This window comes from Oncorhynchus gorbuscha, unplaced genomic scaffold (genome assembly GCF_021184085.1).
Source record: "Oncorhynchus gorbuscha isolate QuinsamMale2020 ecotype Even-year unplaced genomic scaffold, OgorEven_v1.0 Un_scaffold_3242, whole genome shotgun sequence".
In the NCBI taxonomy this organism is placed as follows: Eukaryota; Metazoa; Chordata; class Actinopteri; order Salmoniformes; family Salmonidae; genus Oncorhynchus; species Oncorhynchus gorbuscha.
This window is the reverse complement of record NW_025747540.1, coordinates 1-53,345: the sequence shown is the minus strand read 5'-3', so window position 1 is coordinate 53,345 and position 53,345 is coordinate 1. Positions and strand designations below refer to the sequence as shown.

The following is a 53,345-nucleotide window of genomic DNA, read 5'->3' as shown; positions in this document are numbered from 1 at the left end:
CCATGTTTTATGAGCTGAAATATAATATCCCAGAAATGTTCCATACTCACAAAATGCTTATTTCTCTCAAATTTGCTTACATTGCTGTTAGTGAGCATTTCACCTTTACCAAGATAATCCATCCACATGACAGCTGTGGCATATCATGAAGCTGATTAAACAGCATGATCATTACACAGGTGCACCTTGTGCTGGAGACAATAAAAGGCCATTCTAAAATGTGCAGTTCTTTCACACAACACAATGCCACAAATGTCTCAAGTTTTGAGGTAGCGTGCAATTGGCATGCTAACTGCAGGAATGTCCACCAGAGCTGTTGTCAGAGAATTGAATGGCCATTTCTCTACCATAAGCGGCCTCCAACGTTGTTTTAGACAATTTTGCAATACATTTAACCGGCCTAAAAACAACGCAGACCACGTGTAACCACGCCAGTCCAAGACCTCCACATCCGGCTTCTTTACCTGCTGGATCGTCTGAGACTAACCACCCGAACAGCTGAACTCTGGGTTTAGACAACTGAAGAATTTCTGCACTAACTGTCAGAAACGTCTCAGGGAAGCTCATCTGTGTGCTCGTTGTCCTCACCAGGGTCTTAACCTGTCTGCAGTTTGGCGTCGTAACCGACTTCAGTGGGCAAATGCTCACCTTTGATGACACTGGCACGCTGGAGAAGTGTGCTCTTCATAAATGAATGAACTTAATCAACTTTTCCAACTGTACCGGGCAGATGGCAGACGGTCTGTATGGCGTCGTGTGGCAAGTGGTTTGCAGATGTCAACGTTGTGAATCGAGTGGTCTATATGGCGTCGTGTGGGCAAGTGGTTTGCAGATATCTACGTTGTGAATCGAGTGGTCTGTATGGCGTCGTGTGGGCAAGTGGTTTGCAGATATCTACGTTGTGAATCGAGTGGTCTGTATGGCGTCGTGTGGGCAAGTGGTTTGCAGATATCTACGTTGTGAATCGAGTGGTCTGTATGGCGTCGTGTGGGCAAGTGGTTTGCAGATATCTACGTTGTGAATCGAGTGGTCTGTATGGCGTCGTGTGGGCAAGTGGTTTGCAGATATCTACGTTGTGAATCGAGTGGTCTGTATGGCGTCGTGTGGGCAAGTGGTTTGCAGATATCTACGTTGTGAATCGAGTGGTCTGTATGGCGTCGTGTGGGCAAGTGGTTTGCAGATATCTACGTTGTGAATCGAGTGGTCTGTATGGCGTCGTGTGGGCAAGTGGTTTGCAGATATCTACGTTGTGAATCGAGTGGTCTGTATGGCGTCGTGTGGGCAAGTGGTTTGCAGATATCTACGTTGTGAATCGAGTGGTCTGTATGGCGTCGTGTGGGCAAGTGGTTTGCAGATATCTACGTTGTGAATCGAGTGGTCTGTATGGCGTCGTGTGGGCAAGTGGTTTGCAGATATCTACGTTGTGAATCGAGTGGTCTGTATGGCGTCGTGTGGGCAAGTGGTTTGCAGATATCTACGTTGTGAATCGAGTGGTCTGTATGGCGTCGTGTGGGCAAGTGGTTTGCAGATATCTACGTTGTGAATCGAGTGGTCTGTATGGCGTCGTGTGGGAAAGTGGTTTGCAGATATCTACGTTGTGAATCGAGTGACGTGTATGACAGCGTGTTCCAGTTCCCGCCAATATCCAGCAACTTCGCACAACCATTGAAGAGGAGTGGCACAACATTCCACAGGCCACAATCAACAGCCGGATGAACTCTATGCAAGGGGATGTGTCTTTCTGCATGAGGCAAATGGTGGTCACACCAGATACTGACTGGTTTTCTGATCCACGCCTCTACTTTTATTAAAAAGCTATCTGTGACCAACAGATACATATCTGTATTCCCAGTCATGTTAAATCCATTTCCTTATTTGAACTGTAACTCATATAATGTGAACTCCTAGCAACCCAAAGGTTGCGAGTTCGAATCTCATCATGGACAACTTTAGCATTTTAGCTAATTAGAAACTTTTTTTTTTTAGCTATTTTTGAACTACTTTGAACCTTTTAACCTAACTCCTAAATGTAACCTTAACCCCTAACCCCAGCTAACGTCAGCCAGTTAGTGAATATTAGCCACCTAGATGGAATTCAAATCATACAGGATGTTACGAATTATAATTCGTACAATATGTTCCGAATTTGGTGAACGTACACTTGCTGACAGATGTATAAAATCGAGCACACAGCCATGCAATCTCCATAGACACTCATTGGTAGTAGAATGGCCCGTACTGAAGTGTTCAGTGACTTTTAGCAACAGGCTGAAATAGCTGAATCCACTAATTTGAAGGCGTGTACATACTTTTGGTCAGATAGTGTAAATTTAGAAGATTTGTAACATAAAATACAAAGAAACGTGCGCTCTCTTAACAACAGTCTATTCCTAGGATGCGTCAATCTCAAGTTTGGGGAAGCTTCAAGTTATTCTACCATTTCTACCGATCTGTTTGCCAGTTATGATTTTCATATGCACATATTCGTGAAACAATTTAATTTAAATTATAACGTATTCATTTCTCATGTGGTTAATAATACAAATCAGGATTAAAATGATAAAAATCTAAAAATGGAAATTCCACCCATGCGAGACCAACAGCCTCTGTCATAATAAATATTATGGACACATTGATTCACCGTGAGCCATTGGCGGCTAAAGAAATGAGAGATGGCCAAAGTAGCAGTAGGCCCATTGTCAACTAAGTAAAAATACATAAATCCGACCAAATATCCTGATGAAAATGCAGGTTCTTTCAATTGCATTCATCTCTCTACACCGCCTGTCTGCCTCCCTCCCTTTCTATCTGTCTTGACTTGAGCTATCACTAGTGAAGTGTAACATGGTAGGCTATCAAATCAATCAACTGGGTCTTGCCCAATGACTGTATATATGAAGCTTTGGCCAAAGATGTTGCTTGCAAACTTGCAACAATGTATCAACTAGCCTATTCAGAGCCCTCAGAGTTTCCCACCAGTGAGCTCTGGACAGACAGCTGTTTTTGTGCAAAAGGAAATGTTGAGGTATTTTATGATGTTCCACTCGATATATTGGATACTGTGGATTGTTTCAAATCACAAGCCTGTAGGTCTATATACCAAGCCTGTAGGTCTATATACCAAGCCTGTATGTCTATATACCAAGCCTGTATGTCTATATACCAAGCCTGTAGGTCTATATACCAAGCCTGTAGGTCTATATACCAAGCCTGTATGTCTATATACCAAGCCTGTAGGTCTATATACCAAGCCTGTAGGTCTATATACCAAGCCTGTAGGTCTATATACCAAGCCTGTAGGTCCATATACCAAGCCTGTAGGTCTATATACCAAGCCTGTACGTCTATATACCTGTAGGTCTATATACCAAGCCTGTAGGTCTATATACCAAGCCTGTAGGTCTATATACCAAGCCTGTAGGTCTATATGCCTGTAGGTCTATATACCAAGCCTGTAGGTCTATATACCAAGCCTGTAGGTCTATATACCAAGCCTGTAGGTCTATATACCAAGCCTGTATGTCTATATACCAAGCCTGTAGGTCTATATACCAAGCCTGTAGGTATATATACCAAGCCTGTAGGTATATATACCAAGCCTGTAGGTCCATATACCAAGCCTGTAGGTCTATATACCAAGCCTGTAGGTCTATATACCAAGCCTGTAGGTCTATATACCAAGCCTGTAGGTCTATATACCTGTAGGTCTATATACCAAGCCTGTAGGTCCATATACCAAGCCTGTAGGTCTATATGCCTGTATGTCTATATACCAAGCCTGTAGGTCTATATACCAAGCCTGTATGTCTATATACCAAGCCTGTAGGTCTATATACCAAGCCTGTAGGTCTATATACCAAGCCTGTAGGTCTATATACCTGTAGGTCTATATACCAAGCCTGTAGGTCTATATACCAAGCCTGTAGGTCTATATACCTGTAGGTCTATATACCAAGCCTGTAGGTCCATATACCAAGCCTGTAGGTCTATATGCCTGTATGTCTATATACCAAGCCTGTAGGTCTATATACCAAGCCTGTATGTCTATATACCAAGCCTGTAGGTCCATATACCAAGCCTGTAGGTCTATATACCAAGCCTGTACGTCTATATACCTGTAGGTCTATATACCAAGCCTGTAGGTCTATATACCAAGCCTGTAGGTCTATATGGTTCTGTAGCTCAGTTGGTAGAGCATGGCGCTTGTAACGCCAGGGTAGTGGGTTCGATTCCAAGCCTGTAGGTATGCATACTGTAAGTCCTTTGGATAAAAGCCTGTAGGTCTATATACCAAGCATGTATGTCTATATACCAAGCCTGTAGGTCTATATACCAAGCCTGTAGGTCTATATACCAAGCCTGTAGGTCTATATACCAAGCCTGTAGGTCCATATACCAAGCCTGGAGGTCTATATACCAAGCCTGTATGTCTATATACCAAGCCTGTATGTCTATATACCAAGCCTGTAGGTCTATATACCAAGCCTGTATGTCTATATACCAAGCCTGTATGTCTATATACCAAGCCTGTAGGTCTATATACCAAGCCTGTAGGTCTATATACCAAGCATATATGTCTATATACCAAGCCTGTAGGTCTATATACCAAGCCTGTATGTCTATATGCCTGTAGGTCTATATACCAAGCCTGTATGTCTATATCCCAAGCCTGTAGGTCTATATACCAAGCCTGTAGGTCTATATACCAAGCATGTATGTCTATATACCAAGCCTGTAGGTCTATATACCAAGCCTGTAGGTCTATATACCAAGCCTGTAGGTCTATATACCAAGCCTGTAGGTCCATATACCAAGCCTGGAGGTCTATATACCAAGCCTGTATGTCTATATACCAAGCCTGTATGTCTATATACCAAGCCTGTAGGTCTATATACCAAGCCTGTATGTCTATATACCAAGCCTGTATGTCTATATACCAAGCCTGTAGGTCTATATACCAAGCCTGTAGGTCTATATACCAAGCATATATGTCTATATACCAAGCCTGTAGGTCTATATACCAAGCCTGTATGTCTATATGCCTGTAGGTCTATATACCAAGACTGTATGTCTATATACCTGTAGGTCTATATACCAAGACTGTATGTCTATATACCAAGCCTGTAGGTCTATATACCAAGCCTGTAGGTCTAAAAACCAAGCCTGTAGGTCCATATACCAAGCCTGTATGTCTATATACCAAGCCTGTATGTCTATATACCAAGCCTGTAGGTCCATATACCAAGCCTGGAGGTCTATATACCAAGCCTGTAGGTCTATATACCTGTAGGTCTATATACCAAGCCTGTAGGTCTATATACCAAGCCTGTAGGTCTATATGCCTGGAGGTCTATATACCAAGCCTGTAGGTCTATATGCCTGTAGGTCTATATACCAAGCCTATAGGTCTATATACCAAGCCTGTATGTCTATATACCAAGCCTGTATGTCTATATACCAAGCCTGTATGTCTATATACCAAGCCTGTATGTCTATATACCAAGCCTGTAGGTCTATATACCAAGCCTGTAGGTCTATATGCCTGTAGGTCTATATACCAAGCCTGTAGGTCGATATACCAAGCCTGTAGGTCTATATACCAAGCCTGTAGGTCTATATACCAAGCCTGTAGGTCCATATACCAAGCCTGTAGGTCTATATACCAAGCCTGTAGGTCCATATACCAAACCTGTAGGTCAATATACCAAGCCTGTAGGTCTATATACCAAGCCTGTAGGTCCATATACCAAGCCTGTAGGTCTATATACCAAGCCTGCGACATCGGCAGTGTGCGTGGCAATAGGCCTCGCTGATTATTGAGATGCAGCTGTCTGTGAAAAGCAATGCATCTAAAATATGAATGAAGATGATATGCCTTCAGTAATGTTGAGATGAGAAGAAGAGGGTTGTAAGCGAAGATATTGGTGCTTTTCTCTCCAGAATGTGTTCATATCACCAGAATGTGTTCATATCTCCAGAATGTGTTCATATCTCCAGAATGTGTTCATATCTCCAGTTCATATCTCCAGAATGTGTTCATATCTCCAGAATGTGTTCATATCTCCAGAATGTGTTCATATCTCCAGTTCATATCTCCAGAATGTGTTCATATCTCCAGTTCATATCTCCAGAATGTGTTCATATCTCCAGAATGTGTTCATATCTCCAGAATGTGTTCATATCTCCAGAATGTGTTCATATCTCCAGAATGTGTTCATATCTCCAGAATGTGTTCATATCTCCAGTTCATATCTCCAGAATGTGTTCATATCTCCAGAATGTGTTCATATCTCCAGAATGTGTTCATATCTCCAGAATGTGTTCATATCTCCAGAATGTGTTCATATCTCCAGAATGTGTTCATATCTCCAGTTCATATCTCCAGAATGTGTTCATATCTCCAGTTCATATCTCCAGAATGTGTTCATATCTCCAGAATGTGTTCATATCTCCAGAATGTGTTCATATCTCCAGAATGTGTTCATATCTCCAGTTCATATCTCCAGAATGTGTTCATATCTCCAGAATGTGTTCATATCTCCAGTTCATATCTCCAGAATGTGTTCATATCTCCAGAATGTGTTCATATCTCCAGAATGTGTTCATATCACCAGAATGTGTTCATATCTCCAGAATGTGTTCATATCTCCAGTTCATATCACCAGAATGTGTTCATATCTCCAGAATGTGTTCATATCTCCAGAATGTGTTCATATCTCCAGAATGTGTTCATATCTCCAGAATGTGTTCATATCTCCAGAATGTGTTCATATCTCCAGAATGTGTTCATATCACCAGAATGTGTTCATATCTCCAGAATGTGTTCATATCTCCAGAATGTGTTCATATCTCCAGAATGTGTTCTCCAGAATGTGTTCATATCTCCAGAATGTGTTCATATCTCCAGAATGTGTTCATATCTCCAGAATGTGTTCATATCTCCAGTTCAATCTCCAGAATGTTCATATCTCCAGAATGTGTTCATATCTCCAGAATGTGTTCATATCTCCAGTTCATATCTCCAGAATGTGTTCATATCTCCAGAATGTGCTCATATCTCCAGAATGTGCTCATATCACCAGAATGCATTGAGCTGTCTCCCCCTAATTCTTGCGCATTCATTGTTTTATTGTGTTAATTGTTTGCCCTTTGATTGTTTATTTTGATCAATTCCCCATCACATATGTCACCAGTAATAAATTTACCCTTAATCCCCGTAATTTGGTTACATACATTTCTGTTAATGCATGAATTAATTAGGCCTACAGTCATTTACTGTGATGTTGATTGTGAAGTCGGAGTGGAAATGATGTTTGCAGAGTTCATAGCCTGCTACCCTTGTGAGAAACAAGTTTTGGTTTATTTCATACCATAGTTTATGAGTGTGGTCAATTTTTTCCTTGTTTTTTTGCTAGGAGCACTCCATGTGAACAATGAGCATGTGTCTGGTTTCTCTGCTCTGTTGAGAGAGCACGCGCATTAGCATGCATAGGCTAACTGGATGTCTGCTTTTTGATTGTCTTTACTCACCACCACGAACATGCTGAGGTTCTCAGCCATTTTTTATTTACCTCACAAAGTCAATGAAGTCTGTTTATTTTTGATCCATTATGAATGATAATAGTTCCTCGCATTATTTGAAAAATTGTTCCAACACTCTCCCCTCAAATAATCACCAGGCCTCGGTGTGAAAGAGACAAATGTCATGCTCTGAGCTTTAAAAGAAGCTGATGATCCTCTGTGGCTACATCATGCTCTCTGTTGAAGTACACTATATATACAAAAGTATGTGGACACCTCTTCAAATGAGTGGAATCGGCTATTTCAGCCACACCTGTTACTGACAGGTTTCTAAAATCGAGCACACAGTCATGCAATCTCCATAGACAAACATTGGCTGTAGAATGGCCTTACTGAAGAGCTCAGTGACTTTCAACATAGCACCATCATAGGATGCAACCTTTCCAACAAGTCAGTTTGTCAAATTTCTGCCCTGCTAGAGCTGCCCCGGTCAACTGTAAGGGCTGTTATTGTGAAGTGGAAACATCTGGGAGCAACAACACCTCAGCCGTTAAGTGGTAGGCCACACAAGCTCACAGAATGGGATCGCCGAGTGCTGAAGCGCATAACAATTGTCTGTCCTCTATTGCAACACTCACTACCGAGTTCCAAACGGCCTCTGGAAGCAACGTCAAGCACATTAACTGTTAATCGGGAGCTTCATGAGCAGCTGCACACAAGCCTAAGATCACCATGCACAATGCCAAGCGTCGGCTGGAGTGGTGTAAAGCGTCGGCTAGAGGGGTGTAAAGCGTCGGCTAGAGGGGTGTAAAGCGTCGGCTAGAGGGGTGTAAAGCGTCGGCTAGAGGGGTGTAAAGCGTCGGCTAGAGGGGTGTAAAGCGTCGGCTAGAGTGGTGTAAAGCGTCGGCTAGAGGGGTGTAAAGCGTCGGCTGGAGTGGTGTAAAGCGTCGGCTGGAGTGGTGTAAAGCGTCGGCTAGAGGGGTGTAAAGCGTCGGCTGGAGTGGTGTAAAGCGTCGGCTAGAGGGGTGTAAAGCGTCGGCTAGAGGGGTGTAAAGCTCGCTGCCATTGGATTCTTTAGCAGTGGAGACGCTTTTTCTGGATGAATCACACTGCACCATCTGGCAGTCCGACGGACAAATCTGGATTTTGCGGATGTCAGGAGAACGCTGCCTGCCCGAATGCAACGTGTCAACTGTAAAGTTTGGTGGAGGAGGAATAATGGTCTGGGGCTGTTTTTCATGGTTCGGGCTATGCCACTTAGTTCCAGGGAAGATATATTTGTATTTTTACCCAGCTTTTCAATCTTGTGTCAGAGGTGAAGGTGGAGTCATGCGTTCCGTTCAACTGGTGACTGAGGTGAGCCTGCAGGCGCCTAGCCCGCCACAAGGAGTCATTATAGCGTGATTAGCCAAGTAAAGCCCCTGGCCAAACCCTCCCCTAACCTGGATGATGCTAGGTCAATTGTGTGCCGTCCTATGGGACTCCCGTCTACGGCCGGTTGTGGCACAGCCCGGGAATGAACCCAGGTCAGTAGTAACGCCTCAGGTCTGTAGCTGCGCCACTCGGGAGGCCCCAGTAAAGGGAAATCTTAACGCTACAGAATACAACGACATTCTAGACAATTCTGTGCTTCCATCTTTGGCAACAGTTTGAGGAAGGCCATTTCCTGTTTCAGCATGACAATGCCCCGTGCACAAAGCGAGATCCATACAGAAATTGTTTATGGAGATCTGTGTGGAAGAACTTGACTGGCCTGCACAGAGCCCTGACGTCAACCCAATCGAAAACCTTTAGGATGAATTGGAACGCCAACTGCGAGCCAGACCTAACTGCCCGACATCAGTGCCTGACCTCACTAATGCTCTTGTGGCTGAATGGAAGCAAGTCCTTGCAGCATTGTTCCAATATCTATTGGAAAGCCTTCCCAGGAGAGTGGAGGCTGTTATAGTTGCAAAGGGGGGACCAACTCCATATTAAAGCCTTCCTAGAAGAGTGTAGGCTGTTATAGCTACAAAGGGGGGACCAACTCCATATTAAAGCCTTCCTAGAAGAGTGTAGGCTGTTATAGCTACAAAGGGGGGACCAACTCCATATTAAAGCCTTCCTAGAAGAGTGTAGGCTGTTATAGCTACAAAGGGGGGACCAACTCCATATTAAAGCCTTCCTAGAAGAGTGTAGGCTGTTATAGCTACAAAGGGGGGACCAACTCCATATTACTTTTGGTCATGTAGTGTTATTTTTAGTGATTTGATTTATTTCTGTATAGACCGGAGTAATTATATAATTTTGGCAACTGTATTTCATTTTACTTTGCAGGCACCCCAACCAAACACATATACCCACTCCTTTCCTCTCCTCCATCCTCATTAAATGTGTTGCATTGTTCCAGCTGGTCCTGTCTAACGTGGACGTGGAGCTGAAGTATTATGACCTTGGTCTGCCGTGCCGCGACCAGACAGACGACCAGGTCACCATTGACTCGGCCATCGCCACCATGAAGTACAACGTCGCTGTCAAGTGTGCCACCATCACCCCGGATGAAGCCAGAGTCGATGGTATCTACTTTAATCACAGAAATACATTCTCTGGTTAGAAATAAATCATACATCCACAAGATGGATATTTGAATCCCGGGGGATAATACTTATTCAAGTGTTTCTATAAATATTTGTTTGACCATGGTTTCAGTGTCAGGTGGTAGATCAGTACTGCAGTTTGACAGTTAACAGCTTAACTCTTGTCAGGCCTTCATCCATGACCCTTACTCCTCAGAGTTGAAGATGTGGAAGAGTCAGGGTTAGATAGATAGTTAGGTAGTTACCTGGGCTAGGTGTAGTAATGTCAGGGTTAGGTAGATAGTTACCTGGGCTAGGTGTAGTAAGGTCAGGGTTAGGTAGATAGTTACCTGGGCTAGGTGTAGTAAGGTCAGGGTTAGGTAGATAGTTACCTGGGCTAGGTGTAGTAAGGTCAGGGTTAGGTAGATAGTTACCTGGGCTAGTTGGTCCCCCCATTGCAGCTATAACATGTTGGCGTGACCGTTTTGTGCGCCGGAGAATAAATTGACGATCTACTGAACCCTGCTCTCTGCGCCTGATTCCACCCACCACTCCTAGTATCCCGTGACAAGTATCTGGAGCATCAACATTTGTGGGTTCGATTACTGGCTCAAAATGGCCAGAAACAAAGCACTTTCTTCTGAAACTCGTCAGTCTATTCTTGATCTCAGAAATGAAGGCTATTCCATGCGAGAAATTGCCAAGAACTGAAGATCTTGTACAATGCTGTGTACTATTCTCTTCACAGAACAGCGCAAACTGGCCCTAACCAGAATAGAAAGAGGAGTGGGAGGCCCCGGTGCACAACTGAGCAAGAGGACAAGTACATTAGAGTGTCTAGTTTGAGAAACAGACACCTCACAAGTCCTAAACAGGCAGCTTCATTAAATAGTACCCGCAAAACACCAGTCTCTACGTCAACAGTGAAGAGGTGACTCCGGGATGCTGGCCTTTTTCAGTTTCAGTTTCTTCAGTTTCTTGGCAATTTATCGCATGGAATAGCCTTCATTTCTCAGAAGTGTATAGTTGTAGTGTATAGTTACCTGGGCTAGATGTAGTATGGTCAGGGTTAGATAGATAGTTAGTTACCTGGGCTAGATGTAGTAAGGTCAGGGTTAGATAGATAGTTCGTTACCTGGGCTAGATGTAGTAAGGTCAGGGTTAGATAGATAGTTCGTTACCTGGGCTAGATGTAGTAAGGTCAGGGTTAGATAGATAGTTCGTTACCTGGGCTAGATGTAGTAAGGTCAGGGTTAGATAGATAGTTTGTTACCTGGGCTAGATGTAGTAAGGTCAGGGTTAGATAGATAGTTTGTTACCTGGGCTAGATGTAGTAAGGTCAGGGTTAGATAGATAGTTAGTTACCTGGGCTAGATGTAGTAAGGTCAGGGTTAGATAGATAGTTAGTTACCTGGGCTAGATGTAGTAAGGTCAGGGTTAGTTAGTTAGTTAGTTAGTTAGTTAGTTAGTTAGTTAGTTAGTTACCTGGGCTAGGTGTAGTTGGGTTAGTTATATAGTTATCTGAGCTAGTTGTAGTAAGGTCAGGGTTAGATAGATAGTTAGTTACCTGGGCTAGATGTAGTAAGGTCAGGGTTAGTTAGTTAGTTAGTTAGTTAGTTAGTTAGTTAGTTAGTTAGTTACCTGGGCTAGGTGTAGTTGGGTTAGTTATATAGTTATCTGAGCTAGATGTAGTAAGGTCAGGGTTAGATAGATAGTTAGTTACCTGGGCTAGATGTAGTAAGGTCAGGGTTAGTTAGTTAGTTAGTTAGTTAGTTAGTTAGTTAGTTAGTTACCTGGGCTAGGTGTAGTTGGGTTAGTTATATAGTTATCTGAGCTAGATGTAGTAAGGTCAGGGTTAGAGTTATGGTTAGGTCTAATAGGTTAACTCAGGCCTCCATCTCTAACCCTAACAGAGTTCAAGCTGAAGAAGATGTGGAAGAGTCCCAACGGAAGCATCAGGAACATTCTGGGTGGAACCGTCTTCCGAGAGCCGATCATCTGCAAGAACATTCCCCGTCTGGTCCCTGGTTGGACGCAGCCAATAACGATCGGCAGACACGCCTTTGGTGACCAGGTAGATAAGTAACATACAATACGTGTTTTAGATTAGATTTGTATTCAATCACAGAGCATGTGAGGAATGTTCTGTTGTTGATGTTTGTTGTTGTGTTGTTCCACAGTACAGAGCCACAGACTTTGTAATCACCAAGCCAGGGAAGTTTAAGATGGTGTTCACCCCAGCTGACGGCAGCAAGGGGAGTGAGTGGGAGGTCTTTGACTTCGTCTCAGGAGGCTGTGGGTTGGGCATGTACAATACTGATGAGGTGAGCAGGCTGGGGCAGGTTCTTTTTTTAAAAGTTACACACTTTATTTTCCATCCAAGGAATGAAATTAGCCTTTGACATTAAAGAACATAAACTGAGCAAAAATATAAACACAACATGTAAAGTGTTGGTCCCATGTTTTGTGAGCTGAAATAAAAGATCTAGAAATGTTCTCTATGCACAAAAAGCTTATTTCACTCAAATTTGGTGGACAAATGTGTTTTACATCCCTGTTAGTGAGCACTTCTCCTTTGCCAAGATAATCCATCTACCTGACAGGTGTGGAAAATAAAGAAGCTGATTAATTGGCATGCTGACTGCAGGAATGTTGCCAGGGAATTGAATGTTAATTTCCCTACCATAAGCCTCCTCCAACATCGGTTTAGAGAATTTGGCAGTACATCCAACCGGCCTCATAACCGCAGGCCACGGGTAACCACGGCAGCCCAGGACCTTCACATCCGGCTTCATCACCAGCTGGATCATCTGAGACCAGCCAGACGGACAGCACCACTGAAGAATTTCTGCACAAACTGTTAGAAACGTCTCAGGGAAGCTTATCTTGTGCTCGTCGTCCTCACCAGGGTTTTGACCTGACTGCAGCTCGGCGTCATCACCAGGGTTTTGACCTGACTGCAGCTCGGCGTCATCACCAGGGTTTTGACCTGACTGCAGGTCGGCGTCATCACCAGGGTTTTGACCTGACTGCAGGTCGGCGTCATCACCAGGGTTTTGACCTGACTGCAGCTCGTCGTCCTCACCAGGGTTTTGACCTGACTGTAGCTCGTCGTCCTCACCAGGGTTTTGACCTGACTGTAGCTCGTCGTCCTCACCAGGGTTTTGACCTGACTGTAGCTCGTCGTCCTCACCAGGGTTTTGACCTGACTGCAGCTCGTCGTCCTCACCAGGGTTTTGACCTGACTGCAGGTCGGCGTCATCACTGACTTCAGTGGGCAACTGCTCATCTTCGATGGCCACTGGCACGCTAGAGAAGTTTGCTCTTCAGGGATGATTCCCGGTTTGAACTGTACCAGGCAACTGGTAGTGTTTTGTGGGCCAGCGGTTTGCTGATGTCAATGTTGTGAACAGAATGCCCCATGGTGGCAGTGGGGTTATGGTGTGGGCAGGCCTAAGCTATGGACAATGAACACAATTGCATTTTATCGATGGAAATTTGAATGCACAGAGATGCCGTGACGAGATCCTGAGGTCCATTGTCTTGTTATTCATCCTCCACGATCACCTTATGTTTCAGCATGATAATGTACAGCCTGTTTGTCCTGTCCAGTCCATCACCTCATGTTTCAGCATGATAATGTACAGCCTGTTTGTCCTGTCAATCACCTCATGTTTCAGCATGATAATGTACAGCCTGTCTGTCCTGTCCAGTCATTCCTGTCTGTCCTGTCCAGTCCATCCCACCTCATGTTTCAGTATGATAATGACCATCACAGCCTGTCTGTCCTGTCCATCATCCTTTGCATGTTTCAGCATGATAATGTACATGAGCCTGTCTGTCCTGTCCAGTCATTCCAGGAGATCTTTGAGGAGTAAGACATTTACCTGGCAGCCTACAGTATAGAGTGTTTCTGTCTGTCCTGGCAGCCCATCACAGTATAGAGTTGCACTGCATTCCACATGTATACTATTCTAGAGTAAGACATGGAGGTGGCAGCCTACAGTATACAGTTGCACTGCATTAATGTATACTATTTGACATTTACCTGGCAGCCTACAGTAGTTGCACTGCATTCCACAGGGAGTAAGACATTTACCTGGCAGCCTACAGTATAGAGTTGCACTGCATTCCACATGTATACTATTCTAGAGTAAGACATTCACCTGGCAGCCTACAGTATAGAGTTGCACTGCATTCCACATGTATACTATTCTAGAGTAAGACATTCACCTGGCAGCCTACAGTATAGAGTTGCACTGCATTCCACATGTATACTATTCTAGAGTAAGACATTTACCTGGCAGCCTACAGTATAGAGTTGCACTGCATTCCACATGTATACTATTCTAGAGTAAGACATTTACCTGGCAGCCTACAGTATAGAGTTGCACTGCATTCCACATGTATACTATTCTAGAGTAAGACATTCACCTGGCAGCCTACAGTATAGAGTTGCACTGCATTCCACATGTATACTATTCTAGAGTAAGACATTCACCTGGCAGCCTACAGTATAGAGTTGCACTGCATTCCACATGTATACTATTCTAGAGTAAGACATTCACCTGGCAGCCTACAGTATAGAGTTGCACTGCATTCCACATGTATACTATTCTAGAGTAAGACATTTACCTGGCAGCCTACAGTATAGAGTTGCACTGCATTCCACATGTATACTATTCTAGAGTAAGACATTCACCTGGCAGCCTACAGTATAGAGTTGCACTGCATTCCACATGTATACTATTCTAGAGTAAGACATTCACCTGGCAGCCTACAGTATAGAGTTGCACTGCATTCCACATGTATACTATTCTAGAGTAAGACATTCAACTGGCAGCCTACAGTATAGAGTTGCACTGCATTCCACATGTATACTATTCTAGAGTAAGACATTCAACTGGCAGCCTACAGTATAGAGTTGCACTGCATTCCACATGTATACTATTCTAGAGTAAGACATTCAACTGGCAGCCTACAGTATAGAGTTGCACTGCATTCCACATGTATACTATTCTAGAGTAAGACATTCAACTGGCAGCCTACAGTATAGAGTTGCACTGCATTCCACATGTATACTATTCTGGAGTAAGACATTCACCTGGCAGCCTACAGTATAGAGTTGCACTGCATTCCACATGTATACTATTCTAGAGTAAGACATTCACCTGGCAGCCTACAGTATAGAGTTGCACTGCATTCCACATGTATACTATTCTAGATATAGACTATACTAACTACTGTAGATATAGTCTATTCACCATATCTATAACTAACTAGATATAGTCTATTCACCATATTTATAACTTTATATAGTCTGTTCACCATATTTATAAACATATATATAATCTATTCACCATATTTATAACTAGATATAGTCTATTCACCATATTTATAACTATATATAGTCTGTTCACCATATTTATAAACATATATATAGTCTATTCACCATATTTATACTAGATATAGTCTATTCACCATATTTATAACTAGATATATAGTCTACTCACCATATTATACCTAACTAGACATACAACTCAACTTTGTCTAAGACAATGAAATGGGCTGCCTTGGAGAACCGATCAACCACCACCAGGGTAGTGGTAAGCCCTTGGGATGGAGGTAACCCTCTGATAAAGTCTACAGACAGGTGGGACCAGGGCTTGCTGGGGATGGGCAGAGGTTGTAGCAACCCAGCCGGTTGCTGGCGTAAGGACTTGCTTTGGGCACTGGTGGAACAGGGCACAACAAAGGATCTCACCTCAATCATGTTGAGCCACCGGAATTTCTGCCTCAGGAACTCCAGAGTCCGATTAACCCCTGGATGCCCAGGTAATTTAGAGGAGTCTCCCCATTGTAGTACTCGAGAACGGGCTGATTGCAGAACGTAGAGTCTGTTAGTGGGTTCCCCACCGGGGTCAGGTTCTCAGGTCTGGGCTTGTCGGACCGTGGTCTCAATACTCCATATCACAGCGGCCACAATGCGGGAGCTGGGGATGATGAGCTCGGAGTCCATCTCCTCGTTAGGGACATCCTGTTGGCGGGACAGGGTGTCTGCTTTCTGATTCTTGGGTCCCGGGCGATAGGCTGAAATCAAAATCGAGACCTCCGCAGTAGCCTTCGTGCATGCACCTGTGGGCTCAGACATGCGCGTCCCAGCTGCATGGGCTCCTCAATAATGGGTTCGGGGAGCTTGGGGTGCTCAGGAAACCAGGATAATGGGGTGGTGTCAAAAAGGCGCTGTTTCACGTGTTCTCGGAGGCAGTTGTCGATTCTGATTGCCAGAATTATCAGGGACTCAAGGTCCTCTTCCAGTTCCCGAGAGGCCAGTTCATCCTTGATGGAGTTGAACAGTCGGCTGGCTGCTTCTTGTCCGCTGAATGGGTGGTTGAAGACTCATCACAGCTCGGCAATGAAGGCTAATATTTATTTTTTAATTTGACCTTTATTTAACTAGGCAAGCCAGTTAAGAACACATTCTTATTTTCAATGACGGCCTAGGAACAGTGGATTAACTGTCGGTTCAGGGGCAGAACTGCAGGGTAGCCTAGTGGTTAGAGCGTTGGACTAGTAACTGGAAGGTTGCAGGTTCAAACCCCTGAGCTGACATGGTACAAAACTTTAGCTCTGCCCCTGAACAGGAACAGTTAACAGTTGAAAATAAGAATTTGTTCTTAACTGACTTGCCTAGAGGTAAAATAAAAAAATAATATTAGCCTTCATTGTCAGCTTGGGGATTTGAACTTGCAACCTTCCGGGTTACCGCTCTAACCTCTAGGCTACCCTGCCGCCCCAAATATGGAGCTGCAGGATGGTGGCTGTGTAACATGTATGCTAATAATCAGGAAGCAAGTACAGAGAGTGAATTTAATAGAACATGGAACAAAACAAGAAACATGAGTAGCGTAAAGACATAAAACAAAGGAACAGAAACAATAACGCCTGGGGAAAGAACCAAAGGGAGTGACAGATATAGGGGAGGTAATCAGGAAGGAGATGGAGTCCAGGTGGGTAACAACATTCTTGATCTGGGTGATCTCTGCTGGGTCAATGTTTTGGCAGAAGCTTGCTGTAATATGATAAGGTTAGAGACCGGTGCAGAGAAGAGTCCAGACGAGGAATCAGTGGTTCAGGATAAACATAATACTTTACTGAGAAACGGTGGCCACAGGATCACAGTATACTTGAAAAAACAACAAACACTAAGTCTCAAAAACTCACCCAGGAAACGAACGCACAACAGAAATCACTTCGTTTAACAGGGAAATCATAATGGGTAAATTGGACACACCTGAGTGTCGTCAATGTCTCTAGGATGGTCTCTAACACCCTCTGGTGACAGGTGGACCATGACAGGTCGGTAGCAGAGAGAACAGTCTATGACTTGGGTTACTGTAGTCTTTCACACATTCTCGGCCTTCGTCTGACACGGCCTAATATGGAGGCCTTGGATAGCATGAAGCTTGGCCCCAGTGATGTACTGGGCCGGACGCACTACCTCTGTAGGACCTTACGGTCGGATACCGACTGGTCAGGATGCTCTCGATGGTGCAGCTGAACTTTTTGAAGATCTGGAGACCCATGCCAAATCTTTTCAAGCTCCTGAGGGGGAAAAGGCATTGTCGTGCCCTCTTCACGACTGTCTTTGAGTGTTTGGACCATGATAGTTTGTTGGTGATGTGGACGCCAAGGAACTTGAAGCTCTCAACCTGTTCCACTACAGCCCCGTCGATGTGAATGGGGGCGTGCTGGGTCCTCCTTTTCCTGTAGTCCACGATCATCTCCTTTGTCTTGATCACGTTGAGGGAGAGGTTTTTGTCTTGGCACCACACAGCCAGGTCTCTGACGGCCTCTGACCGACTGTCTCATTGTTGTCGGTGATCAGGCCTACCACCGTTGTGTCATCAGCAAACTTGTTGGTGTTGGAGTCGTGCTTGCCACGCAGTCGTTTGTGAACGGGACTAAGGAGGGGACTAAGCACGCACCCCTGAGGGGCCACTGTGTTGAGGATCAACGTAGCATATGTGTTGTTGCCTACCCTTACCTCCTGGGGGCGGCCCATCAGGAAGTCCAGGATCCAGTTGCAGAGGGAGGTGTTTAGTCCCAGGGTCCTTAGCTGCTTTGTGGGCGCTATGGTGTTGAGCGTTGAGCTTTCATCAATGAACAGCATTCTCACATAGGTGTTCCTTGTGTCCAGGTGGTAAAGGGCAGTGTTGAGTGCGATTGAGATTGCATCATCTGTTGGGGCGATACGCGAATTGGAGTGGGTCTAGCGTTTCCGGGATGATGGAGGTGATGTTAGCCATGACCAGCCTTTCAAAGTACTTCATGGCTACCGACATGAATGCTACAGAGCAGCAGCAGACATTTAAGCAGGTTACCTTTGCTTTCTTAGCCACAGGGACTATGGTGGTCTGTTTGAAACATGTAGGTACTACAGACTTGGTCAGGGAGAGGTTGGAAATGTCAGTGAAGACACTTGCCAGTTAGTCGGCACATACATAGATGGTAGGGTAGCCGACGAATTCTCACAAGGCACCCTGATCTGCACCCATGTTATTTCCTTCCTTTCTTCGTGTGAATAAAAGGGATTTTGGCCTTGTCTGGGAGCAACATTATGTCCTTCACGTCAGACTCATTAAAGAAAAAATCTGAATCCAGTTTGAGGTGAGTAATCACTGTTCTGATATCCAGAAGCTCTTTTCGGCCATAAGAGACGGTAGCATCAGCATTATGTACAAAATAAGTTACAAACAATGCGAAAAAACACACAAAATAGCACAATTGGCGCCATTTTCTTATCATTCTGTACCATGCTGAAATTCCATGATACAGATTGAATAGAGGCCACAGTCTATTCACCATAAAAAATATCACATAAAAACCATATAAAGTTATTGACATGCCAAAGTGGCTTGCCAAGGTAGACAGTATCTTTCCTTGCTGATTCTTCCCCAGTGTTAACAGTTAATCTAGGCCTGCTTTAAAAGCTCCCCTGTGTTCTCTACAGGAACTACAAGCCAGAGTTTGACAGGCTGAAGATCTGGTACGAGCACCGCCTCATTGATGACATGGTGGCACAAGTCCTCAAGTCCTCCGGAGCCTTCGTCTGGGCCTGCAAGAACTACGATGGAGATGTTCAGTCTGACATATTGGCTCAAGGTGAGACCAACACTAATATATAATATACTGTATATACAGTACCAGTCAAAAGTTTGGACGCCGACTCATTCAAGGGTTTTTCTTGATTTTTACGATTTTCTACATTGTAAAATAATAGTGAAGACATAAAAACTATAAAATAACACATATGAAATCATGTAGTAACCAAAAAAGTGTTAAACAAATCTAAATATATTTTATATTTAAAATTCTTTAAAGTAGCCAACCTTTGACCTGACGACAGCTTTGCACACTCTTGGCATTCTCAAAACCATCAAGCGCTATGATGAAACTGGCTCTCATGAGGACATGAAGACCCAAAGTTACCCCTGCTGCAGAGGACATGTTCATAAATGCTTCACAGAGTTCAAGTAACAGACACATCTCAACATCAATCAGGCCTTCATGGTCAAATTGCTGCAATGAAATCACTACTAAAGGACACCAATAAGAGACTTGCTTGAGCCAAGAAACATGAGCAATGGACATTGGACAGATTTGGACATTAGACCGGTGGAAATCTGTCCTTTGGTCTCATGAGTCTAAATTTGAGATTTTTGGTTCCAATCGCCGTGTGTTTGTGAGACGCAGAGTAGGTGAACGTAGGATCTCCACATGTGTGGTTCACACCGTGAAGCATGGAGGAGGAGGTGTGATGTTGCTTTGCTTGTGACACTGTCAGTGATTTATTTAAAATTCAAGGCACACTTAACCAGCATGACTACCTCAGCATTCTGCAGCAATACGCCATCCCATCTTGTTTGTGCTTAGTGGGACTATCATTTGTTTTTTAACAGGACAGTGACCCAACACAGCTCCACACTGGGTAAGGGTTATTTGACCAAGGAGAGTATTGAAGTGCTGCATCAGATGACCTGGCCTCCACAATCATCTGACCTCAACCCAATTGAGATGGTTTGGGAAAAGTTGGACCGCAGAGTGATGGAAAAGCAGCCAACAAGTGCTCAGCATATGTGGAACTCCTTGGAAAAGCATTCCTCATGATGCTGTTTCAGACAATGCCAAGAGTGTGCAAAGCTGTCATCGAGGCAAAGGGTGGATACTTTGAAAAATCTAAAATCTATTTTGATTTGTTTAACACATTTTTGGTTACTACATGATTCCATATGTTTTATTTCACAGTTTTGATGTCTTCACTAATATTTTACAATGTTTTTTTTAATAAAGAAAAACCCTTGAATGAGTAGGTGTGTGCAAACTTTTGACAGGTACTGTACATACAGTAATAATATATAATGATAATAAAACAATAATGGAATTGTTCAGTCTGACATACTGTCCCAATGTGAGACCAACACTAATATATAATATACTGTTTATACATACAGTAATATAGTTATTATTATTATGAAAATGTTCAGTCTGACATACTGGCTCAAGGTGAAACCACAGTCTAACTGTACATACATATGTTCCAATCATCGTCCAATATAATCTCATATTTTCTCTTAACTTCTAAGGGTTTCATGTTTTTATTGCTGAGAAAGGTCCACCTTGTAGCTAGCAGGAGTCCTCTTAAAGTATAATCACATCAGAAAGTCTGGATGTACAGTTCCTTCAGAAAGTGTTCACACCCCTTGACTTTTTACACATTTTGTAGAGTTACAGCCTGAATTTAAAATTAATACAATTTCGATTTTGTATCACTGGCCTACACACAATAACCCGTATTGTCAAAGTGGAATTATGTTTTTTGAGATATAATTTTTTTTATTAAAAATTAAAAGTTTAAATGTGACTCACCAGCTCAAATCGGTCTTATGTAGCAAAAAAATATATATATATATATATATTTTTTACATTGGATAAAAGTAGATACTCAGAGCTACAAAATGGTATTTTATACACTTCATCTGCTTTGAATGTTGATTAACTTGTAAACTCACTTTTGAGAAAAGGGCCTTTGAATGTTTTGGTACCTACTGGAGAGCTCTCCTTTGTCTTCACCCATTCAACATTGTTCACAGTGAGTAGTGTAGTAAAGATGAAGACTAAAAGTGGTAGTAGCCTACATCAAGGAACAATTCTAAAAGTGGTAGTAGCCTACATCAAGGAACAATTCTAAAAGTGGTAGTAGCCTACATCAAGGAACAATTCCAGTTAAACAGAAAGTGTTAGGGTTAGGGTTAGGGGTTAGGGTTAGGGTTAGGGTTAGGTGTTCTACATCAAGGAACAATTCCAGTTAAACAGAAAGTGTCCAGATAAAAACATGTTATAAATATTAGATGACACTTACCCAGACACACTGGTCTAAATGGATGGGTCTATAACACCCAGACACACTGGTCTAAATGGATGGGTCTATAACACCCAGACACACTGGTCTAAATGGATGGGTCTGTAACCCCCAGACACACTGGTCTAAATGGATGGGTCTGTAACACCCAGACACACTGGTCTAAATGGATGGGTCATGTGAATGAAATGCTATAACCCCCAGACACACTGGTCTAAATGGATGGGTCATGTGAATGAAATGCTATAACCCCCAGACACACTGGTCTAAATGGATGGGTCATGTGAATGAAATGCTATAACCCCCAGACACACTGGTCTAAATGGATGGGTCATGTGAATGAAATGCTACAACCCCCAGACACACTGGTCTAAATGGATGGGTCATGTGAATGAAATGCTATAACCCCCAGACACACTGGTCTAAATGGATGGGTCATGTGAATGAAATGCTATAACCCCCAGACACACTGGTCTAAATGGATGGGTCATGTGAATGAAATGCTATAACCACCAGACACACTGGTCTAAATGGATGGGTCTGTAACCCCCAGACACACTGGTCTAAATGGATGGGTCTATAACCCCCAGACACACTGGTCTAAATGGATGGGTCATGTGAATGAAATGCTATAACCCCCAGACACACTGGTCTAAATGGATGGGTCATGTGAATGAAATGCTATAACCACCAGACACACTGGTCTAAATGGATGGGTCATGTGAATGAAATGCTATAACCCCCAGACACACTGGTCTAAATGGATGGGTCATGTGAATGAAATGCTATAACCCCCAGACACACTGGTCTAAATGGATGGGTCATGTGAATGAAATGCTATAACCACCAGACACACTGGTCTAAATGGATGGGTCATGTGAATGAAATGCTATAACCACCAGACACACTGGTCTAAATGGATGGGTCATGTGAATGAAATGCTATAACCCCCAGACACACTGGTCTAAATGGATGGGTCATGTGAATGAAATGCTATAACCCCCAGACACACTGGTCTAAATGGATGGGTCATGTGAATGAAATGCTATAACCCCAGACACACTGGTCTAAATGGATGGGTCATGTGAATGAAATGCTATAACCCCCAGACACACTGGTCTAAATGGATGGGTCATGTGAATGAAATGCTATAACCCCCAGACACACTGGTCTAAATGGATGGGTCTATAACCCCCAGACACACTGGTCTAAATGGATGGGTCATGTGAATGAAATGCTATAACCCCCAGACACACTGGTCTAAATGGATGGGTCATTTGAATGAAATGCTATAACCCCCAGACACACTGGTCTAAATGGATGGGTCATGTGAATGAAATGCTACAACCCCCAGACACACTGGTCTAAATGGATGGGTCATGTGAATGAAATGCTACAACCCCCAGACACACTGGTCTAAATGGATGGGTCATGTGAATGAAATGCTATAACCCCCAGACACACTGGTCTAAATTGATGGGTCATGTGAATGAAATGCTATAACCACCAGACACACTGGTCTAAATGGATGGGTCATGTGAATGAAATGCTACAACCACCAGACACACTGGTCTAAATGGATGGGTCATGTGAATGAAATGCTATAACCCCCAGACACACTGGTCTAAATGGATGGGTCATGTGAATGAAATGCTATAACCACCAGACACACTGGTCTAAATGGATGGGTCATGTGAATTAAATGCTATAACCCCAGACACACTGGTCTAAATGGATGGGTCATGTGAATGAAATGCTATAACCACCAGACACACTGGTCTAAATGGATGGGTCATGTGAATGAAATGCTATAACCCCCAGACACACTGGTCTAAATGGATGGGTCATGTGAATGAAATGCTATAACCCCAGACACACTGGTCTAAATAGATGGGTCATGTGAATGAAATGCTATAACCCCCAGACACACTGGTCTAAATGGATGGGTCATGTGAATGAAATGCTATAACCACCAGACACACTGGTCTAAATGGATGGGTCATGTGAATGAAATGCTATAACCACCAGACACACTGGTCTAAATGGATGGGTCATGTGAATGAAATGCTATAACCCCCAGACACACTGGTCTAAATGGATGGGTCATGTGAATGAAATGCTATAACCCCCAGACACACTGGTCTAAATGGATGGGTCATGTGAATGAAATGCTATAACCACCAGACACACTGGTCTAAATGGATGGGTCATGTGAATGAAATGCTATAACCACCAGACACACTGGTCTAAATGGATGGGTCATGTGAATGAAATGCTATAACCACCAGACACACTGGTCTAAATGGATGGGTCATGTGAATGAAATGCTATAACCACCAGACACACTGGTCTAAATGGATGGGTCATGTGAATGAAATGCTATAACCCCCAGACACACTGGTCTAAATGGATGGGTCTATAACACCCAGACACACTGGTCTAAATGGATGGGTCTATAACACCCAGACACACTGGTCTAAATGGATGGGTCATGTGAATGAAATGCTATAACCCCCAGACACACTGGTCTAAATGGATGGGTCATGTGAATGAAATGCTATAACCACCAGACACACTGGTCTAAATGGATGGGTCATGTGAATGAAATGCTATAACCACCAGACACACTGGTCTAAATGGATGGGTCATGTGAATGAAATGCTATAACCCCCAGACACACTGGTCTAAATGGATGGGTCATGTGAATGAAATGCTATAACCCCCAGACACACTGGTCTAAATAGATGGGTCATGTGAATGAAATGCTATAACCACCAGACACACTGGTCTAAATGGATGGGTCATGTGAATGAAATGCTATAACCCCCAGACACACTGGTCTAAATGGATGGGTCATGTGAATGAAATGCTACAACCACCAGACACACTGGTCTAAATGGATGGGTCATGTGAATGAAATGCTATAACCACCAGACACACTGGTCTAAATGGATGGGTCATGTGAATGAAATGCTATAACCCCCAGACACACTGGTCTAAATGGATGGGTCATGTGAATGAAATGCTATAACCCCCAGACACACTGGTCTAAATGGATGGGTCATGTGAATGAAATGCTATAACCCCAGACACACTGGTCTAAATGGATGGGTCATGTGAATGAAATGCTATAACCACCAGACACACTGGTCTAAATGGATGGGTCTGTAACCCCCAGACACACTGGTCTAAATGGATGGGTCTATAACCCCCAGACACACTGGTCTAAATGGATGGGTCATGTGAATGAAATGCTATAACCCCCAGACACACTGGTCTAAATGGATGGGTCATGTGAATGAAATGCTATAACCCCCAGACACACTGGTCTAAATGGATGGGTCATGTGAATGAAATGCTATAACCCCCAGACACACTGGTCTAAATGGATGGGTCATGTGAATGAAATGCTATAACCCCCAGACACACTGGTCTAAATGGATGGGTCTATAACCCCCAGACACACTGGTCTAAATGGATGGGTCATGTGAATGAAATGCTATAACCCCCAGACACACTGGTCTAAATGGATGGGTCATGTGAATGAAATGCTACAACCCCCAGACACACTGGTCTAAATGGATGGGTCATGTGAATGAAATGCTACAACCCCCAGACACACTGGTCTAAATGGATGGGTCATGTGAATGAAATGCTATAACCCCCAGACACACTGGTCTAAATTGATGGGTCATGTGAATGAAATGCTATAACCACCAGACACACTGGTCTAAATGGATGGGTCATGTGAATGAAATGCTACAACCACCAGACACACTGGTCTAAATGGATGGGTCATGTGAATGAAATGCTATAACCCCCAGACACACTGGTCTAAATGGATGGGTCATGTGAATGAAATGCTATAACCACCAGACACACTGGTCTAAATGGATGGGTCATGTGAATTAAATGCTATAACCCCCAGACACACTGGTCTAAATGGATGGGTCATGTGAATGAAATGCTATAACCACCAGACACACTGGTCTAAATGGATGGGTCATGTGAATGAAATGCTATAACCCCCAGACACACTGGTCTAAATGGATGGGTCATGTGAATGAAATGCTATAACCCCCAGACACACTGGTCTAAATAGATGGGTCATGTGAATGAAATGCTATAACCCCAGACACACTGGTCTAAATGGATGGGTCATGTGAATGAAATGCTATAACCACCAGACACACTGGTCTAAATGGATGGGTCATGTGAATGAAATGCTATAACCACCAGACACACTGGTCTAAATGGAACCATAACCCCAGACACACTGGTCTAAATGGATGGGTCATGTGAATGAAATGCTATAACCCCAGACACACTGGTCTAAATGGATGGGTCATGTGAATGAAATGCTATAACCACCAGACACACTGGTCTAAATGGATGGGTCATGTGAATGAAATGCTATAACCACCAGACACACTGGTCTAAATGGATGGGTCATGTGAATGAAATGCTATAACCACCAGACACACTGGTCTAAATGGATGGGTCATGTGAATGAAATGCTATAACCACCAGACACACTGGTCTAAATGGATGGGTCATGTGAATGAAATGCTATAACCACCAGACACACTGGTCTAAATGGATGGGTCATGTGAATGAAATGCTATAACCCCCAGACACACTGGTCTAAATGGATGGGTCTAATAACACCCAGACACACTGGTCTAAATGGATGGGTCTATAACACCCAGACACACTGGTCTAAATGGATGGGTCATGTGAATGAAATGCTATAACCCCCAGACACACTGGTCTAAATGGATGGGTCATGTGAATGAAATGCTATAACCCCCAGACACACTGGTCTAAATGGATGGGTCATATAACACCCAGACACACTGGTCTAAATGGATGGGTCTATAACACCCAGACACACTGGTCTAAATGGATGGGTCATGTGAATGAAATGCTACAACCCCCACACTGGTCTAAATGGATGGGTCATGTGAATGAAATGCTATAACCCCCAGACACACTGGTCTAAATGGATGGGTCATGTGAATGAAATGCTATAACCCCAGACACACTGGTCTAAATAGATGGGTCATGTGAATGAAATGCTGTAACCCCCAGACACATTGGTCTAAATGGATGGGTCATGTGAATGAAATGCTATAACCCCCAGACACACTGGTCTAAATGGATGGGTCATGTGAATGAAATGCTATAACCCCCAGACACACTGGTCTAAATGGATGGGTCATGTGAATGAAATGCTATAACCCCCAGACACACTGGTCTAAATGGATGGGTCATGTGAATGAAATGCTATAACCACCAGACACACTGGTCTAAATGGATGGGTCATGTGAATGAAATGCTATAACCACCAGACACACTGGTCTAAATGGATGGGTCATGTGAATGAAATGCTATAACCACCAGACACACTGGTCTAAATGGATGGGTCATGTGAATGAAATGCTATAACCCCCAGACACACTGGTCTAAATGGATGGGTCATGTGAATGAAATGCTATAACCCCCAGACACACTGGTCTAAATGGATGGGTCATGTGAATGAAATGCTATAACCACCAGACACACTGGTCTAAATGGATGGGTCATGTGAATGAAATGCTATAACCACCAGACACACTGGTCTAAATGGATGGGTCATGTGAATGAAATGCTATAACCACCAGACACACTGGTCTAAATGGATGGGTCATGTGAATGAAATGCTATAACCACCAGACACACTGGTCTAAATGGATGGGTCATGTGAATGAAATGCTATAACCCCCAGACACACTGGTCTAAATGGATGGGTCTATAACACCCAGACACACTGGTCTAAATGGATGGGTCTATAACACCCAGACACACTGGTCTAAATGGATGGGTCATGTGAATGAAATGCTATAACCCCCAGACACACTGGTCTAAATGGATGGGTCATGTGAATGAAATGCTATAACCACCAGACACACTGGTCTAAATGGATGGGTCATGTGAATGAAATGCTATAACCACCAGACACACTGGTCTAAATGGATGGGTCTATAACACCCATACACACTGGTCTAAATGGATGGGTCTATAACACCCAGACACACTGGTCTAAATGGATGGGTCATGTGAATGAAATGCTACAACCCCCAGACACACTGGTCTAAATGGATGGGTCATGTGAATGAAATGCTATAATGGGTCCCCCAGACACACTGGTCTAAATGGATGGGTCATGGGAAATCATGTGAATGAAATGCTATAACCCCCAGACACACTGGTCTAAATGGATGGGTCTATAACCCCCAGACACACTGGTCTAAATGGATGGGTCATGTGAATGAAATGCTATAACCCCCAGACACACTGGTCTAAATGGATGGGTCATGTGAATGAAATGCTACAACCCCCAGACACACTGGTCTAAATGGATGGGTCATGTGAATGAAATGCTACAACCCCCAGACACACTGGTCTAAATGGATGGGTCATGTGAATGAAATGCTATAACCCCCAGACACACTGGTCTAAATTGATGGGTCATGTGAATGAAATGCTATAACCACCAGACACACTGGTCTAAATGGATGGGTCATGTGAATGAAATGCTACAACCAACCACCAAATGACATGTGAATGAAATGCTATAACACTGGTCTAAATGGATGGGTCATGTGAATGAAATGCTATAACCACCAGACACACTGGTCTAAATGGATGGGTCATGTGAATGAAATGCTATAACCCCCAGACACACTGGTCTAAATGGATGGGTCATGTGAATGAAATGCTATAACCACCAGACACACTGGTCTAAATGGATGGGTCATGTGAATGAAATGCTATAACCCCCAGACACACTGGTCTAAATGGATGGGTCATGTGAATGAAATGCTATAACCCCCAGACACACTGGTCTAAATAGATGGGTCATGTGAATGAAATGCTATAACCCCCAGACACACTGGTCTAAATGGATGGGTCATGTGAATGAAATGCTATAACCACCAGACACACTGGTCTAAATGGATGGGTCATGTGAATGAAATGCTATAACCACCAGACACACTGGTCTAAATGGATGGGTCATGTGAATGAAATGCTATAACCACCAGACACACTGGTCTAAATGGATGGGTCATGTGAATGAAATGCTATAACCACCAGACACACTGGTCTAAATGGATGGGTCATGTGAATGAAATGCTATAACCCCCAGACACACTGGTCTAAATGGATGGGTCTATAACACCCAGACACACTGGTCTAAATGGATGGGTCTATAACACCCAGACACACTGGTCTAAATGGATGGGTCATGTGAATGAAATGCTATAACCCCCAGACACACTGGTCTAAATGGATGGGTCATGTGAATGAAATGCTATAACCACCAGACACACTGGTCTAAATGGATGGGTCTATAACACCCAGACACACTGGTCTAAATGGATGGGTCTATAACACCCAGACACACTGGTCTAAATGGATGGGTCATGTGAATGAAATGCTACAACCCCCAGACACACTGGTCTAAATGGATGGGTCATGTGAATGAAATGCTATAACCCCCAGACACACTGGTCTAAATGGATGGGTCATGTGAATGAAATGCTATAACCCCCAGACACACTGGTCTAAATAGATGGGTCATGTGAATGAAATGCTGTAACCCCCAGACACATTGGTCTAAATGGATGGGTCATGTGAATGAAATGCTATAACCCCAGACACACTGGTCTAAATGGATGGGTCATGTGAATGAAATGCTATAACCCCAGACACACTGGTCTAAATGGATGGGTCATGTGAATGAAATGCTATAACCCCCAGACACACTGGTCTAAATGGATGGGTCATGTGAATGAAATGCTATAACCACCAGACACACTGGTCTAAATGGATGGGTCATGTGAATGAAATGCTATAACCACCAGACACACTGGTCTAAATGGATGGGTCATGTGAATGAAATGCTATAACCACCAGACACACTGGTCTAAATGGATGGGTCATGTGAATGAAATGCTATAACCCCCAGACACACTGGTCTAAATGGATGGGTCATGTGAATGAAATGCTATAACCCCAGACACACTGGTCTAAATGGATGGGTCATGTGAATGAAATGCTATAACCACCAGACACACTGGTCTAAATGGATGGGTCATGTGAATGAAATGCTAAATGGTCTAAATGGATGGGTCATGTGAATGAAATGCCCACCAGACACACTGGTCTAAATGGATGGGTCATGTGAATGAAATGCTATAACCACCAGACACACTGGTCTAAATGGATGGGTCATGTGAATGAAATGCTATAACCCCCAGACACACTGGTCTAAATGGATGGGTCTATAACACCCAGACACACTGGTCTAAATGGATGGGTCTATAACACCCAGACACACTGGTCTAAATGGATGGGTCATGTGAATGAAATGCTATAACCCCCAGACACACTGGTCTAAATGGATGGGTCATGTGAATGAAATGCTATAACCACCAGACACACTGGTCTAAATGGATGGGTCATGTGAATGAAATGCTATAACCACCAGACACACTGGTCTAAATGGATGGGTCTATAACACCCATACACACTGGTCTAAATGGATGGGTCTATAACACCCAGACACACTGGTCTAAATGGATGGGTCATGTGAATGAAATGCTACAACCCCCAGACACACTGGTCTAAATGGATGGGTCATGTGAATGAAATGCTATAACCCCCAGACACACTGGTCTAAATGGATGGGTCATGTGAATGAAATGCTATAACCCCCAGACACACTGGTCTAAATAGATGGGTCATGTGAATGAAATGCTGTAACCCCCAGACACATTGGTCTAAATGGATGGGTCATGTGAATGAAATGCTATAACCCCCAGACACACTGGTCTAAATGGATGGGTCATGTGAATGAAATGCTATAACCCCCAGACACACTGGTCTAAATGGATGGGTCATGTGAATGAAATGCTATAACCCCCAGACACACTGGTCTAAATGGATGGGTCATGTGAATGAAATGCTATAACCCCAGACACACTGGTCTAAATGGATGGGTCATGTGAATGAAATGCTATAACCACCAGACACACTGGTCTAAATGGATGGGTCATGTGAATGAAATGCTATAACCCCCAGACACACTGGTCTAAATGGATGGGTCATGTGAATGAAATGCTATAACCCCCAGACACACTGGTCTAAATGGATGGGTCATGTGAATGAAATGCTATAACCCCAGACACACTGGTCTAAATGGATGGGTCATGTGAATGAAATGCTATAACCCCCAGACACACTGGTCTAAATGGATGGGTCATGTGAATGAAATGCTATAACCCCCAGACACACTGGTCTAAATGGATGGGTCATGTGAATGAAATGCTATAACCCCCAGACACACTGGTCTAAATGGATGGGTCATGTGAATGAAATGCTACAACCACCAGACACACTGGTCTAAATGGATGGGTCATGTGAATGAAATGCTACAACCACCAGACACACTGGTCTAAATGGATGGGTCATGTGAATGAAATGCTGTAACCACCAGACACACTGGTCTAAATGGATGGGTCATTTGAATGAAATGCTATAACCACCAGACACACTGGTCTAAATGGATGGGTCATGTGAATGAAATGCTATAACCCCCAGACACACTGGTCTAAATGGATGGGTCATGTGAATGAAATGCTATAACCCCCAGACACACTGGTCTAAATGGATGGGTCATGTGAATGAAATGCTGTAACCACCAGACACACTGGTCTAAATGGATGGGTCATGTGAATTAAATGCTGTAACCACCAGACACACTGGTCTAAATGGATGGGTCATGTGAATGAAATGCTGTAACCACCAGACACACTGGTCTAAATGGATGGGTCATTTGAATGAAATGCTATAACCACCAGACACACTGGTCTAAATGGATGGGTCATGTGAATGAAATGCTATAACCCCCAGACACACTGGTCTAAATGGATGGGTCATGTGAATGAAATGCTATAACCCCCAGACACACTGGTCTAAATCGATGGGTCATGTGAATGAAATGCTATAACCACCAGACACACTGGTCTAAATGGATGGGTCATGTGAATTAAATGCTATAACCCCCAGACACACTGGTCTAAATGGATGGGTCATGTGAATGAAATGCTATAACCCCCAGACACACTGGTCTAAATGGATGGGTCATGTGAATGAAATGCTATAACCCCCAGACACACTGGTCTAAATAGATGGGTCATGTGAATGAAATGCTATAACCACCAGACACACTGGTCTAAATGGATGGGTCATGTGAATGAAATGCTATAACCCCCAGACACACTGGTCTAAATGGATGGGTCATGTGAATGAAATGCTACAACCACCAGACACACTGGTCTAAATGGATGGGTCATGTGAATGAAATGCTATAACCCCCAGACACACTGGTCTAAATGGATGGGTCATGTGAATGAAATGCTGTAACCCCCAGACACACTGGTCTAAATGGATGGGTCATGTGAATGAAATGCTATAACCCCCAGACACACTGGTCTAAATGGATGGGTCATGTGAATGAAATGCTATAACCCCCAGACACACTGGTCTAAATTGATGGGTCATGTGAATGAAATGCTATAACCACCAGACACACTGGTCTAAATGGATGGGTCATGTGAATTAAATGCTATAACCACCAGACACACTGGTCTAAATGGATGGGTCTATAACACCCAGACACACTGGTCTAAATGGATGGGTCTATAACACCCAGACACACTGGTCTAAATGGATGGGTCATGTGAATGAAATGCTATAACCCCCAGACACACTGGTCTAAATGGATGGGTCTATAACACCCAGACACACTGGTCTAAATGGATGGGTCTATAACACCCAGACACACTGGTCTAAATGGATGGGTCATGTGAATGAAATGCTATAACCCCCAGACACACTGGTCTAAATGGATGGGTCATGTGAATGAAATGCTATAACCCCCAGACACACTGGTCTAAATGGATGGGTCATGTGAATGAAATGCTATAACCCCAGACACACTGGTCTAAATGGATGGGTCATGTGAATGAAATGCTATAACCACCAGACACACTGGTCTAAATGGATGGGTCATGTGAATGAAATGCTATAACCACCAGACACACTGGTCTAAATGGATGGGTCATGTGAATGAAATGCTATAACCCCCAGACACACTGGTCTAAATGGATGGGTCATGTGAATGAAATGCTATAACCCCCAGACACACTGGTCTAAATGGATGGGTCATGTGAATGAAATGCTATAACCACCAGACACACTGGTCTAAATGGATGGGTCATGTGAATGAAATGCTATAACCACCAGACACACTGGTCTAAATGGATGGGTCATGTGAATGAAATGCTATAACCCCCAGACACACTGGTCTAAATGGATGGGTCATGTGAATGAAATGCTGTAACCACCAGACACACTGGTCTAAATGGATGGGTCATGTGAATGAAATGCTATAACCCCCAGACACACTGGTCTAAATGGATGGGTCATGTGAATGAAATGCTGTAACCACCAGACACACTGGTCTAAATGGATGGGTCATGTGAATGAAATGCTGTAACCACCAGACATATCCAGTGGTGGAAAAAGTACTACATTGTCATACTTGAGTAAAAGTATAAATCATTTCAAATTCCTTATATTCAGCCAGACGGCACAATTGTAGTTTATTTTTTATTGACGGATAGCCAGGGGAACAATGTACTTAAGTTTCAAAAATAAAAGTACAAATATAAACTATTTCAAATTCCTTATATTAAGCAAACCAGACGGCACAATTGTATTTTTTTGTACTTTTATTGACGGATAGCCAGGGGCACACTCCATCACTCAGACATGATTTACAAACAAGGCATTTGTGTTTAGTGAGTCTGCCACACCAGTGGCAGTAGGGATGACCAGGGATGTACTCTTGGTAAGTGTGTGAATTGGAAAATTTTCCTGTCAAAATGTAACGAGTACTTTTGGGTGTCAAGGAAAATGTATGGAGTAAAAAGTACATTCTTTTCTTTACGAATGTAGTGAAGTAAAAGTTGACAAAAATAGAAATAGTAAAGTAATGTACAGATACCACAAAAAACGACATAAGTCGTACTTTAAAGTATTTTTACACCGATGCCCAAAGGGTAGCCTTTTAAAGCATTTCATGGCTACAGACGTGAGTGCTATGAGTCAGTAGTCATTTAGGCAGGTTACCTTGGTGTTCTTGGGCACAGGGACTATGGTAGTCTGCTTGAAACTTGTTGGTATTACAGACTCAGACTGGGAGAGGTTGAAAATGTCAATGAAGACACTTGCCATTTGGTCAGCGCATGCTCGGAGTATGTACAGTCCTGTACTGTACGTACAGTCACTGTGGGGACGACGTCCTCGATGCACTTATTGATAAAGCCATTGACTGATGTGGTGTATTCCTCAATGTCACCGGAAGAATCCCTAACATATTCCTGTCTGTACTAGCAAAACAGTCCTGTAGCTTAGCATCCGCTTCATCTGACCACTTTTTTTATAGACCAAGTTACTGGTGCTTCCTGCTTCAATTTTAGCTTGTAAGCAGGAATCAGGAGGATAGAGTTATGGTCATATTTGCCAAATGGAGGGAGAGCTTTGTACGCGTGTCTGTGTGTAGAGTAAAGGTGGTCTAGAATTTTTTCCCCTCTGGTTGCACATTTAACATGCTGATAGAAATGAGGGAAACTGAATTAATTTTCCCTGCATTAAAGTCCCCGGCCACTAGGAGCGCCGCCTCTGGATGAACGCTTTTCTGTTTGCTTATGGTGGAATACAGCTCATTTAGTGTGGTTTTAGTGCCAGCCTCGGTCTGTGGTGGTATGTAAACAGCTATGAAAAAAACAGATGAAAACTCTTTATCATGCATGAGATACTCTACCTCAGGCGAGCAAAACCTTGAGACTTCATTAGATATTGTGCACCAGCTATTGTTTACAAATGACAAATGTCTTACCAGAGGCTGCTGTTCTGTCCTGACGATAGTGTATAACATAGACCTCCGCCCCGTGTCTTACCAGAGGCTGCTGTTCTATCCTGCCTATAGAGTGTATAACATAGACCTCCGCCCCGTGTCTTACCAGAGGCTGCTGTTCTGTCCTGCCTATAGAGTGTATAACATAGACCTCCGCCCCGTGTTTTACCAGAGGCTGCTGTTCTGTCCTGACGATAGTGTATAACATAGACCTCCGCCCCGTGTCTTACCAGAGGCTGCTGTTCTGTCCTGCCTATAGAGTGTATAACATAGACCTCCGCCCCGTGTCTTACCAGAGGCTGCTGTTCTGTCCTGACGATAGTGTATAACATAGACCTCCGCCCCGTGTCTTACCAGAGGCTGCTGTTCTGTCCTGCCTATAGAGTGTATAACATAGACCTCCGCCCCGTGTCTTACCAGAGGCTGCTGTTCTGTCCTGCCTATAGAGTGTATAACATAGACCTCCGCCCCGTTTCTTACCAGAGGCTGCTGTTCTGTCCTGCCTATAGAGTGTATAACATAGACATCCGCCCCGTGTCTTACCAGAGGCTGCTGTTCTGTCCTGCCTATAGAGTGTATAACATAGACCTCCGCCCCGTGTCTTACCAGAGGCTGCTGTTCTGTCCTGACAATAGAGTGTATAACATAGACCTCCGCCCCGTTTCTTACCAGAGGCTGCTGTTCTATCCTGCCTATAGAGTGTATAACATAGACCTCCGCCCCGTGTCTTACCAGAGGCTGCTGTTCTGTCCTGACGATAGTGTATAACCCGCCAGTTGTATGTTCTTAATATCGCCGTTCAGCCACGACTCTGTGAAACATAAGATATTACAGTTATAAATGTCCTGTAGGTAAGATGTATGTGTTTTCAGTTTGTTAGATTTATTTTCCCAGCGATTGAACGTTAGCTAGCAGGATGGAAGGCAAGGGCAGATTAGCCACTCGTCGCCTGATCCTCACAAGGCACCCTGATCTCTTTCCGCAAAACCTCCATTTCCTTTTCCAGCGAATCACCGGGATCTGGGCCTGGTCGGGTGCCTGTAATAGTATATAAAATCAAATCAAATGTATTTATAAAGCCCTTCTTACATCAGCTGATGTCACAAAGTGATGTCACAAACCCAGCCTAAAACCCCAAACAGCAAGCAATGCAGGTGTAGAAGGTGGTAAGGAAAACTCCCTAGAAAGGCCAGAACCTAGAGGAACCAGGCTATGAAGGGTGGTTAGTCCTCATAGACACCCTCTTGTTGTTGTTGCATAGGTTTTGGCTCCCTGGGTCTAATGACGTCAGTGTTGGTGTGTCCTGATGGGAAGACCATTGAGGCAGAGGCAGCCCACGGCACTGTGACACGGCACTACCGCCAACACCAGAGGGTAAGGAACCTCTAACCCTAATTCTATCCCTGACTCACGCCACGGTAACCAGCAACTGAGCATTAGGACCTTTCCACGCTGGTGGGAAATTCAATCTAATTGCTAATGCTAATGCTGCTGCATAGCCAGTAACTGTTACAAATATCGTCTCCTCTTGTAGGGTAGATCACCATGTCACTGTTAAAACTATCCTCCTGTATGGTAGAGCTACCAGAACCATTTCACTAGGCATGTTTATACCTGGTTCTAACATCAATTGTTTGTCCTGATCTTGTCCTCATTCTGATTGTACCCACATTTTTAGATGATAAAAGAATATATACAGTACCAGTCAACAGTTTGGACACCGACTCATTCAAGGGTTTTCTTTATTTGGACTATTTTCTACATTGTAGAATAATAGTGAAGACATCAACACTATGAAATAACACATAAGGCACAGGTTGACTACTGTGAAGAATCTGAAATACAAAATATATTTTGATTTATTTATCACTTTTCTGGTCACTACATGATTCCATGTGTTATTTCATAGTTTCACTATTATTCTACAATGTAGAAAATTGTACAAATAAAGAAAAGCCCTTGAATGGGTTGATGTCCAAACTTTTGACTGGTACTGTATATATTTAGATATATATTATTCTATTATAACCCTAACCCTGTATATATTTAGATATATATTATTCTATTATAACCCTAACCCTGTATATATTTAGATATATATTATTCTATTATAACCCTAACCCTGTATATATTTAGATATATATTATTCTATTATAACCCTAACCCTAACCCTGTATATATTTAGATATATATTATTCTATTATAACCCTAACCCTAACCCTGTATATATTTAGATATATATTATTCTATTATAACCCTAACCCTGTATATATTTAGATATATATTATTCTATTATAACCCTAACCCTGTATATATTTAGATATATATTATTCTATTATAACCCTAACCCTAACCCTGTATATATTTAGATATATATTATTCTATTATAACCCTAACCCTGTATATATTTAGATATATATTATTCTATTATAACCCTAACCCTGTATATATTTAGATATATATTATTCTATTATATTATTCTATTATATTGTAAAATGGGCAGAATCAGGATTGTCATGACTTTACTTTAATTATTCTATTGCCGGTTATTTATCTAATCAACTATGTTTAATTGTTACCCGAATAAATTAAACATGTAACAATTAACTCATTAGGAATTTGAGGCACCATGAAAGCGGTTGTTTAAAATCTAAAGGGTTTACCTATCTAAAGGGTTTACCTATCATAAACCAACGTATTAATCATAACCTCGTGTCATATCATCATTCTGAACAGTCGTAACCTGCATCTGCAAAAAACCCAGCCTTACTTATGATTCAGTACTACACAAATTGGTTTAATAATTTATTTACTAGCTAACTAAATGATAACACAGGATAAACACACACACTTAATAATGTATTAGGAACAGGTCCCTAGCGTATTGACACAACTTGTTACAAAGGAGATGGAGAGGGGGAGAGACAGAGACACTTATCGTTGATACATTAGAGGATCTACTCTCACAGTAATCATATACTTTGGGTGAGGGTAACCCTAACCCGTTGATACATTGGAGGATTTACTCTCACAGTAATCATATACTTTGGGTTAGGGTAACCCTAACCCGTTGATACATTGGAGGATTTACTCTCACAGTAATCATATACTTTGGGTTAGGGTAAACCTAACCCGTTGATACATTGGAGGATCTACTCTCACAGTAATCATATACTTTGGGTTAGGGTAACCCTAACCCGTTGATATATTGGAGGATCTACTCTCACAGTCATCATATACTTTGGGTTAGGGTAACCCTAACCCTAACCCGTTGATACATTGGAGGAACTACTCTCACAGTAATCATATACTTTGGGTTAGGCTAACCCTAACCCGTTGATATATTGGAGGATCTACTCTCACAGTCATCATATACTTTGGGTTAGGGTAACCCTAACCCTAACCCGTTGATACATTGGAGGATCTACTCTCACAGTAATCATATACTTTGGGTTAGGGTAACCCTAACCCGTTGATACATTGGAGGATCTACTCTCACAGTAATCATATACTTTGGGTTAGGGTAACCCTAACCCGTTGATACATTGGAGGATCTACTCTCACAGTAATCATATACTTTGGGTTAGGGTAACCCTAACCCGTTGATATATTGGAGGATCTACTCTCACAGTCATCATATACTTTGGGTTAGGGTAACCCTAACCCTAACCCGTTGATACATTGGAGGAACTACTCTCACAGTAATCATATACTTTGGGTTAGGCTAACCCTAACCCGTTGATATATTGGAGGATCTACTCTCACAGTCATCATATACTTTGGGTTAGGGTAACCCTAACCCTAACCCGTTGATACATTGGAGGATCTACTCTCACAGTAATCATATACTTTGGGTTAGGGTAACCCTAACCCGTTGATACATTGGAGGATCTACTCTCACAGTAATCATATACTTTGCACATGAACCGCTGCCCATTTGGAGTAAGAAAGCGTTCATGTTTTTATGTGTAAATTCCTTAGTTTGCCATGGATCTATGTCAGAACCAGGTCCTTCAGGAAGGTGATTACCAGGAAGGTTGTTGAGCCTTTCCGCGGCACGCTTGTAAGGCTCTGATTGTCCAAGAGGGTTCACCCGTCTCTTCCACTGTTGATATTTTCTGCCCAGTGACTTGTAAGGCTCTGATTGTCCAAGAGGGTTCACCCGTCTCTTCCACTGTTGATATTTTCTGCCCAGTGACTTGTAAGGCTCTGATTGTCCAAGAGGGTTCACCCGTCTCTTCCACTGTTGATATTTTCTGCCCAGTGACTTGTAAGGCTCTGATTGTCCAAGAGGGTTCACCCGTCTCTTCCACTGTTGATATTTTCTGCCCAGTGACTTGTAAGGCTCTGATTGTCCAAGAGGGTTCACCCGTCTCTTCCACTGTTGATATTTTCTGCCCAGTGACTTGTAAGGCTCTGATTGTCCAAGAGGGTTCACCCGTCTCTTCCACTGTTGATATTTTCTGCCCAGTGACTTGTAAGGCTCTGATTGTCCAAGAGGGTTCACCCGTCTCTTCCACTGTTGATATTTTCTGCCCAGTGACTTGTAAGGCTCTGATTGTCCAAGAGGGTTCACCCGTCTCTTCCACTGTTGATATTTTCTGCCCAGTGACTTGTAAGGCTCTGATTGTCCAAGAGGGTTCACCCGTCTCTTCCACTGTTGATATTTTCTGCCCAGTGACTTGTAAGGCTCTGATTGTCCAAGAGGGTTCACCCGTCTCTTCCACTGTTGATATTTTCTGCCCAGTGACTTGTAAGGCCAGTGACTTGAAGGCTCTGATTGTCCAAGAGGGTTCACCCGTCTCTTCCACTGTTGATATTTTCTGCCCAGTGACTTGTAAGGCTCTGATTGTCCAAGAGGGTTCACCCGTCTCTTCCACTGTTGATATTTTCTGCCCAGTGACTTGTAAGGCTCTGATTGTCCAAGAGGGTTCACCCGTCTCTTCCACTGTTGATATTTTCTGCCCAGTGACTTGTAAGGCTCTGATTGTCCAAGAGGGTTCACCCGTCTCTTCCACTGCCCAGTGACTTGGCTCTGATATTTTCTTCCCAGTGACTTTTCTGCCCAGTGACTTGTAGGCTCTGATTGTCCAAGAGGGTTCACCCGTCTCTTCCACTGTTGATATTTTCTGCCCAGTGACTTGTAAGGCTCTGATTGTCCAAGAGGGTTCACCCGTCTCTTCCACTGTTGATATTTTCTGCCCAGTGACTTGTAAGGCTCTGATTGTCCAAGAGGGTTCACCCGTCTCTTCCACTGTTGATATTTTCTGCCCAGTGACTTGTAAGGCTCTGATTGTCCAAGAGGGTTCACCCGTCTCTTCCACTGTTGATATTTTCTGCCCAGTGACTTGTAAGGCTCTGATTGTCCAAGAGGGTTCACCCGTCTCTTCCACTGTTGATATTTTCTGCCCAGTGACTTGTAAGGCTCTGATTGTCCAAGAGGGTTCACCCGTCTCTTCCACTGTTGATATTTTCTGCCCAGTGACTTGTAAGGCTCTGATTGTCCAAGAGGGTTCACCCGTCTCTTCCACTGTTGATATTTTCTGCCCAGTGACTTGTAAGGCTCTGATTGTCCAAGAGGGTTCATTGTCCAAGAGGGTCTCTTCCACTGTTGATATTTTCTGCCCAGTGACTTGTAAGGCTCTGATTGTCCAAGAGGGTTCACCCGTCTCTTCCACTGTTGATATTTTCTGCCCAGTGACTTGTAAGGCTCTGATTGTCCAAGAGGGTTCACCCGTCTCTTCCACTGTTGATATTTTCTGCCCAGTGACTTGTAAGGCTCTGATTGTCCAAGAGGGTTCACCCGTCTCTTCCACTGTTGATATTTTCTGCCCAGTGACTTGTAAGGCTCTGATTGTCCAAGAGGGTTCACCCGTCTCTTCCACTGTTGATATTTTCTGCCCAGTGACTTGTAAGGCTCTGATTGTCCAAGAGGGTCTCTTCCACTGTTGATATTTTCTGCCCAGTGACTTCCACTGTTGATATTTTCTGCCCAGTGACTTGTAAGGCTCTGATTGTCCAAGAGGGTTCACCCGTCTCTTCCACTGTTGATATTTTCTGCCCAGTGACTTGTAAGGCTCTGATTGTCCAAGAGGGTTCACCCGTCTCTTCCACTGTTGATATTTTCTGCCCAGTGACTTGTAAGGCTCTGATTGTCCAAGAGGGTTCACCCGTCTCTTCCACTGTTGATATTTTCTGCCCAGTGACTTGTAAGGCTCTGATTGTCCAAGAGGGTTCACCCGAGGGTTCACTCTTCCACTGTTGATATTTTCTGCCCAGTGACTTGTAAGGCTCTGATTGTCCAAGAGGTTCACCCGTCTCTTCCACTGTTGATATTTTCTGCCCAGTGACTTGTAAGGCTCTGATTGTCCAAGAGGGTTCACCCGTCTCTTCCACTGTTGATATTTTCTGCCCAGTGACTTGTAAGGCTCTGATTGTCCAAGAGGGTTCACCCGTCTCTTCCACTGTTGATATTTTCTGCCCAGTGACTTGTAAGGCTCTGATTGTCCAAGAGGGTTCACCCGTCTCTTCCACTGTTGATATTTTCTGCCCAGTGACTTGTAAGGCTCTGATTGTCCAAGAGGGTTCACCCGTCTCTTCCACTGTTGATATTTTCTGCCCAGTGACTTGTAAGGCTCTGATTGTCCAAGAGGGTTCACCCGTCTCTTCCACTGTTGATATTTTCTGCCCAGTGACTTGTAAGGCTCTGATTGTCCAAGAGGGTTCACCCTCTTCCCACCTCTTCCACTGTTGATATTTTCTGCCCAGTGACTTGTAAGGCTCTGATTGTCCAAGAGGGTTCACCCGTCTCTTCCACTGTTGATATTTTCTGCCCAGTGACTTGTAAGGCTCTGATTGTCCAAGAGGGTTCACCCGTCTCTTCCACTGTTGATATTTTCTGCCCAGTGACTTGTAAGGCTCTGATTGTCCAAGAGGGTTCACCCGTCTCTTCCACTGTTGATATTTTCTGCCCAGTGACTTGTAAGGCTCTGATTGTCCAAGAGGGTTCACCCGTCTCTTCCACTGTTGATATTTTCTGCCCAGTGACTTGTAAGGCTCTGATTGTCCAAGAGGGTTCACCCGTCTCTTCCACTGTTGATATTTTCTGCCCAGTGACTTGTAAGGCTCTGATTGTCCAAGAGGGTTCACCCGTCTCTTCCACTGTTGATATTTTCTGCCCAGTGACTTGTAAGGCTCTGATTGTCCAAGAGGGTTCACCCGTCTCTTCCACTGTTGATATTTTCTGCCCAGTGACTTGTAAGGCTCTGATTGTCCAAGAGGGTTCACCCGTCTCTTCCACTGTTGATATTTTCTGCCCAGTGACTTGTAAGGCTCTGATTGTCCAAGAGGGTTCACCCGTCTCTTCCACTGTTGATATTTTCTGCCCAGTGACTTGTAAGGCTCTGATTGTCCAAGAGGGTTCACCCGTCTCTTCCACTGTTGATATTTTCTGCCCAGTGACTTGTAAGGCTCTGATTGTCCAAGAGGGTTCACCCGTCTCTTCCACTGTTGATATTTTCTGCCCAGTGACTTGTAAGGCTTCACCGTCTGATTGTCCATTGTCCAGAGGGTTCACCCGTCTCTTCCACTGTTGATATTTTCTGCCCAGTGACTTGTAAGGCTCTGATTGTCCAAGAGGGTTCACCCGTCTCTTCCACTGTTGATATTTTCTGCCCAGTGACTTGTAAGGCTCTGATTGTCCAAGAGGGTTCACCCGTCTCTTCCACTGTTGATATTTTCTGCCCAGTGACTTGTAAGGCTCTGATTGTCCAAGAGGGTTCACCCGTCTCTTCCACTGTTGATATTTTCTGCCCAGTGACTTGTAAGGCTCTGATTGTCCAAGAGGGTTCACCCGTCTCTTCCACTGTTGATATTTTCTGCCCAGTGACTTGTAAGGCTCTGATTGTCCAAGAGGGTTCACCCGTCTCTTCCACTGTTGATATTTTCTGCCCAGTGACTTGTAAGGCTCTGATTGTCCAAGAGGGTTCACCCGTCTCTTCCACTGTTGATATTTTCTGCCCAGTGACTTGTAAGGCTCTGATTGTCCAAGAGGGTTCACCCGTCTCTTCCACTGTTGATATTTTCTGCCCAGTGACTTGTAAGGCTCTGATTGTCCAAGAGGGTTCACCCGTCTCTTCCACTGTTGATATTTTCTGCCCAGTGACTTGTAAGGCTCTGATTGTCCAAGAGGGTTCACCCGTCTCTTCCACTGTTGATATTTTCTGCCCAGTGACTTGTAAGGCTCTGATTGTCCAAGAGGGTTCACCCGTCTCTTCCACTGTTGATATTTTCTGCCCAGTGACTTGTAAGGCTCTGATTGTCCAAGAGGGTTCACCCGTCTCTTCCACTGTTGATATTTTCTGCCCAGTGACTTGTAAGGCTCTGATTGTCCAAGAGGGTTCACCCGTCTCTTCCACTGTTGATATTTTCTGCCCAGTGACTTGTAAGGCTCTGATTGTCCAAGAGGGTTCACCCGTCTCTTCCACTGTTGATATTTTCTGCCCAGTGACTTGTAAGGCTCTGATTGTCCAAGAGGGTTCACCCGTCTCTTCCACTGTGACTGATATTTTTCTTCCACTGCCCAGTGACTTGTAAGGCTCTGATTGTCCAAGAGGGTTCACCCGTCTCTTCCACTGTTGATATTTTCTGCCCAGTGACTTGTAAGGCTCTGATTGTCCAAGAGGGTTCACCCGTCTCTTCCACTGTTGATATTTTCTGCCCAGTGACTTGTAAGGCTCTGATTGTCCAAGAGGGTTCACCCGTCTCTTCCACTGTTGATATTTTCTGCCCAGTGACTTGTAAGGCTCTGATTGTCCAAGAGGGTTCACCCGTCTCTTCCACTGTTGATATTTTCTGCCCAGTGACTTGTAAGGCTCTGATTGTCCAAGAGGGTTCACCCGTCTCTTCCACTGTTGATATTTTCTGCCCAGTGACTTGTAAGGCTCTGATTGTCCAAGAGGGTTCACCCGTCTCTTCCACTGTTGATATTTTCTGCCCAGTGACTTGTAAGGCTCTGATTGTCCAAGAGGGTTCACCCGTCTCTTCCACTGTTGATATTTTCTGCCCAGTGACTTGTAAGGCTCTGATTGTCCAAGAGGGTTCACCCGTCTCTTCCACTGTTGATATTTTCTGCCCAGTGACTTGTAAGGCTCTGATTGTCCAAGAGGGTTCACCCGTCTCTTCCACTGTTGATATTTTCTGCCCAGTGACTTGTAAGGCTCTGATTGTCCAAGAGGGTTCACCCGTCTCTTCCACTGTTGATATTTTCTGCCCAGTGACTTGTAAGGCTCTGATTGTCCAAGAGGGTTCACCCGTCTCTTCCACTGTTGATATTTTCTGCCCAGTGACTTGTAAGGCTCTGATTGTCCAAGAGGGTTCACCCGTCTCTTCCACTGTTGATATTTTCTGCCCAGTGACTTGTAAGGCTCTGATTGTCCAAGAGGGTTCACCCGTCTCTTCCACTGTTGATATTTTCTGCCCAGTGACTTGTAAGGCTCTGATTGTCCAAGAGGGTTCACCCGTCTCTTCCACTGTTGATATTTTCTGCCCAGTGACTTGTAAGGCTCTGATTGTCCAAGAGGGTTCACCCGTCTCTTCCACTGTTGATATTTTCTGCCCAGTGACTTGTAAGGCTCTGATTGTCCAAGAGGGTTCACCCGTCTCTTCCACTGTTGATATTTTCTGCCCAGTGACTTGTAAGGCTCTGATTGTCCAAGAGGGTTCACCCGTCTCTTCCACTGTTGATATTTTCTGCCCAGTGACTTGTAAGGCTCTGATTGTCCAAGAGGGTTCACCCGTCTCTTCCACTGTTGATATTTTCTGCCCAGTGACTTGTAAGGCTCTGATTGTCCAAGAGGGTTCACCCGTCTCTTCCACTGTTGATATTTTCTGCCCAGTGACTTGTAAGGCTCTGATTGTCCAAGAGGGTTCACCCTGATTGTCTCTTCCACTGTTGATATTTTCTGCCCAGTGACTTGTAAGGCTCTGATTGTCCAAGAGGGTTCACCCGTCTCTTCCACTGTTGATATTTTCTGCCCAGTGACTTGTAAGGCTCTGATTGTCCAAGAGGGTTCACCCGTCTCTTCCACTGTTGATATTTTCTGCCCAGTGACTTGTAAGGCTCTGATTGTCCAAGAGGGTTCACCCGTCTCTTCCACTGTTGATATTTTCTGCCCAGTGACTTGTAAGGCTCTGATTGTCCAAGAGGGTTCACCCCCGTCTCTTCCACTGTTGATATTTTCTGCCCAGTGACTTGTAAGGCTCTGATTGTCCAAGAGGGTTCACCCGTCTCTTCCACTGTTGATATTTTCTGCCCAGTGACTTGTAAGGCTCTGATTGTCCAAGAGGGTTCACCCGTCTCTTTCCACTGTTGATATTTTCTGCCCAGTGACTTGTAAGGCTCTGATTGTCCAAGAGGGTTCACCCGTCTCTTCCACTGTTGATATTTTCTGCCCAGTGACTTGTAAGGCTCTGATTGTCCAGAGGGTTCACCCGTCTCTTCCACTTCCCCAGTGACTTGTAAGGCTCTGATTGTCCATATTTTCCACTGTTGATATTTTCTGCCCAGTGACTTGTAAGGCTCTGATTGTCCAAGAGGGTTCACCCGTCTCTTCCACTGTTGATATTTTCTGCCCAGTGACTTGTAAGGCTCTGATTGTCCAAGAGGGTTCACCCGTCTCTTCCACTGTTGATATTTTCTGCCCAGTGACTTGTAAGGCTCTGATTGTCCAAGAGGGTTCACCCGTCTCTTCCACTGTTGATATTTTCTGCCCAGTGACTTGTAAGGCTCTGATTGTCCAAGAGGGTTCACCCGTCTCTTCCACTGTTGATATTTTCTGCCCAGTGACTTGTAAGGCTCTGATTGTCCAAGAGGGTTCACCCGTCTCTTCCACTGTTGATATTTTCTGCCCAGTGACTTGTAAGGCTCTGATTGTCCAAGAGGGTTCACCCGTCTCTTCCACTGTTGATATTTTCTGCCCAGTGACTTGTAAGGCTCTGATTGTCCAAGATTGTCCAAGAGGGTTCACCCGTCTCTTCCACTGTTGATATTTTCTGCCCAGTGACTTGTAAGGCTCTGATTGTCCAAGAGGGTTCACCCGTCTCTTCCACTGTTGATATTTTCTGCCCAGTGACTTGTAAGGCTCTGATTGTCCAAGAGGGTTCACCCGTCTCTTCCACTGTTGATATTTTCTGCCCAGTGACTTGTAAGGCTCTGATTGTCCAAGAGGGTTCACCCGTCTCTTCCACTGTTGATATTTTCTGCCCAGTGACTTGTAAGGCTCTGATTGTCCAAGAGGGTTCACCCGTCTCTTCCACTGTTGATATTTTCTGCCCAGTGACTTGTAAGGCTCTGATTGTCCAAGAGGGTTCACCCGTCTCTTCCACTGTTGATATTTTCTGCCCAGTGACTTGATTGTCCAAGGCTCTGATTGTCCAAGAGGGTTGTCACCCCGTCTCTTCCACTGTTGATATTTTCTGCCCAGTGACTTGTAAGGCTCTGATTGTCCAAGAGGGTTCACCCGTCTCTTCCACTGTTGATATTTTCTGCCCAGTGACTTGTAAGGCTCTGATTGTCCAAGAGGGTTCACCCGTCTCTTCCACTGTTGATATTTTCTGCCCAGTGACTTGTAAGGCTCTGATTGTCCAAGAGGGTTCACCCGTCTCTTCCACTGTTGATATTTTCTGCCCAGTGACTTGTAAGGCTCTGATTGTCCAAGAGGGTTCACCCGTCTCTTCCACTGTTGATATTTTCTGCCCAGTGACTTGTAAGGCTCTGATTGTCCAAGAGGGTTCACCCGTCTCTTCCACTGTTGATATTTTCTGCCCAGTGACTTGTAAGGCTCTGATTGTCCAAGAGGGTTCACCCGTCTCTTCCACTGTTGATATTTTCTGCCCAGTGACTTGTAAGGCTCTGATTGTCCAAGAGGGTTCACCCGTCTCTTCCACTGTTGATATTTTCTGCCCATTTTCTGCCCAGTGACTTGTAAGGCTCTGATTGTCCAAGAGGGTTCACCCGTCTCTTCCACTGTTGATATTTTCTGCCCAGTGACTTGTAAGGCTCTGATTGTCCAAGAGGGTTCACCCGTCTCTTCCACTGTTGATATTTTCTGCCCAGTGACTTGTAAGGCTCTGATTGTCCAAGAGGGTTCACCCGTCTCTTCCACTGTTGATATTTTCTGCCCAGTGACTTGTAAGGCTCTGATTGTCCAAGAGGGTTCACCCGTCTCTTCCACTGTTGATATTTTCTGCCCAGTGACTTGTAAGGCTCTGATTGTCCAAGAGGGTTCACCCGTCTCTTCCACTGTTGATATTTTCTGCCCAGTGACTTGTAAGGCTCTGATTGTCCAAGAGGGTTCACCCGTCTCTTCCACTTCCACTGTCTGATATTTTCTTCCACTGCCCAGTGACTTGTAAGGCTCTGATTGTCCAAGAGGGTTCACCCGTCTCTTCCACTGTTGATATTTTCTGCCCAGTGACTTGTAAGGCTCTGATTGTCCAAGAGGGTTCACCCGTCTCTTCCACTGTTGATATTTTCTGCCCAGTGACTTGTAAGGCTCTGATTGTCCAAGAGGGTTCACCCGTCTCTTCCACTGTTGATATTTTCTGCCCAGTGACTTGTAAGGCTCTGATTGTCCAAGAGGGTTCACCCGTCTCTTCCACTGTTGATATTTTCTGCCCAGTGACTTGTAAGGCTCTGATTGTCCAAGAGGGTTCACCCGTCTCTTCCACTGTTGATATTTTCTGCCCAGTGACTTGTAAGGCTCTGATTGTCCAAGAGGGTTCACCCGTCTCTTCCACTGTTGATATTTTCTGCCCAGTGACTTGTAAGGCTCTGATTGTCCAAGAGGGTTCACCCGTCTCTTCCACTGTTGATATTTTCTGCCCAGTGACTTGTAAGGCTCTGATTGTCCAAGAGGGTTCACCCGTCTCTTCCACTGTTGATATTTTCTGCCCAGTGACTTGTAAGGCTCTGATTGTCCAAGAGGGTTCACCCGTCTCTTCCACTGTTGATATTTTCTGCCCAGTGACTTGTAAGGCTCTGATTGTCCAAGAGGGTTCACCCGTCTCTTCCACTGTTGATATTTTCTGCCCAGTGACTTGTAAGGCTCTGATTGTCCAAGAGGGTTCACCCGTCTCTTCCACTGTTGATATTTTCTGCCCAGTGACTTGTAAGGCTCTGATTGTCCAAGAGGGTTCACCCGTCTCTTCCACTGTTGATATTTTCTGCCCAGTGACTTGTAAGGCTCTGATTGTCCAAGAGGGTTCACCCGTCTCTTCCACTGTTGATATTTTCTGCCCAGTGACTTGTAAGGCTCTGATTGTCCAAGAGGGTTCACCCGTCTCTTCCACTGTTGATATTTTCTGCCCAGTGACTTGTAAGGCTCTGATTGTCCAAGAGGGTTCACCCGATTGTCCTCTTCCACTGTTGATATTTTCTGCCCAGTGACTTGTAAGGCTCTGATTGTCCAAGAGGGTTCACCCGTCTCTTCCACTGTTGATATTTTCTGCCCAGTGACTTGTAAGGCTCTGATTGTCCAAGAGCCCAGTGACTTGTAAGGTCCAAGTTCACCCGTCTCTTCCACTGTTGATATTTTCTGCCCAGTGACTTGTAAGGCTCTGATTGTCCAAGAGGGTTCACCCGTCTCTTCCACTGTTGATATTTTCTGCCCAGTGACTTGTAAGGCTCTGATTGTCCAAGAGGGTTCACCCGTCTCTTCCACTGTTGATATTTTCTGCCCAGTGACTTCCACTTCACCCGTCTCTTCCACTGATATTTTCTGCCCAGTGACTTGTAAGGCTCTGATTGTCCAAGAGGGTTCACCCGTCTCTTCCACTGTTGATATTTTCTGCCCAGTGACTTGTAAGGCTCTGATTGTCCAAGAGGGTTCACCCGTCTCTTCCACTGTTGATATTTTCTGCCCAGTGACTTGTAAGGCTCTGATTGTCCAAGAGGGTTCACCCGTCTCTTCCACTGTTGATATTTTCTGCCCAGTGACTTGTAAGGCTCTGATTGTCCAAGAGGGTTCACCCGTCTCTTCCACTGTTGATATTTTCTGCCCAGTGACTTGTAAGGCTCTGATTGTCCAAGAGGGTTCACCCGTCTCTTCCACTGTTGATATTTTCTGCCCAGTGACTTGTAAGGCTCTGATTGTCCAAGAGGGTTCACCCGTCTCTTCCACTGTTGATATTTTCTGCCCAGTGACTTGTAAGGCTCTGATTGTCCAAGAGGGTTCACCCGTCTCTTCCACTGTTGATATTTTCTGCCCAGTGACTTGTAAGGCTCTGATTGTCCAAGAGGGTTCACCCGTCTCTTCCACTGTTGATATTTTCTGCCCAGTGACTTGTAAGGCTCTGATTGTCCAAGAGGGTTCACCCGTCTCTTCCACTGTTGATATTTTCTGCCCAGTGACTTGTAAGGCTCTGATTGTCCAAGAGGGTTCACCCGTCTCTTCCACTGTTGATATTTTCTGCCCAGTGACTTGTAAGGCTCTGATTGTCCAAGAGGGTTCACCCGTCTCTTCCACTGTTGATATTTTCTGCCCAGTGACTTGTAAGGCTCTGATTGTCCAAGAGGGTTCACCCGTCTCTTCCACTGTTGATATTTTCTGCCCAGTGACTTGTAAGGCTCTGATTGTCCAAGAGGGTTCACCCGTCTCTTCCACTGTTGATATTTTCTGCCCAGTGACTTGTAAGGCTCTGATTGTCCAAGAGGGTTCACCCGTCTCTTCCACTGTTGATATTTTCTGCCCAGTGACTTGTAAGGCTCTGATTGTCCAAGAGGGTTCACCCGTCTCTTCCACTGTTGATATTTTCTGCCCAGTGACTTGTAAGGCTCTGATTGTCCAAGAGGGTTCACCCGTCTCTTCCACTGTTGATATTTTCTGCCCAGTGACTTGTAAGGCTCTGATTGTCCAAGAGGGTTCACCCGTGACTCTTCCACTGTTGATATTTTCTGCCCAGTGACTTGTAAGGCTCTGATTGTCCAAGAGGGTTCACCCGTCTCTTCCACTGTTGATATTTTCTGCCCAGTGACTTGTAAGGCTCTGATTGTCCAAGAGGGTTCACCCGTCTCTTCCACTGTTGATATTTTCTGCCCAGTGACTTGTAAGGCTCTGATTGTCCAAGAGGGTTCACCCGTCTCTTCCACTGTTGATATTTTCTGCCCAGTGACTTGTAAGGCTCTGATTGTCCAAGAGGGTTCACCCGTCTCTTCCACTGTTGATATTTTTCTGCCCAGTGACTTGTAAGGCTCTGATTGTCCAAGAGGGTTCACCCGTCTCTTCCACTGTTGATATTTTCTGCCCAGTGACTTGTAAGGCTCTGATTGTCCAAGAGGGTTCACCCGTCTCTTCCACTGTTGATATTTTCTGCCCAGTGACTTGTAAGGCTCTGATTGTCCAAGAGGGTTCACCCGTCTCTTCCACTGTTGATATTTTCTGCCCAGTGACTTGTAAGGCTCTGATTGTCCAAGAGGGTTCACCCGTCTCTTCCACTGTTGATATTTTCTGCCCAGTGACTTGTAAGGCTCTGATTGTCCAAGAGGGTTCACCCGTCTCTTCCACTGTTGATATTTTCTGCCCAGTGACTTGTAAGGCTCTGATTGTCCAAGAGGGTTCACCCGTCTCTTCCACTGTTGATATTTTCTGCCCAGTGACTTGTAAGGCTCTGATTGTCCAAGAGGGTTCACCCGTCTCTTCCACTGTTGATATTTTCTGCCCAGTGACTTGTAAGGCTCTGATTGTCCAAGAGGGTTCACCCGTCTCTTCCACTGTTGATATTTTCTGCCCAGTGACTTGTAAGGCTCTGATTGTCCAAGAGGGTTCACCCGTCTCTTCCACTGTTGATATTTTCTGCCCAGTGACTTGTAAGGCTCTGATTGTCCAAGAGGGTTCACCCGTCTCTTCCACTGTTGATATTTTCTGCCCAGTGACTTGTAAGGCTCTGATTGTCCAAGAGGGTTCACCCGTCTCTTCCACTGTTGATATTTTCTGCCCAGTGACTTGTAAGGCTCTGATTGTCCAAGAGGGTTCACCCGTCTCTTCCACTGTTGATATTTTCTGCCCAGTGACTTGTAAGGCTCTGATTGTCCAAGGGTTCACCGTCTCTTCCACTGTTGATATTTTCTGCCCAGTGACTTGTAAGGCTCTGATTGTCCAAGAGGTTCACCCGTCTCTTCCACTGTTGATATTTTCTGACTTGTAAGGCTCTGATTGTCTCTTCCACTGTTGATATTTTCTGCCCAGTGACTTGTAAGGCTCTGATTGTCCAAGAGGGTTCACCCGTCTCTTCCACTGCCCAGTGACTTGATATTTTCTGCCCAGTGACTTGTAAGGCTCTGATTGTCCAAGAGGGTTCACCCGTCTCTTCCACTGTTGATATTTTCTGCCCAGTGACTTGTAAGGCTCTGATTGTCCAAGAGGGTTCACCCGTCTCTTCCACTGTTGATATTTTCTGCCCAGTGACTTGTAAGGCTCTGATTGTCCAAGAGGGTTCACCCGTCTCTTCCACTGTTGATATTTTCTGCCCAGTGACTTGTAAGGCTCTGATTGTCCAAGAGGGTTCACCCGTCTCTTCCACTGTTGATATTTTCTGCCCAGTGACTTGTAAGGCTCTGATTGTCCAAGAGGGTTCACCCGTCTCTTCCACTGTTGATATTTTCTGCCCAGTGACTTGTAAGGCTCTGATTGTCCAAGAGGGTTCACCCGTCTCTTCCACTGTTGATATTTTCTGCCCAGTGACTTGTAAGGCTCTGATTGTCCAAGAGGTCACCCGTCTCTTCCACTGTTGATATTTTCTGCCCAGTGACTTGTAAGGCTCTGATTGTCCAAGAGGGTTCACCCGTCTCTTCCACTGTTGATATTTTCTGCCCAGTGACTTGTAAGGCTCTGATTGTCCAAGAGGGTTCACCCGTCTCTTCCACTGTTGATATTTTCTGCCCAGTGACTTGTAAGGCTCTGATTGTCCAAGAGGGTTCACCCGTCTCTTCCACTGTTGATATTTTCTGCCCAGTGACTTGTAAGGCTCTGATTGTCCAAGAGGGTTCACCCGTCTCTTCCACTGTTGATATTTTCTGCCCAGTGACTTGTAAGGCTCTGATTGTCCAAGAGGGTTCACCCGTCTCTTCCACTGTTGATATTTTCTGCCCAGTGACTTGTAAGGCTCTGATTGTCCAAGAGGGTTCACCCGTCTTCTTCCACTGTTGATATTTTCTGCCCAGTGACTTGTAAGGCTCTGATTGTCCAAGAGGGTTCACCCGTCTCTTCCACTGTTGATATTTTTCTGCCCAGTGACTTGTAAGGCTCTGATTGTCCAAGAGGGTTCACCCGTCTCTTCCACTGTTGATATTTTCTGCCCAGTGACTTGTAAGGCTCTGATTGTCCAAGAGGGTTCACCCGTCTCTTCCACTGTTGATATTTTCTGCCCAGTGACTTGTAAGGCTCTGATTGTCCAAGAGGGTTCACCCGTCTCTTCCACTGTTGATATTTTCTGCCCAGTGACTTGTAAGGCTCTGATTGTCCAAGAGGGTTCACCCGTCTCTTCCACTGTTGATATTTTCTGCCCAGTGACTTGTAAGGCTCTGATTGTCCAAGAGGGTTCACCCGTCTCTTCCACTGTTGATATTTTCTGCCCAGTGACTTGTAAGGCTCTGATTGTCCAAGAGGGTTCACCCGTCTCTTCCACTGTTGATATTTTCTGCCCAGTGACTTGTAAGGCTCTGATTGTCCAAGAGGGTTCACCCGTCTCTTCCACTGTTGATATTTTCTGCCCAGTGACTTGTAAGGCTCTGATTGTCCAAGAGGGTTCACCCGTCTCTTCCACTGTTGATATTTTCTGCCCAGTGACTTGTAAGGCTCTGATTGTCCAAGAGGGTTCACCCGTCTCTTCCACTGTTGATATTTTCTGCCCAGTGACTTGTAAGGCTCTGATTGTCCAAGAGGTTCACCCGTCTCTTCCACTGTTGATATTTTCTGCCCAGTGACTTGTAAGGCTCTGATTGTCCAAGAGGGTTCACCCGTCTCTTCCACTGTTGATATTTTCTTCCCAGTGACTTGTAAGGCTCTGATTGTCCAAGAGGGTTCACCCGTCTCTTCCACTGTTGATATTTTCTGCCCAGTGACTTGTAAGGCTCTGATTGTCCAAGAGGGTTCACCCGTCTCTTCCACTGTTGATATTTTCTGCCCAGTGACTTGTAAGGCTCTGATTGTCCAAGAGGGTTCACCCGTCTCTTCCACTGTTGATATTTTCTGCCCAGTGACTTGTAAGGCTCTGATTGTCCAAGAGGGTTCACCCGTCTCTTCCACTGTTGATATTTTCTGCCCAGTGACTTGTAAGGCTCTGATTGTCCAAGAGGGTTCACCCGTCTCTTCCACTGTTGATATTTTCTGCCCAGTGACTTGTAAGGCTCTGATTGTCCAAGAGGGTTCACCCGTCTCTTCCACTGTTGATATTTTTCTGCCCAGTGACTTGTAAGGCTCTGATTGTCCAAGAGGGTTCACCCGTCTCTTCCACTGTTGATATTTTCTGCCCAGTGACTTGTAAGGCTCTGATTGTCCAAGAGGGTTCACCCGTCTCTTCCACTGTTGATATTTTCTGCCCAGTGACTTGTAAGGCTCTGATTGTCCAAGAGGGTTCACCCGTCTGACTTGTAAGGCTTCCACTGTTGATATTTTCTGCCCAGTGACTTGTAAGGCTCTGATTGTCCAAGAGGGTTCACCCGTCTCTTCCACTGTTGATATTTTCTGCCCAGTGACTTGTAAGGCTCTGATTGTCCAAGAGGGTTCACCCCGTCTCTTCCACTGTTGATATTTTCTGCCCAGTG

At 44.3% G+C, this 53,345-nt stretch overlaps 1 protein-coding gene across 1 annotated transcript; it reads left to right on the top strand.

Annotated features, from left to right (window-relative positions):
• Window positions 1-9,910: 9,910 nt before the first annotated feature.
• Window positions 9,911-35,914, top strand: LOC124027450 (isocitrate dehydrogenase [NADP], mitochondrial-like; the record flags this gene model as incomplete). The annotated part of the gene is made up of 7 exons (XM_046339875.1): window positions 9,911-10,076; window positions 11,990-12,150; window positions 12,257-12,470; window positions 13,004-13,146; window positions 13,928-13,950; window positions 19,090-19,241; window positions 35,787-35,914. Coding segments are annotated over 7 exons (987 nt in total), but the record flags the coding sequence as incomplete, so codon positions are not given.
• Between the last annotated feature and the right edge of the window lie 17,431 nt (window positions 35,915-53,345).